Genomic DNA, 72089 nt, shown 5'->3' with positions numbered 1-72089 from the left:
TGTTAGGGGTTATTCACTCAATTCTCTCCTAATCACATTTTCCAAAGTTTGTTCTTCATCTAACAATCAACAATCATCCAATGTATGCATTCATTCATCATGAGGTCTTTCTCGTAGGTTGTAATGGGGTTAGGGTCAAGGTAGGATCATATATGGTCAAGTGGATTAGAGATTTGAATCTTTGATAAACCTAGACTTTCCCACCTAACCTATACAATGACCTATACAAATTCTAATCTATCCTAACCAACCATCCTTCACTCTTTACACATTCATGCATTTCTTTTGATTTTTCTAACACTTATGCATTGATCCTTATTGAGCTTTGCTTTGGGGTATTTTTTCCCTTTTTTATTCCTTTCTTTTTCTTTGTTTCTTTCTTTTCCTATTTATTTTCTTTTCTTTTCTCTTCTTTTTGTTTTTTTTTTTCTATTTTTTCAATGCATAAGGTCTATACATTTAATCAATACATGAGTATGCACCCAATTTCCCAAATACAAATGCAAAACATTCTTTTATCCCAACCAATGTTCCTAATCTCCCCAAACTTGAATATAAGACACTCTCACTAGCCTAAGCCAATCAAAGATCTAAATCAGGGACTTTATTATTTTCCGCTTTAGGCTTGTAATGTGCTAAAATAAGAATAATTGGGTTAAGCGTAGGCTCAAAATTGGTTAACAATGGAGGATAGAAGGTAGGCTATTTTGGGTAAGTGAGCTAATTAAAATAATGGCCTCAATCATATGAATGCATGAATACAAGGAATAAATGGACATATAGAATCAAGCAAACCAAGGATCACAATCAGAGGAAGAGAACAATCACACACAAGAATGGAAAATGGGTGGTTATAAAATGTAACCACATCAATAGGCTCAAATCTCACATGCTTGTGTTCTTGGCTCAATGCATGTTTCACAAAATATGAATTCAAGCAATTGGTTATAAAATATGAATGCAAGTTTCAAGAGTTTTCAATCAATTGGGTTGTGCTCTCTAGATGGATTCCTTGGAAAAATTTCATCATTTTGACTAAGCATTGTTGTGATTGGAAAGGTTCAAAGATTCCTTAGTTTACCCTTTCCTTTTCTAATCAAAACATGTTTACATGCAAAAGGGTTTAACTAGGTCTTAAGAATTCCAAAATAATTTCTAATCACAACCACAAGCTAAAAGATAACTATATAAGAAAAAATCCAACTAAAGTATGAAATCTAGCATCCAAAATACCTAATCATCCAAAATGACAAAGTATGCAACAACTAAGGCAAAAGTATCCAAAGTAATCCAAAACAACCAATATATACAACAGTGTGCGAAATAAGATAACTAGGAGAATATAACTAGGAAATATGCCAAAATGTTCACCGATCCACCAATGGTGCCAATGGCAACTTCCCCACACTTAAGATCAAGCATCGTCCCCGATGCTAATCCTCAGGCTCAGGGAGAGGTATGCCAGTCGACTCTGGCTCTGGCTGTGGCTGGGGCTGTGGCTGAGGTGTCTCCTGAGTGGCCTGGGTCTGTGGTGCAGTCTCCACATGAACCTGCTCCGCCACATAAGTATCCCCATGATGTAAATCCGCATGCTCCTCCTCGTGGGTTTCCTCATCAGAACCAGAGGACTCTGGAAGAGGGACAGCTCAAGGCCCTGGGCCACAAACATCTGGTCAATCCGATCTAGGCGATGCATGATCTGATGGTTGCTGCGCTCCATGAACCGGAAAAGACGCTGAACCAGTAAGTAAGTCGGCTGAGGTGCTGGTGGTGGTAAAGGAAGTGCTGCTGCAGCTGCTGATGTAGAGGGTCTTGCTGGGGCTGATGATGAGGAAGGTCCAGCTCCCTCCTCTGCTGCTCTAGCCCAAGATCGGCGCTTGGAAGGAGGCTTTTCGTTCACCCAGGACCCCCATGGAATGGTCTCCGGCTCCTTCTCAGGGAGCGGTGGGGGCGGTGACACGTCCTCTGGTAGTCACAGGACACTAGCCCGCTGAATCATCTGTGTGACAAGGACGGGGAATTGAAAGATACCTCTGATGTGGGCGAGCCACATGAACCGCCTGATCAGCCGGAGGAAGTAGACCTCTTTCCCCTCTAGCACACAGCTGATCAGGATCAACATAGCCACAGGGATCTCTGAGAAGTGAGTAGTAGGCATGAGGTAGTGGGCAAAAATCTGCTGCCATATTTTGGCCTCCTTGCTCAGATAGATAAAGCGCATCCCCTTAGGTGCTTTATTTTCCGCATCCATGACCCAGGGAGCCTCCGGGGTAGCTACCACTGCCCTCAAGGCATCAAAATTGAAGGTCATGCAGTGGAGCTCTACCTCGGCCTGCTCAAAGGCATCAGTATCACCTGTCTTGGGCCTACAAGTAAGGGCGTCCTCAATAGCCTGCTCCGTGATGGGCACCTAAATACCTCTAACTAGAACCGAGTCAAGGGTGTGACGGAAGAAGTTGTAATAGAATTCCTGCACCCAAGACCAGTTCACCCGGCTGAGCTCTCGATCCACAAAGTCCAAACCCATCCTTTCAATGCGATTATTAATTGTTTGCCTCAAGTCAGATGGAAGGGCCAGCTTCTTTACAATGTTCAAGTTCTTTGAGTTATAACTTGGGAACCGAAGTTCACAGTAGAGATTCGGGAACTTCAGTGAATCCTGGGCAGGCAGTGATTGATTTTCTCGTTCCACCACATCAATAGGAATTTTCGAATAATCCACATAGGGAGAGAAAGTGGAATCTGGGGTCCTTTTCCTCTTTCTGGAGATGGCCTTGCCTTTCCCTTTTGCTGACATCCTAAAAAGTAGAATAGAACAGAGTATAAGCAATTAAACAAGTAGCAAGAAGCAAGGGAAAGCATATTCAGGATGTAAGATGAAAGACAAGTAATCATGATGTGAACCAAAATTGAAAACTTGGAATGTAAGCAGGCACAAAAAACATAGCCATAGACCAAGAATTCAATATTTCATCCAATGTAACATAAAACTCATGCATTAGGGATATTCATCATCACACCTCAAAAGAATAGTTAGAGAGTTAGGTGAACTGAAAAGTGAAGTTAGTAGCTTAGACAAGTTAGTGAGTTAGAAAAAAAATGAAAAATGAAATTGAAAGTTAGTGGTATGATGGAGAATAGCCTAATTAACAGAGAATTGAAGAAATGGTACAACAAGCATGTTCACATACGAGGGAAGTGCAGTCATTGATGATGAAATATGAAATTGCAAGAAAAGCAATTAATTGGAAACAAGTCATCATTTAAATCCATGGCCATAATTGATGCTCAAATTTGAAATGCAGGTTGTGTAACACAAATCAAAATACAAACGAATTTGAGTGAAAGTGAGTTACACAATGGTGATACACCAATTATGTTGAAAGAATGCACATTGGAAAAGGAAATTGCAGACCGTGGTCCAATGAAACATTTAAGTGTTTTCCTGAAGTTCCTTTAGGCATCACTAATAGGGGAACCAAAATGCAAATAGAAAAGCTGACCCAAGTGTCCCGGGGGTTGAACTTGGTGTCGGTTTGGCAAAAATCACTTTGAAAAAGCCAAGTTCAAGCCGAAGTGGGAATGTGAAGTTAAAAATAGTTTTGGGAAAATTGGGCAACATGAGGACATAATATTGGACGTTCCCAGATAGGCAGAAAATAACAGGAAAGTCATATGAATCCACAAGACAATAACCAAGTAATAGTTACACATCCAGGCAGCAGCAACACAATTACATAGTGAGAAATGCAGCAGGCAGCAACAAACAGGGCAGACTATGATCATACCATTTAGCAGTCAATCAACATAAGCTCAGTTAGGTAAACAAATACGACGCAATTATCAGGCCTAGAGTCCTCTAACCACATCCTAGCTACCTAACAGTAGAAATTTCTATCTATCCTAACAATCAAAAGTTAAATTCTAACTAACTAATTACTATGGACTAATAGTAAGGTAAGAAAAGAGAATGAAAGGAAGCAGAGTAGAGCCAGTGAAGAGAAACCTAGAAGCAGAGTGAAATGGAGTTGGGAAGGCAGTAGGGATGAGGCGGGGCAAAAATGCAGTGGCCGCCTCAGATGGTGGCGGCAGTGACCCCACAGCGGCGTAGCAGGCGCCGGCGCAGTGGCGGTTGAGGGAGGACAGAGAGAGTGAGGAAGAGAGAGAGAGAACGAGGGTGAGGGAAGAGAAGGGAGCGGCGACGATGGCAGGCAGCCAGCACGGCGGTTGGAGAGGTGGTTGGGGGAAGGGCGAGGGTCTGGAGAAGAGAAGAGGGTAGGGTTAATGCATCTGCGCGATTATTCGTCGCGCCTTAGGGTTATCCCATTTTTGGAACTGACGCGGGTGCGCACAGTGCGTGTCCACGTGCATTGAAGATTTTTGGGATGGACGCGGGAGCGTCATGTGCGCTCATGCATGACTGGAGGAAGTAGCAAGGACGCGCACGCGTACTATACGCGTGCGCGTGCTATGAGTTGGGCTGAAGGCCTAGTGCTGGCCCAGCACTAGCATAACTCTCTGGAAAAATGTATGGGTTGGTGCCAGCCGCTTAGGGACGCGTATGCGTAGTGCATGCGTCCACATGCATGGCCATCTGGGCTAGTGGCGCGCAAGCGCGATGCGCGTGCTCGTATACTGTGCGCGTCCGCGTGGGTTGAGTTGGGCTAAAAGATCAACGTTCGCACAAGAGAGGCCCAACTCTCTGGAAAATCTATGGGGCTACATCCGCACATGGACGCGTGCGCATACAGCATGCGCGCGCGTCCTCCTCCCCCCTCCCCCTTTTTTTTTTGAGGAATACTACAAACAGCCAAAAATCTTCCTAACACCAACTATAGTTCAAGATCAACTAAGATGCAAATTTAACAAAAATTTCAAGTGCAAACAAACATAACTTGCACTTTAAGCAACTAACAACCAAAATATTAAAATAAAATTGTATGAAGAGGAAAAACTACCTACAATGGCAACTCAAATCTACAAGAGAGTGGAAAGAGTTTACCATGGTGGGGTGTCTCCCACCTAGCACTTTTAGTTTAAGTCCTTAAGTTGGACATTTGGGAAGCTCTTGTCATGGTGGCTTATGCTTGTACTCATCCTTGAATCTCCAAGGATTATTGTTCTTCAAACGGTTGACAGAAATTCCAACCTTCTTCACCAAGGTTGGGTGGAGTTCCACCTACGATATGAGCACCCTTAGTTGGTCTACATGCTTCGATCTGGGATCCCATATCTTATTTTTGCACCCGTCTTCTTGTTGATTGTCATGATTCTTCTCTTCGGGTGGTTGATGTATAGAATTCTCTTTAGCATAGCAAGACTCCTTCCTAGACCAACACAAAGTGGTTTGCTTCCAATCATGGTTCCCACATTTTGAAGCTTTGACCTCAATGAGCTGGATTCCAAACTTCCATCCACTACACAACTCCTTTCTACTCTTAACTCCACAGAGAGCTCTAAGTTGACCATCATTTTCAATCAAACCATATTCAAGTGGGAAAGTAAAGCTTAGGGGTAAGAATTTTACCCACTTGAACGTTGTGGATGGTGACTTGGGGAGGGAGACCTCCCCACACTTAGACAATGCGAGGTCTACTTCTTTAGGCTCTTCCTTGACTATCTCCACCTCTTCGCAAACTTCTTCAATTTCAACCTTTTTCCTTTTATCACTTGGCTTGGTGTTGTCTTCAAGAACTTCGATTTCTTGGCCAATGGAAGGTGATTCAATTTTGGATAGGAATTCATTGATGAATGAATCCGTCTCTTGATCAACCTCTTCATATTCTTCAATCTCGATATACACCAACTCAACTTTGTCCCCTTGGTAGTTTTTTTTCCGATTCGCTCTCTTTCCCATTACTCACCAAGGGTAAGGGAGGTTGTGCACATTCTTCTATAATTTCAACTTCATGTCCAATGGAAGAGGACTCAATGTTTGATAGGAAATCATTGATGATTGAATCTATCTCTTGATCACCCTTTTTATATTCTTCAATCTTGATATGCTCCGAAGGTTTTCAAGTCGTCCATGGTGGTTCCGCATCTCCTAAATCTTCAACCACTTCTCCCCTTTCTTCAATAACCCTAGGCTTCTCTAATTGTTCCAACACAAAATTTCACTCTCCCTTCTTCTACACCGGATTTTCCAATCTCTCTCTCATGCTTTGGTCTTCTTTTGGTTTTCCACATGTGGTCACGAAGACACCTTGAGTATTCAAATATTAGTAGGCTAAAGTGTGCACTACCTTGGTCAAATTGGTCACAAACTCTAGAGTGTTCCTTTGTATGTCTGCATGGCCTTGAAGTAGCAATGTAAGAGAGTCATCTATTGGGGCTTGGGGTGGATAAGAGGGTTCATCATTTTGGAGAGAGGGTTCATAGTAGGAAGGTGGTTCTCCATGGTAAGGGTATGGAGATGGTGTGCATTGAGGTGGTACTTCATAGTAGTCTTGATAGGGTTGTGGTGGTTTTAAAGGTTCTTGCTCATAATAGTCATAAGAATATGGTATGGGTGATTAGTCATACAATGGATGTGGATCATAGGAAGGTGTTTGGTAATGAGAGGCTTGTGAGAATGGTTGAGGTTCATGTTGAGGATAAGAATCATAGGCATATGATGGTGGTAGTTGATTTTCACATAAAGTTTTACCATAGCCATTGAATTGACATGCATTAGGATGGAAATTAAACCTATACGCATCCGGAGGTTGTTGCCAATAGGAGTGATCAATTCCTTGAGACTCCTCCCATCTTTGTTGGTTCCATCCGCAATGAGTGTCATCATTGAAGTTCACATTTCCTATAGCACAATTAGAACCAAACTCATAGCCAAAGTGAGAATTCATAGTGGAAAAACAAAATAAAACTAACAAAAACTAGAAACAAGCAAAATATAAACCTCTTTGCATTATTCACATATATACAATAACCAATAACATAACACCATTGCAATTCCCCGGCAACGGCGCCATTTTGATGAGAAGGCTTTTTGTGTGGTTTAGAATTCACAATTGAAAGATCGTTGTAATATAGTTCCTAAACCAAGCAATAGTCCTTTCATCCAAAAATTTGTTTATCACTAGTGCAAACCCCTAAATTTATAAACCGAAGTATTGAACCTCGGGTCGTTCTCCCTTGGAATCGCAATAAAGTGTCTTGTTATTGGTTATGAGTTATATTTGGTGTTTTTGAGATTTTAGACACGAAGTGTAAATGGAAATGAAAGTAAACTAATAACTAAGAAAGCTCTTGGTAAGGTTATGAGAATTAGAAGTCTTATCCTAGTTATCCTCCTCAATTGTTATCATAAATTGTCCATTACTACCACCTAGTTAACCTCTAATCATGGAGGAAAGTCAAGTGGATGAATCAACTTGATTCCACAAGTCCTAGCCTACTCCCAAGGGAAATACTAGCTTTAGTGGTATCCAAATCAATTAGAAACTTCTAATTATCAATCAACAAAGGAATTAGATAACTCAAGTGATAAGCGGATAATTTATACGCTTTTTGGCATTGTTTTTAAGTAGTTTTCAGCATGTTTTAATTACTTTTTAGTATATTTTTATTAGTTTTTATTCAAAATTCACATTTCTGGACTTTACTATGAGTTTGTGTGTTTTTCTGTGATTTCAGGTATTTTCTGGCTGAAATTGAGGGACCTGAGCAAAAATCTGATTCAGAGGCTGAAAAAGGACTGCAGATGCTGTTGGATTCTGACCTCCCTGCACTCGAAATGGATTTTTTGGAGCTACAGAAGACCAATTAGCGCACTCTTAATTGCGTTGGAAAGTAGGCATCCTGAGCTTTCCAGTAATATATAATAGTTCATACTTTGCCCAAGTTTTGACGACGCAAATTGGCATTTAACGCCAAGTCTTTACCCTATTCTGGCGTTAAACGCCAGAAACAGGTTGCAAATCGGAGTTAAATGCCAGGAATAGGCTACAACCTGGCGTTTAACTCTAAGAGAAGCCTTTATACGTGTAAAGCTCAATGCTCAGCCCAAGCACACACCAAGTGGGCCCCGGAAGTGGATTTCTACACTATCTGCACTTAGTTACTTATTTTCTGTAACCCTAGCTACTAGTTGAGTATAAAAACAACTTTTTTCGAGACTTACTATGTACCTCATGACATTTCACATCTGAATTTTTTATCTTTTACGGCATGAGTCTCTAAACCCCATGGTTGGGGGTGAGGAGCTCTGCTGTGTTTCGATGAATTAATGCAATTACTACTGTTTTTCATTCAATCACGCTTGTTTCTATTCTAAGATATTCATTCGCACTTCACTCTGATGAATGTGATGATCCGTGACACTCATCATCATTCTCACCTATGAACGCGTGCCTGACAACCATCTCCGTTCTATCTGCATTAGCTTGAGTGTGTATCTCTTAGCCTCCTTGTTCACGATCAGAGTCTTCGTGGTATAGACTAGAATTATTGGTGGCCATTCCTGAGATCCGGAAAGTCTAAACCTTGTCTGTGGTATTCCGAGTAGGATCTGGGAAGGGATGACTGTGATGAGCTTCAAACTCACGAGTGTTGGGCGTAGTGACAGACGCAAAAGAATCAATGTATTCTATTCCAACATGAGTGAGAACCCACAGATGGTTAGCCATGCGGTGACAGTGCATTTGGACCATTTTCACTGAGAGGATGGATGGTAGCCATTGACAACGGTGATCCACCAACATACAGCTTGCCATGGAAGGAGCCTTGCGTGCGTGAAGAAGAAGACAGTAGGAAAGCAGAGATTCGGAAGACAGAGCATCTCCAAATCCTCAATCTGTTCTCCATTACTGCATAACAAGTATTATTTAATTTATGCTATTTACTCCTCATAAACCCAATCACTTTTATTACTAATTTCCTGACTAAGAATTACAAAATAACCATAGCTTGCTTCAAGCCAACAATCTCCGTGGGATCGACCCTTACTCACGTAAGGTATTACTTGGACGACCCAGTGCACTTGCTGGTTAGTGGTACGAGTTGTGAAAAGTGTGATTCACAATTCGTGCACCATCAAGCGTCACTAATTACTCTACCAAAGCCAGGAGGTACAAAATCTACCCTAAAGTCCAACCAAGCATTTCATCAAACACTTGGAAGGCATAGAAGGGAAGCAAGGTAAATTGATAACAACAATAAAATCTAACAACTACTTATGGCAAGGAATTAATAACAATAATCAAGAACATAAGATCTACATGAATTACCTCAAATTGCATTAAAAGAAAATAGAATGAACAAGAGTAGATCTACAAACAAAATAGAAGAAAGTAATAACAACAATAGAAAAGTGATGAATGTAACAACATAGAATTGAGAGGTAGAAGAAGAAGAAAGCATGAATTGAAACCTAGATCTAAATTATTGAACTAAACCTAATCCAAATTCCAATCCTAGAGAGAAGTGAGAGCCTCTCTCTCTAAAAACTAAGACTAAAACTAATCCTAATGTGTGTTATGATTCAAGATGATCATCCCCCTTCAATCCTTGGTCCTTTTGAGTTTTTTGGCGCCAAAGTTGACTTGGATTGGGCCCCATAGGCTTTGAGAATTTGCTGGCCACGTTTTCATTAAAAAATCATAAATCAGCACCGAGTTTTTGGCGCCGTTACCGGGGATTGTTCGAGTTTGGACAACTGACGGTTTATTTTGTTGCTTAGATTAGGAATAATTTATTTTTGTTGGTTTAGAGTCACTAGTATTGCATCTGCTATTTTCTTTTCAAAAATACTATTTTTCTTTATTAATTTTTAATTTTTCTTTGAGTCTTCTGTTTGAGTTTAGATTCATATTTTAAGTTTGGTGTCAATTGCATGTTTTTATTTTCCTTTAAATTTTCAAAATTTGTGTTCATTGTTCTTTCTTGATCTTCAAGTTGTTCTTGCTAATTTTTCTTGTTTGATCTTTAGTTTTTCCTGTTCTATGTCTTTTCTTGTTTTTCTTGTGCGTTTTCAAATTATCAGTATTCAAAAAATTTTATATACATTAAATACCTTTTTTTAAAAACACGTTAAATTTATAGCTCAGTTGGCTAGAGCGTTGTGCTTATGTTCTTGGTAATTGGGTATCTTCCTTTTAAAACTTTTTCAAAAATAATTTTTCTTTGATTAAATCTTGTGTCAAACTTTTAAGTTTGGTGTTCTCTTGTTATTTTTCTTTAATTTTCGAAAATTTATTTTTAGTTTTCTAAAAGTTTTAAGTTTGGTGTTCTTTTTATGTTCTTGAGTCTTTGAATTTTATTCTTGTTGTTCTTGTGAGTCTTCAAGGTGTTCTTGAGTCTTCTTTATATTTTGATCTTAAAATTTTTAAGTTTGGGGTTTCTTGGTGTTTTTCCTCCAAAATTTTCGAAAAACAAGGAGCATTAGATCTAAAAATTTTAAGTCTTGTGTCTTTTGTGTGTTCTTCTCTTTCTTCATAAAATTCAAAACAAAATATCCTTTCCTTTAATTGCTCATAATTTTCGAATTCATTAGGTTGATTTGGTCAAAATTTTTTAAATCATAGCTTTTTCAAAATCTTATCTTATCTTTTCCAATCTCGAATTTTAAAATCATACCTTTTTCAAATCCTTTTAATTAATTACTTATTTTAATTTTCAATTTCCTTTTTGTCTATTTTTCTAATTTTCGAAATTATAGTTAATTTTTTTATTTTATTCTATTGCATTTTCCTTTTAATTTTCGGTATTCAAAAAAAATAAAACAATTTTAAAATAAATAAATAAATAAATAAATTTTTTTATTACAATCCACATCATCTCCCTTTCTCCATCGTGGATCTAAGTGGAAATGAACAGTCCAGAAAGACTTTGGGGTCATATGCTAATCCCACTACTGCTGCATATGGGAGTAGTATCTGTATACCTCCCATCAAAGCAGGCAGTTTTGAGCTAAATCCTCAGCTCATTGTCATGGTGCAGCAAAACTGCCAGTATTCCGGTCTTCCACAGGAAGAACCTACTGAGTTTCTAGCACAGTTCTTGCAAATTGCTGACACAGTACGTGACAAGGAGGTAGATCAGGATGTATACAGGCTGTTACTATTTCTGTTTGCTGTAAAAGATCAAGCTAAAAGGTGGTTAAATAACCGACCCACAACAAGCATAAGAACATGGAAACAGTTATCAGACAAATTCCTGAATCAATATTTCCCTCCAAAAAGGATGACATAGCTAAGGCTGGACATCCAAGGCTTTAAACAAGAGGATGATGAATCCCTTTATAATGCCTAGGATAAGTACAGAGGGATGCTAAGGAAATGCCCCTCTGAAATGTTTTCAGAGTGGGTGCAATTAGATATCTTCTACTATGGGCTTACAGAAAGAGCTCAGATATCTCTAGACCACTCATCTGGTGGATCTATACACCTGAAAAAGACTATTGAAGAGGCTCAAGAGCTTATTGATATAGTTGCTAGGAATCAGCATCTGTACATAAGTAATGAGTCCTCCATGAAAGAAGAAGCTAAGGCAGTATCAACTGACTTTAGTCCTCAGAAACAAGTTGCTGAACTCAATCAGCAACTATCTTCTATAACAAGGCAGTTAGCAGAATTTAAGGAGATGCTACAAGAGACCAGAATTGCTAACAAGGATATGAAATCACAATTGAATCAGACTAAACAGCAGTTATCAAAACAGATAACAGAAGAATGCCAAGCAGTTCAATTAAGAAGTGGAAAAATACTAAACACTTCAACTCAAAGCAGCAGAAAGCCAAGAAAAGAACAGCTGACAGAGGAGGAGCAACCTGCTACCCAAAATCCCTCTTAGGACAGTAAGAGCCCAGTGAGGAATATGTCTGGTGATCAAACACCAGAAACAGGTGAAAAACTGGCATTAAACTCCAATTCCACATCCAGTTCTGGCGTCCAAACGCCAGAAAAGGGTAGGAATCTTGCGTTAAACGCCCAATCCATGTCCAGTTCTGGCATCCAGATGCCAGTGAGGGATCAGACACCTACAAGTGCTGATACTAGCTCCCTCAAGAAGGCTTCTCAACCTGCCTCTGTAGGAAATCAACCTGTAGCAACTAAGGTTGAAGAATATAAAGCCAAAATACCTTATCCTCAGAAACTCCGCCAAGCAGAACAGGATAAACAATTTGCTCGCTTTGCAGACTATCTCAGGACTCTTGAAATAAAGATTCCATTTGCAAAGGCACTTGAGCAAATACCCTCTTATGCTAAGTTCATGAAAGAGATCTTAAGTCATAAGAAGGATTGGAGAGAAACAGAAAAAGTTTTTCTCACTGAAGAGTGTAGTGCAGTCATCCTAACAAGCTTACCAGAGAAGCTTAAGGATCCCGGAAGCTTTATGATACCATGCACATTAGAGGGTACTTGTACCAAGACAGCCCTATGCGACCTTGGGGCAAGTATCAATCTAATCCCTGCATCTACTATCAGGAAGCTCGGCTTGGCTGAAGAGGTCAAACCAACCCGAATATGTCTTCAACTTGTTGATAGCACCATTAAATATCCATCAGGCATAATTGAGGACATGATTGTCAAGGTTGGGCCATTTGCCTTTCCCGCTGACTTTGTAGTGCTGGAAATGGAGGAGCACAAAAGTGCAACTCTCATTCTAGGAAGACCCTTCCTAGCAACTGGACGAATCCTCATTGATGTCCAAAAAGGGGAGGTGACCTTAAGAGTCAATGAGGACGAGTTCAAGCTGAATGCTGTTGAGGCAATGAAGCATCCAGACACATCAAAAGATTGCATGCGTGTTGATATTATTGACTCCCTGGTAGAGGAGATCAACATGGCTAAGAGTCTCGAATCAGAGCTAGAAGATATCCTTAAAGATGTCCAGCCTGATCTAGAGGAATCAGAGGAAATAAAAGAGCCTCTGAAGTTTCCTCAGGAAGAGGAGAAACCTCCTAAACCCGAGCTCAAACCACTACCATCATCCCTGAAATACGCATTTCCGGGAGAAGGTGACACTTTTCCGGTGATCATAAGCTCTGCTTTAAATCCACAGAAAGAGAAAGCACTACTTCAAGTGCTAAGGACACACAAGGCAGCCCTTGGGTGGTCCATAAGTGATCTTAAGGGCATCAGCCCAGCAAGATGCATGCACAAAATCCTATTGGAGGACGATGCTAAGCCAGTGGTTCAACCACAGAAGCGACTAAATCCATCTATGAAGGAGGTGGTGTAGAAAGAGGTCACCAAGTTACTGGAGGCTGAGATTATTTATCCCATTTCTGATAGCCCCTGGGTGAGCCCTGTCCAAGTTGTCCCCAAAAAGGGAGGCATGACAGTGGTTCATAATAAAAAAAATAAACTGGTTCCTACAAGAACAGTTACAAGGTGGCGTATGTGTATTGATTACAGAAGGCTCAATACAGCCACCAGGAAGGATCACTTTTCTTTACCATTCATAGACCAAATGCTAGAAAGACTAGCAGGTCATGAATACTACTGCTTTTTGGATGGCTATTCAGGTTATAACCAAATTGCAGTAGATCCTCAAGATAAAACAGCATTTACATGCCCTTTTGGAGTGTTTGCTTACAGAAGGATGCCTTTTGGTCTATGCAATGCACCTACAACCTTTCAGAGGTGCATGCTCTCTATCTTCTCTGATATGGTAGAGAAATTTCTGGAAGTCTTCATGGATGACTTTTCAGTATTTGGAGACTCATTCAACTCCTGCCTTAACCATCTAGCACTTGTTCTGAAAAGATGCCAAGAGACCAACCTAGTTTTAAATTGGAAAAAATGTCACTTTATGGTGACTGAAGGAATTTTCCTTGGACATAAAATTTCAAATAAGGGAATAGAGGTGGATCAAGCTAAAGTGTAACTAATTGAAAAATTACCATCACCTGCCAATGTTAAGGCAATCAAAAGCTTTCTGGGACATGTAGGATTCTATAGGAGGTTTATAAAGGATTTTTCAAAAATTGCAAAACCTCTGAGCAATCTGCTAGCTGCTGACATGCCATTTGTGTTTGACACAGAGTCTCTGCAGGCGTTTGAAACCCTGAAAGCTAAGCTGGTCACAGCACTAGTTATTTCTGCACCAGACTGGACATAACTATTCGAACTAATGTGTGATGCCAGTGACCATGCCATTGGTGCAGTACTGGGACAGAGGCATAACAAGCTTCTGCATGTCATTTATTATGCTAGTCATGTTTTAAATGATGCCCAGAAAAATTACACAACCACAGAAAAAGAATTGCTTGCAGTGGTTTATGCCATTGACAAGTTTAGATCATACTTAGTAGGATCCAAAGTGATTATGTACACTGACCATGCTGCTCTTAAATATCTACTCACAAAGCAGGATTCAAAACCCAGGCTCATAAGATGGGTGTTGCTTCTGCAAGAGTTTGATATAGAAATAAGAGACAGAAAAGGGACAGAGAACCAAGTGGCTGATCATTTGTCCCGGATAGAACCAGTAGAAGGGGCGTCCTTTCCCTCTATTGAGATCTCTGAAACCTTTTCAGATGAGCAATTATTTGCCATTCAGGAAAACTATGGTTTGTAGACATTGCAAACTATAAAGCTGCAAGATTCATACCCAAGTAGTACAGCAGGCAACAAAAGAAAAAATTAATTACTGATGCAAAGTACTACTTGTGGGATGAACCATATCTCTTTAAGAGATGTGCAGACGGAATAATCCGTAGGTTTGTGCCTAGAGAAGAAGCACAGAAGATCCTATGGCATTGTCATGGATCACAATATGGAGGACATTTCGGAGGTGAGCGAACAGCCACAAAAGTCCTCCAATGTGGCTTCTACTGGCCCACTCTCTATAATGACTCCCGAGAGTTTGTGCGTAACTGTGACAGCTGCCAGAGAGCTAGTAATCTGCCTCATAGTTACGCCATGCCTCAGCAAGGGATCTTAGAGATTGAGTTGTTTGACGTATGGGGTATTGACTTCATGGGCCTTTCCCACCATCATACTCAAACACTTATATTCTGGTGGCAGTCGACTATGTATCCAAATGGGTAGAGGCCATTGCAACACCCACCAATGATACTAAGACAGTGCTGAAGTTCCTCCAAAAACATATCTTCAGCAGGTTTGGTGTCCCTAGAGCACTAATCAGTGATGGGGGCACTCACTTCTGCAACAAACAACTTTACTCTGCTATGGTCCGATATGGAATTAGCCACAAGGTGGCAACTCCATATCATCCACAGACAAATGGGCAAGCTGAAGTCTCTAATAGAGAACTAAAAAGAATCCTGGAACAGACTATAAGTACCCGTAGAAAGGATTGGGCAAGAAGCTTGGATGACGCTCTGTGGGCATACAGAATAGCATTTAAGACTCCTATAGGGACCTCTCCATACCAGCTTGTGTATGGTAAGGCCTGTCATCTGCCCACGGAACTGGAGCATAAGGCCTACTGGGCAACCAGGTTCCTAAACTTTGATGCCAAATTAGCTGGAGAAAAAAGATTGCTCCAGCTGAATGAGCTAGAGGAATTCAGACTCACTGCTTTTGAAAATGCCAAGCTTTACAAAGAGAAAGCAAAAAGGTGGCATGACAGAAAGCTGTCATCTAGAGTCTTTGAACCAGGACAGAAGGTTCTGCTCTTTAACTCTAGGCTCAGATTATTTCCCGTGAAACTAAAGTCCCGGTGGAGGGGACCATATGTGATTACAAGTGTGTCACCATATGGCTATGTGGAGCTTCAAGACATTGATTCTAATAAGAAGTTCATTGTTAATGGACAGAGAGTCAAGTATTATCTTGAAGGCAATGTTGAGCAAGAATGCTCAAAGCTGAGACTAGATTAAAAGCTCAGTATGGTCCAGCTAAAGACAATAAAGAAGCGCTTATTGGGAGGCAACCCAATTTTTACTTATCTATGTTAATTTTCTGTTTTCCATTTTTATTTTATGTTTTCTTTAGGAGGATGATCATGTGGACTCACAAAAATCAAACCAAAATAAAAAATAGCTCACCCTAGAGGAAGAGCTTACTGGCGTTTAAACGCCAGTAAGAAGCATCAAACAGGCTTTTAACACCAGAAAGAAGCATCAAGCTGGCATTAAACGCCAGAAACAAGCTACAGTCTGGTGTTTAATGCCAGAAACAAGCACCAACTTGGCATTAAACGCCAATAAAGGGAGAAAAACTGGCGTTTAATGCCAGAAACAAGCAGCAGTCTGGCGTTAAATGCCAGGATTGCACTCTAAGGGCATTTACACGCTTAAATGGAGTAGGGATGCTAAGTCCTTGACCCCTCAGGATCTGTGAACCCCACAGGATCCCCACCTACCCCACCCTCTTTTCCATACTATCTTCACCACACACATCCATCCATCATAAACCTCTCATACACACTATCACCCTCCCTTGGCCGAACCCACCACACATCTCCATCTCATCCTTTCTTTCTTCTTTTGCTCGAGGACGAGCAAACATTTTAAGTTTGGTGTGGAAAAAACCCCGCTTTTTAATTTTCCATAACCATATGGCACCTTCCATGAGATTAGAGAAGATCAAAGAGCTATGAGGGAGGAGCAACAAAGGCAAGGAAGAGACATAGAGGAGCTCAAGAGCACCATTGGTTCTTCAAGAGGAAAAAGATGCCACCCTCACTAAGGTGGACCCATTCCTTAATCTCCTTGTCTATTTATTTTTCTGTTTTTGTTCTCTATGCTTTATGCTTATTTATGTTTGTGTCTTTATTACATGATCATTAGTGTCTAGTGTCTATGCCTTAAAGCTATGAATGTCCTATGAATCTATCACCCTTCTTAAATGAAAAATGTTTTAATCACAAAATAACAAGAAGTACATGATTTCGAATTCATCCTTGAAATTAGTTTAATTATATTGATGTGGTGACAATACTTTTTGTTTTCTGAATGAATGCTTGAACAGTGCATATTTTTTAATTTGTTGTTTATGAATGTTAAATTTGCTGGCTCTTGAAAGAATGATGAAAAAGGAGAAATGTTATCTGATAATCTGAAAAATCATAAAATTGATTCTTGAAGCAAGAAAAAGTAGTGAATAACAAAGCTTGCGAAAAAAAAGGGCGAAAAGAAAAAAAAAAGAAAAAGCAAGCAGAAAAAGCCAATAGCTCTTTAAACCAAAAGGCAAGAGAAAAAAGCCAATAACCCTTTAAACCAAAAGGCAAGGGTAAAAAGGATCCAAGGCTTTGAGCATTAATGGATAGGAGGGCTCGAAGGAATAAAATCCTGGCCTAAGCGGCTAAACCAAGCTGTCCCTAACCATGTGCTTGTGGCGTGAAGGTGTCAAGTGAAAAGCTTGAGACTAAGCGGTTAAAGTTGAGGTCCAAAGCAAAAAGATTGTGCTTAAGAACTCTGGACACCTCTAATTGGGGACTCTAGCAAAGCTGAGTCACAATCTGAAAAGGTTCACCCAGTTATGTGTTTGTGGCATTTATGTATCTGGTGGTAATACTGGAAAACAAAGTGCTTAGGGCCACGGCCAAGACTCATAAAGTATCTGTGTACAAGAATCAACATACTGAACTAGGAGAATCAATAACACTATCTAAATTCTGAGTTCCTATAGATGCCAGTCATTCTGAGTTTCAAAGGATAAAGTGAGATGCCAAAACTGTTCAGAGGCAAAAAGCTACTAGTCCCGCTCATTTAATTGGAACTAAGTTTCATTAATATTTTGGAATTTATAGTATATTCTCTTCTTTTAATTGGGGACAAGCAACAATTTAAGTTTGGTGTTGTGATGAGCGGATAATTTATATGCTTTTTGGCATTATTTTTAAGTAGTTTTCAGCATGTTTTAATTACTTTTTAGTATATTTTTATTAGTTTTTATTCAAAATTCACATTTCTGGACTTTACTATGAGTTTGTGTGTTTTTCTGTGATTTAAGGTATTTTCTGGCTGAAATTGAGGGACCTAAGCAAAAATCTGATTCAGAGGCTGAAAAAGGACTGCAGATGCTGTTGGATTCTGACCTCCTTGCACTCGAAATAGATTTTCTGGAGCTATAGGAGACCAATTGGCGCGATATCAATTGCGTTGGAAAGTAGACATCCAGGGCTTTCCAGAAATATATAATAGTCTATACTTTGCCCAAGTTTTGATGACGCAAATTGGCGTTTAACGCCAAGTCTTTACCCTATTATGGCGTTAAACGCCAGAAACAGGTTGCAAACCAGAGTTAAACGCCAGGAACAGGCTACAACCTAGCGTTTAACTCCAAGAGAAGCCTCTACACATGTAAAGCTCAATGCTCAGCCCAAGCACACACCAAGTGGGCCCTGGAAGTGGATTTCTACACTATCTGCACTTAGTTACTTATTTTCTGTAACCCTAGCTACTAGTTGAGTATAAAAATAACTTTTAGAGACTTACTATGTAACTCATGACATTTCACATCTGAAATTTTGTTTCTTCTACGGCATGAGTCTCTAAACCCCATGGTTGGTGGTGAGGAGCTCTGTTGTGTTTCGATGAATTAATGCAATTACTACTGTTTTTCATTCAATCACGCTTGTTTCTATTCTAAGATATTCACTCGCACTTCACTCTGATGAATGTGATGATCCGTGACACTCATCATCATTCTCACCTATGAACGCGTGCCTGATAACCATCTCCGTTCTATCTGCATTAGCTTGAGTGTGTATCTCTTAGCCTCCTGGTTCACGATCAGAGTCTTCGTGGTATAGGCTAGAATTATTGGCGGCCATTCCTGAGATCCGGAAAGTCTAAACCTTGTCTGTGGTATTCCGAGTAGGATCTAGGAAGGGATGACTGTGACGAGCTTCAAACTAACGAGTGTTAGGTGTAGTGACAGACGCAAAAGAATCAACGGATTCTATTCCAACATGAGTGAGAACCGACAGATGATTAGCCATGCGGTGACAGCGCATTTGGACCATTTTCACTGAGAGGATGGATGATAGCCATTGACAACGGTGATCCACCAATATACAGCTTGCCATGGAAGGAGCCTTGCGTGCGTGAAGAAGAAGACAGTAGGAAAGTAGAGATTCGGAAGACAGAGCATCTCCAAATCCTCAATCTGTTCTCCATTACTGCATAACAAGTATTATTTAATTTATGCTATTTACTCCTCATAAACCCAATCACTTTTATTAATAATTTCTTGACTAAGAATTAAAAAATAACCATAGCTTGCTTCAACCCAACAATCTCCGTGGGATCGACCCTTACTCACGTAAGGTATTACTTGGACGACCCAGTGCACTTGCTGGTTAGTGGTACGAGTTGTGAAAAGTGTGATTCACAATTCGTGCACCATCAAGAGTCACTAATTACTCTACCAAAGCCAAGAGGTACAAAATCTACACTAAAGTCCAACCAAGCATTTCATCAAACACTTGGAAGGCATAGAAGGGAAGCAAGGTAAATTAATAACAACAATAAAATCTAACAACTACTTATGGCAAGGAATTAATAACAACAATCAAGAACATAAGATCTACATGAATTACCTCAAATTTCAGTAAAAGAAAATAGAATGAACAAGAGTAGATCTACAAACAAAATAGAAGAAAGTAATAACAACAATAGAAAAGTGATGAATGAAACAACATAGAATTGAGAGGTAGAAGAAGAAGAAAGCATAAATTGAAACCTAGATCTAAATTATTGAACTAAACCTAATCCTAATTCCAATCCTAGAGAGAAGTGAGAGCTTCTCTCTCTAAAAACTAAGACTAAAACTAATCCTAATGTGTGTTATGATTCAAGATGATCATCCCACTTCAATCCTTGGTCCTTTTCAGTATTTTGGCACCAAAGTTGAGTTGGATTGGGCCCCACAGGCTTTGAGAATTTGCTGGCCACGTTTTCATTAAAAAATCATAAATCAGCACCAACGCGTACGCGCACAGCACGATTACGCATCCATGGGTAAGTTCGCAATGTGCGCGTAAGCTCCTGGTGCGCGCGCGTGCCCATGGCCGAGTTTAACTCTTTGGCTTTTCATGATCTTCTCCACTTGCATGTTTCCTTTCTTGCTACCTTGATTCATTCCTAGCCTTTTTTAACCTAAGATTGCTAACAAACACATCAAGGCATCTTATGGAATCAAGGAGAAGTTAAAGTTATCTAATCAAAGACCAAAAAGCATGCTTTTTACACTTAGGCACAAATAAGAGAGAGATTACACAATCATGCCAAATCATTGGCTAAATGTGAGAAAAGGTTAGCAAAATACTCTAAATCCAACATAAGATAAACCCTGAAAACGGGGTTTATCACGCATCACTCACGCGCACGCGTCACCCTAAATTTTGAATATATGCGTATGAAACAGAGAGTTGTGCGTACGCGAGGTTGCTCTCGCGCCAATGGCACAATTCATTTCAGGCGTACGCGTCACTCACGCGTACGCGTGACTTGAAAATATCACAACCCACGCATACGCGTGCTCCATGCGTCCGCGTCGCCTGCACCGCATAGTTTATCCAGATCAGCGCCAGAATTCCTATCTTTTCTTACCTAATCCTAATTCTTTCTTCGTCCTTCTTAATTCTTTCTTCTCCATTCTTTCTCCTTTATTCTTTCTTACTTTTTCCTCTCTTCTTTCCCTCTTCACCCTCTTCATCAAGGTTCTTTTATTTTCTTCTTCCCCTTTTTACTTTTTCATTATTATTTTTATTTATGTTTTCTTCTTCTTTTTCTTTTTACTTTCATTATCTATGTTTTTTTTCTTTCTTTTTCTTTACATTATTTTAATTGGTGTTAGAAATTTAATTGGGTGATTGTTTTCTTCTATATTTTGCTTGTGGATTATTAAGGAGTTGTTTGACAATTATTAATTATCTTAGGGTTTCTTGCATGTTCAAATTCAATACTTTCAATAACATATTTACCATGCATGCTAAGTGTTTGTGAAAAAGTCCGTATGGCATTGTGCATATTTAAATACTCTATCCTTCCGCTCTAATGCCTGTTTTTTTTTTCACAAAACCCCTTTTAATATTTTATTGATTGAATATAATTGTCAATACAAATAGATTGTTAGTTTGAAACACTTGATAATCGAATTGGGCAATTAATGCTTGATCTATGCTACTCATGCCTTTGCCAGCATGCCAATAAACATCTTGCATCTACTTGCCATAACATGCACTTGTTATATTTCTATTGATGAACTTTTCACATGTAGTCGCGACCATGTATTAACGACATCCTTCTCTACCGTGCATTGATTATCACTTGTACCATCCTCTTCATTGCTCTAACCCTTAGCTTCAAATGTTACTTACTTTTTCCCTTTTCAGGATGGCCACCAAGAAGGATAAAGAGAAAGCTACTCCCAAATCACTAGCAAGAAAAGGAACAAAAAGAGCACTAGCTGCGGAACCTTCTTCAACAGCAGTAAAGCCCTCAACAAAGCGAGTCAAGAGGATCATCAAGGTCGATAAAAAAAAAGCCTTTCCAGCAAAGGACACTGCGCGGTTCACTAACCGCTACTGTAAGCAGATGTTCCCCATCCTAGCTGAGAGGAACTATAATAATGAGTACCTACTCATCCTCCTGAACCACATTGTTGATTTTGTTGAGCCCCAAATCGAACGAAGACAATGGGAATTCTTACGAAGACAGCCACGGCAGGTCAATCTCTCATGGGTAGTCGAATTCTACTCCAATTTTCACATGCCAACCCTGCAATCTATCTATGTTCATCAGAAGCAAGTCCCCATAACTGAAGAGGCCATTCAACAAGCTTTAGATCTTCTGCCTGCTCCAGAAGGATTGGACGCATACCAAAAAGCCTCTTTCAAGCGCCAGACATACCAATTTGACTGGGACGCCATTCTCAGAGTTATAGCACAACCTGGCAGCAGATGGATCTATGGATACCATCGATCCTGACCTAAGGGAATATTGGCTTCAGCACTCACCTTGGAGGCTCAAGTGTGGGCACAGATTATGTCCCACTACGTCTTTCTGAGCACTCGCGAGTCCTTCTTCACTGCAGACATGGCTGTTCTACTCTAGTGTATCCTTACAGACCAGCCTCTCAATTTACCAATACACATTTGGCATGCTATGGGACACGTACAGATTGAGGGCAACCTACTTTTTTCCGCCTTGGTTTCAGATCTAGTCTCAGTAGCCGGAGTTTCCTACAGAGCTGGGGACAACAAGGCCATGATTCCATGGGATGATCAGTACGTCCCTAACGGGAAGTACATCAGACCTCCAGCAGCCACTATCAACCGGAGCACAGAACCAGCGAAAGATATTCCCTTCTCCTTCCACATCACAAGAACCTTCAACAAATCATCTACTCCTACAGATATTTCAGAGGTTAGACCGGCTTGATCGGCAAGAAAAGCGAAGAGAGCACCGTAACAAATGCCGATTTACATACCTTAAGGAGTTGATTGTTGGCAACCACCCACCTGAAGAAGACCCAGATACCCCGGACTCCACTTTATTTACCAGCACAGGGATCCATGACGGTCCCGATTGTGGAGATACTGTTACCAACCCCCCTTTGTTCTTGACTGATGGCACCGAGGACGGTGCCAAGCTTTAAGTGTGGGGAGGTCGGTCAGTACCTGACTTCCGGAGGTAACTGCTCTTTCTTAACACCAATAAATTAGTTATTTTTCTTTTGTTAGGATAATATAGATTGCATAGTAATAGGCATTTGTATGCATGTTCTATTTGGTTGAAAAATAATAAGTTTCTTTTTAAGACCCTATTTTTGAAAAATTTTACTAATTTAAATCAAAACTTTTGTGTTAAAACTTGTTTCAAGATTGTAAATTGGAACATAGTTTAAAGCTAGAACACACAACCTATGAGACTTGAGCTTAATTACATGGTTACATTATTTAACCATAATATTTTATTCTTGTGTGTTTTCTTCTCTGTGATTGTAATCTATATTTTGTTCCAGTTTATATGTCCAATGTTTAATGTGTTATATGCATGCATATGATTGAGGCCATTATTTTATTAGCTCACTTATCCCAAATAGCCTACCCTTTTATGTCACCTTTGTTAGCCACTTTGAGCCTTTTAATCCCATTTGTTCTATATTTTACCACATCCCTAGCCTTAAGCGAAAAAACAAATTAATTAACCCAAATTGAATCTTTGGTTAGCTTAAGATAGAGATTGTGTGTTAATTAAGTATGGAAAAACTGTGGGAACATGGGTTAATAAGGGAATATGTTATGTTTTTACTTTGATAAAATATTGAGAATTTGGGTACCTACTCATGTAAGACCAGAAAAATTAAAAATCCATGTGCATTGATAATGTTATGTTTATTTTTACACTTTCAAAAAAAATTCCAAAAAAATATTCAATGAATAAGTAAATAAATAAGGGGACAAAATTACCCTAGTGCTAAGTTAAGTTAATGAAAAGATCAATGCATATGTGATACAAATTAAAAGAAGGGTTGATGCATGAGTATGTAATGCAACAGTGGGAATTTTGGGTAGCTAGGCATGAATTTAAAAGTATATAGAGTATGTATAGGTGAAAGCTTAGGTTGATCAAGGATTCAATTTATAGCTCACTTAGCCATATATATATACCCTCACCTTTACCTTGGCCCCATTACAACCTTGAAAAGACCTCATGATGTTTGCATTGGTACATTAAATACTAGTTGATTGGTTAGGTGAAGAACAAAGTTTAGAAAGCATGACTAAGGAAGAGTAGAGTGATTACCCTATATACTAGAGTGATTAGAGTGCATATACACCATCAGTGAGGGTTCAATGCTTGATTCTATGCTCTCTGCTTTCATGAGCTGTCTTCTTACAAGTTTACTTGTTTTTACTATATGATTTTAATTAGTGATATTTGATTTATATTTGTCTTGAAGAACTTATTTACTTTTAACCAAGTAGGCAAAATCATTTTAGCATATAGGTGCATTCATAGGTTGCATTGCATTGCATGAGTCTTACATTCCCTTATTTAGTCTTTTAATCTCCTTGAGCTAAGAATGAGGACATGCTAATGTTTAAGTATGGGGAGGTTGATAAACCACTATTTTATGGTTTATCTTGTGTTTAATTAAGTGGTTTCATTAAGTCTTCACCCACTTATTCATATGATTTGCATGATTTTATAATTCCTTCCTAGTGTTATTCTATGGTTGAAAACTTGCTTCTTAGAGATCTTTAATTTGTATATTTTAATTCTCCTTCATACCATTCGATGTCGTGATCCGTGTGTTAAGTGTTTCAGGCTTTATAGGGCAGGAATGGCTTAGAGAATGGAGAAGAAGCTTGCAAAAATGGAAGAAACACAAGAAACCAAGGAGATAACCAGCGAGCACCGACGCGCACGCATGGCTCTCGCGAGCGTGCAGAATGGAGAAATTTGCAGTGATGTGTGCGCGTGCCTGACGCGTACGCGTGACATGCGCGATCTGCAGAAATAACAAAAAATACTGGGGGCGATTTCGGGCCGAGTTTTGACCCAGTTTTTGGCCCAGAAACACAGAATAGAGCCAGGGAACCTGCAGAGACTCAACACATATTCTCATTAGCATAGTTTTAGGTTTTTAGATCTGAATCTAGAGAGAATTCACTCCTCCTCTAGGTTTTCTTTACATTCATAGTTCTATAGTTTTATTGGTTTTGCTTTGGATATTGAAGAGTCATCACCTCCGCTGAAGATACTATTCTAGTTTGTTTCCTTACTCTTTTATTTATTCCATATTCTTAATTCTTATTTAGAGTTACAATTGGATTATTTTCATGGATTGTTAATGCAAAGGATTACTTTTATTTTTAATTAATTTTGAATTCCTATCTTATTTACATTATTATGTCTCTTTTCTATTCCAAACTCCCAATAACGAAGATGGTATCCATGTCAATAGAGTAGATTCCCTACTGGACGTGGGGGCTGATTAAGAGGAGACACTTGAGTTAAAATGCTCAAGTGATTAGTTAATTTGGAAGTTGTTGGCTAATTCTGTATTTACTAACGCTAGACCTTCCCAAGGGAGAGGACTAGGATTTGCGAATAAGAGTTAGCTCAATCACTTGACTTTCCTTTATTTAGTAAGGGTTAACTAAGTGTAAACAACAACCTCTTTATACTACACTTGAGAGAATCCCAACAAGGATAGAACTTCCAATTAATCATTCCCCCAGTCAAGGCTTTTTATTTTGAATAATATAAATTCCTTTTAATTTTCATTGCACTTAATTACGATTGTTTATTTTCTGTTATTCAAACTCAAAACCTCTTGGAAAGCTCCTGATTAATAAATTAGCACCCTTTTTAGCAACTCGTTGGGAGACAACCTGGGACTCATACTCCCAGTATTTTTATTCTAAATTTTTGTGACAACCTTTCTAAATTGATGAGGTGGATTTTTGCTAGTTAAGGGCTATACTTGCAATGTTGTTCTTATATTATAATATCTTAATTGGTCAAACTTACGCCACGCATCAGTGTGTATTAAGGTGGTTCTTGAGAGTAATTGTGTTGGAATGGTGGTGGTTCCATGTATGGTTCATATGACCCATAAGGTGGTTGGTATGGTGGGTAAGCATTAGGGTCACATGGAGGTGGTTGGTGGTAGGGGGCTTGTGAGTATGATGGTTTAAAACTAGGTTGAGGAGGTGGTTCATAGGCATATGGTGGTAGTTGTTGACAACCATAATACCACATCCGTTAGATTGATATGCATTCGGAGTGGAATTATACCTATAAGGCACCGGAGGTTGTTGCCAAGAAGGGTGATCAATTCCTTGAGGCTCCTCCCATCTTTGATTGTTCCATCCTTGATGTATGTTGTCATTGTAGTTTCCATTTCCTACAACATAATTTAAACCAAACTCATAGCCAAAGGGATGAGAATTCATAATAGCAAAAGAGAATAAAAACAAATACTAATAAGAACTAATAAAAACTAACTCCTAAAGCAAGCAAAAACTAACAAAAAAGCATATTAACATATATACAATAGCTAATAACATAACACCATTGCAATTCCCCAGCAACAGTGCCAAAAATTTGATGAAGAATTATTGTCAGTCTAGAATTTCTCTTAATAGAAAAGGAAATTCGTTGTAAGCATAGTTCCAAACCGACTAATAATTCTCAATCAAATTTTAATATATTTTGGTGACACAAGTACAAACCCCAATGAAAATTAATCGAAGTATTTAAACCTCGGGTCGTCTCACAAGAAATTGCAATAAAGTGATCAATTATTAGCTATGAAGGAACAAGGGGGTTTGATTGATAAAATGGGCAAGAAAATAAATGACAAGAAAAGTAAAGAAAACAATTAAAGAAAGCAATTAATAAAGAGAGACATTCATGGCAATGATTGAGAATATAGGCTTTCTATCCTAGTCACTAATCATAACAGTGATTAACAAGAATTTATCTTATTTCGTCATCTCCAATGTTGGAAGAAGGTGTGAAGTTATCTTCCATGAGAGAAAGTCAAATAAGACTAGTTAATCTCAATCCAAAAATCATAATCAACTCACTAATTGAATTAGCAAGAGATTAGAGTCAATAGAAATAATATTAACTAACAACTCTAGATCATCAATCTAAATTGGGTATTAATGACTCAAGATTTCCCAATTTCTCTTTCCAAGCCAAGAATGCTCAAAAAGCTACTCTAACATCCAACCAAGCATTTTGTCAAATAATTGGAAGACATAAAAGGTAAGCATGGCAAATGGCAAGAAATATTAAAATCTACAACTACCCAATACAAGGAATCAACAATAACAACTCAAATTAACAATAAAAGAATATCAAACATCAAATTGCGTTAAAAGAGATCCAAATCCAACAAGAGTTCATCAACATAAAAGAGGCATAAAAGGAAAATTAACAAGAAAACTAAGAAGAACAAATATGTAAGAACAAAAAATTGTAAAGGAAACAAGATGAACACAAGAAATTGAACCTAGATCTAAGATGCAAAATAAACCTAAGAACCCTAATTCTAGAGAGAAGATGGAGCTTTTCTCTCTAGAAAACTAACCTACATGATGCTATCCTACAACTAAGTGCTCCCCCCTTGACCCATCTTGAATTCTGCATGAAATAGTCTCTGAAATAAGTTGGATTTGGGCCTGGGAAGCTCAGAAATCGCCCCTAGCATTTTCACTTTAATGAGGTCACGTGCCTGCTGTGACGCATATGCATAGGCCACGCGTATGCGTCGACTGGCGTTTTGCTTCTCACGCGTACGCGTCATGTCACGCGTACACATCGCCTGGTGACGATGCACCTCTTCACGCGTACGCATCGTTCACGTGTGCGCGTCGATGTATGCACTCCAAATCCTTGTTTTTTCCATGAATTCTCCACTTTGCATGCTTTTTTCTTCACTTCTTCCATCCAATACTTGCCTTATGAACCTGAAATCACTCAACAAATATATCAAGGCATCGAATGGAATTAAAGTGAATTAAATTTAGCTATTTTAAGGCCTAAAAAGCAAGTTTTCACTCTTAAGCACAATTTAGGGAGAATTACAAAATCATGCTATTTCATTGAATAAATATGGAATAAGTTGATAAAATCCCCTAAATTAAGCACAAGATAAACCAAAAAATTGGGGTTTATCAAGCAATTTAGAGCTCTTTGTGGCTTTAAGAGTAAAAGGGAGATGGTTAGTGGTTGGAAACAACATTCAAGGTTCCTTATGGTTGAGAGCTCAAGGTTGAAATGCAAAGGTTAGTGTAGAACAAGATTGCTTGGGTCTAGAAAGTTGTTTAGATGCTTGAGTGAGAATTCAGGTTGCTTGTCACCCAATTGGAATTGTAATGATCAACTTGAAGATGGGTGTAAGAATAAAGTTTGGGATCCCATCATATGTGATGAGGATCAATTTTGGGAGCTCGGAGCTTTTGTGGAACTTCATCAAGACTTGGTGTATTTGGTTGAAAATTCTGGCAACCAATGGAGATCCAAGCATTGGTGGAAGATTCAAGATGAGTTCAAGCATAAGCCGCCATGATAGGGAGCTCACCAAATGTCCAACTTAAGAACTTTAAAATAAAAGTGCTAGGTGGGAGACATCCCACCATGGTAAACTCTTTTCATATTTCTCTTTTGTATATATTGATAAATAAGTTTTATTTCATGTTTAGTTTGGTTGGTTGAGTTTATTTGGAAGTTTAGTTTGTTTAATAAGGTTTAGTGATGAGCGGATAATTTATACGCTTTTTGGCATTGTTTTTAGTATGTTTTTAGTAGAATCTAGTTACTTTTAGGGATGTTTTCATTAGTTTTTATGTTAAATTCACATTTCTGGACTTTACTATGAGTTTGTGTGTTTTTCTATGATTTCAGGTATTTTCTGGCTGAAATTGAGGGACTTGAGCAAAAATCAGATTCAGAGGTAGAAGAAGGACTGCTGATGCTGTTGGATTCTGACCTCCCTGCACTCAAAGTGGATTTTCTGGAGCTACAGAACTCAAAATGGAGCGTTTCCAATTGCGTTGGAAAGTAGACATCCAGGGCTTTTCAGCAATGTATAAGAGTCCATACTTTAGCCGAGTTTAGATGACGTAAAAGGGCGTTGAACGCCAATTCTACGCTGCTGTCTGGAGTTAAACGCCAGAAACAAGTCACAAACCAGAGTTGAACGCCGGAAATACGTTACAACCTGGCGTTCAACTCCAGAAAGAGCCTCTACACGTGTAACATTCAAGCTCAGCCCAAGCACACACCAAGTGGGCCCCGGAAGTGGATTTATGCATCAATTACTTACTTCTGTAAACCCTAGTAACTAGTTTATTATAAATAGGACTTTTTACTATTGTATTAGACATCTTTGGACGCCTAGTTCTTAGATCATGGAGGCTGGCCATTCGGCCATGCCTGGACCTTTCACTTATGTATTTTCAACGGTAGAGTTTCTACACTCCATGGATTAAGGTGTGGAGCTCTGCTGTTCCTCATGAATTAATGCAAAGTACTACTGTTTTCTATTCAATTCAACTTATTCCACTTCTAAGATATTCATTCGCACTTCAACATGAATGTGATGAACGTGACAATCATCATCATTCCCTATGAACGCGTGCCTGATAACCACTTCCGTTCTACCTTAGATTGAATGAGTATCTCTTAGATCTCTTAATCAGAACCTTCGTGGTGTAAGCTAGATTGATGGCGGCATTCATGAGAATCCGAAAAGTCTAAACCTTGTCTGTGGTATTCCGAGTAGGATTCAGGGATTGAATGACTGTGACGAGCTTCAAACTCGCGAGTGCTGGGCGTAGTGACAGACGCAAAAGGAGGGTGAATCCTATTCCAGTATGATCGAGAACCTCAGATGATTAGCCGTGCTGTGACAGAGCATTTGGACCATTTTCACAAGAGGATGGGATGTAGCCATTGACAACGGTGATGCCCTTACTTAAAGCCAGCCATGGAAAGGAGTAAGATTGATTGGATGAAGATAGCAGGAAAGTAGAGGTTTAGAGGAACGAATGCATCTCTATGCGCTTATCTGAAATTCTCACCAATGATTTACATAAGTATTTCTATCCTTATTTTATTATATAATTTCGAAAACTCCATAACTATTTTATATCCGCCTGACTGAGATCTACAAGGTGACCATAGCTTGCTTCATACCAACAATCTCCGTGGGATCGACCCTTACTCACGTAAGGTTTATTACTTGGACGACCCAGTGCACTTGCTGGTTAGTTGTATCGAAGTTGTGAATGAAAAACGATTTATTAAGACGTGCGTACAGAGTTTTTGGCGCCGTTGCCTGAGATCACAATTTCATGCACCAAGTTTTTGGCGCCGTTGCCGGGGATTGTTCAAGTTTGGACAACTGACGGTTCATCTTGTTGCTCAGATTAGGTAATTTTCTTTTTGTTTTATTTTCAAAAATTTTTTAAAAATCTTTCAAAAATTTCTCATTTGTTTTCGAAAAAAGTTTTAAAATAAAAATGTTTTCAAAAATATATTTTTCTTCAGAATTTTTAAGAATGAATTCTAGTGTTTCATGAAGCATGTTGAAGCCTGGCTGGCTATAAAGCCATGTCTAATTCTTCTGGATAGAGAATGTCAGGCGTGTCATGTCTGAGTTACATACTAAAGCTTGGCTGGCTATTAAGCCATGCCTGACCCTTTGATTGGAGCTTTAGACTAAAGAGCATAAGATTCCTGGAATTCATATTAAAAATTTTGGAATCCTTATTTTTCTTTTTCAAAATGATTTTCGAAAAAATTAAAAGAAAATACAAAAAAATCATTAAATCATAAAAATCAAAAAAATATTTTTTATTTCTTGTTTGAGTCTTGAGTCAGATTTAAAGTTTGGTGTCAATTTCATGTTCATCTTGCATTTTTCGAAAAATTCATGCATTCATGGTGTTCTTCATGATCTTCAAGTTGTTCTTGGTAAGTCTTCTTGTTTGATCTTGATGTTTTCTTGTTTTGCATCTTTTCTTGTTTTTCATGTGCATTTTTGCATTCATAGTGTCTAAACATGAAAGATTTCTAAGTTTGGTGTCTTGCATGTTTTCTTTGCATATAAAAATTTTCAAAAAATAATTCTTGATGTTCATCATGACATTCAAAGTGTTCTTGGTGTTCATCTTGACATTCATAGTGTTCTTGCATTCATCACATACTTTGATCCATAACTTTCATGCATTGCATCATTTTTCATGTTTTTCTCTCTCATCATAAAAATTCAAAAATAAAAAAAAATATCTTCTCCTTTTTCTTCTCTTAAAATTTCGAAAATTAGATTTGACTTTTTCAAAAATTTTAAAAATCTAGTTGTTTTCATGAGTCAAATCAAATTTTCAATTTGAAAATCTTATCTTTTTCAAAATCTTTTTCAAAAATTAAATCTTTTTCAATTTTCTTAGTTATTTTCGAAAATTTTAAAAATATTTTTCAAAAATATTTTTCTTATCTTTACCTCCTAAATTTCGAAAATAACATCATCAATTAATGTTTTGATTCAAAAATTTCAAGTTTGTTACTTACTTGTTAAGAAAGATTCAAACTTTAAGTTCTAGAATCATATCTTGTGATTTCTTGTGAATCAAGTCATTAATTGTGATTTTAAAAATCAAATCTTTTTCAAAACTAATTTCAATAATATCTTTTCAAAAATATCTTATTATCTTATCTTTTTCAAAATCATATCTTTTTCAAAAATTTGATTTTTAAAATATCTTATCTAACTTCTTATCTTCTTATCTTTTTAAAAAAATTGATTTTCAAATTTGTTTCAACTAACTAACTAACTTTTTGTTTGTTTCTTATCTTTTTCAAAACTACCTAACTAACTATCTCTCTCTAATTTTCGAAAATATCTCCCTCTTTTTTTTAAAATTTCTTTTTAATTAACTAATTATCTTCATTTTTTATTTTAATTTTCGAAAATTACTAACCTTTTTCAAAAACTATTTTCGAAAATCACTAACTCTTTTTCAAAAATAATTTTCGAAAATTCTCTCCCTCTCTCATCTCCTTCTATTTATTTATTCATCTACTAACACTTCTCTTCATCCCACATCTCTGATCTCCTCACCTTTGTGTTTCTTTCCTTACATTTCATTCTACTCTTCTTCTTTTCTTCTACTCACACAGGGACCTCTATACTGTGGTAAAAAGGATCCCTATTATTATTATTTTTCTGTTTCCTCTTTTTCATATGAGCAGGAGCAAAGACAAGAATATTCTTGTTGAAGCAGATCTAGAACCTGAAAGGACTCTGAAGAGGAAACTAAGAGAAGCTAAATTACAACAATCTAGCAAGCACCTTTCAGAAATTTTCGAACAAGAAGAGGAGATGGCAGCCGAAAATAATAATAATGCAAGGAGGATGCTTGGTGACTTTACTGCACCTAATTCCAATTTACATGGAAGAAGCATCTCCATCCCTACCATTGGAGCAAACAATTTTGAGCTGAAACCTCAATTAGTTTCTCTGATGCAGCAGAACTTCAAGTTTCATGGACTTCCATCTGAAGATCCTTTTCAGTTCTTAACTGAATTCTTGCAGATATGTGATACTGTTAAGACTAATGGAGTAGATCCTGAAGTCTACAGGCTCATGCTTTTCCCTTTTGCTGTAAGAGACAAAGCTAGAGTATGGTTGGACTCTCAACCTAAGGATAGCCTGAACTCTTGGGATAAGCTGGTCAAGGCATTCTTAGCCAAGTTCTTTCCTCCTCAAAAGCTGAGTAAGCTTAGAGTGGATGTTCAAACCTTCAGACAGAAAGAAGGTGAATCCCTCTATGAAGCTTGGGAGAGATACAAAGAACTGACCAAAAAGTGTCCTTCTGACATGCTTTCAGAATGGACCATCCTGGATATATTCTATGATGGTCTATCTGAATTGGCTAAGATGTCATTGGATACTTCTACAGGTGGATCCATTCACCTAAAGAAAACGCCTGCAGAAGCTCAAGAACTCATTGACATGGTTGCTAACAACCAGTTCATGTACACTTCTAAGAGGAATCCTGTGAGTAATGGGATGCCTCAGAAGAAGGGAGTTCTTGAAATTGATACTCTGAATGCCATATTAGCTCAGAATAAAATATTGACTCAGCAAGTCAATATGATTTCTCAGAGTCTGAATGGAATGGAAGCTGCATCCAACAGTACTCAAGAGGCAGCCTCTGAAGAAGAAGTCTATGATCCTGAGAACCCTGGCAGAGGTAAATTACTTAGGTGAACCTTATGGAAACACCTATAACTCATCATGGAGAAATCATCCAAATTTCTCATGGAAGGATCAACAAAAGCCTCAACAAGGCTTTAATAATGGTGGAAGAAATAGGTTTAACAATAGTAAACCTTTTCCATCATCCACTCACCAACAGACAGAGAACTCTGAAAAAAATACCTCTAATTTAGCAAACTTAGTCTCTGATCTATCTAAGGCCACTGTAAGTTTCATGAATGAAACAAGGTCCTCCATTAGAAATTTGGAGGCACAAGTGGGCCAGCTGAGTAAAAGGATCACTGAAATCCCTCCTAGTACTCTCCCAAGTAATACAGAAGAAAATCCAAAAGGAGAGTGCAAGGCAATTGAATTGATCACCATGGCCGAACCTGTAAAGGAAGGAGAGAATGTGAATCCCAAGGAGGAAGACCTCCTGGGACGTCTAGTGATCAATAAGGAGCTTTCCTCTGAGGAACCAACGGAATCTGAGACTCATCTAGAGACCATAGAGATTCCATTGAACTTCCTTATGCCATTCATGAGCTCTGATGAGTATTCATCTTCTGAAGAGAATGAGGATGTTACTGAAGAGCAAGTTACCAAGTACCTTGGTGCAATCATGAAGCTGAATGCCAAATTATTTGGTATTGAGACTTGGGAAGATGAACCTCCCTTGTTCACTAATGAACTGAGTGATCTGGATCAACTGACATTGCCTCAGAAGAAACAGGATCCTGGAAAGTTCATAATACCTTGTACCATAGGCAACATGATCTTCGAAAAGGCTTTGTGTGACCTTGGTTCAGGGATAAACCTCATGCCCCTCTCTGTAATAGAGAAACTGGGAATCTATGGGGTACAAGCTGATAAAATCTCATTAGAGATGGTAGACAATTCAAGAAAACAGGCTTATGGACAAGTAGAGGATGTGTTAGTAAAGGTTGAAGGCCTTTACATCCCTGCTGATTTCATAGTCCTAGATACTGGGAAGGATGAGGATGAATTCATCATCCTTGGAAGACCCTTCCTAGCCACAACAAGAGCTGTAATTGATGTTGACAGAGGTGAACTAGTCCTTCAATTGAATGAGGACTCCCTTGAGTTTAAAACTCAAGGACATCCTTCTGTAAACATGGAAAGGAAGCATGAAAAGCTTCTCTCAAAACAGAGTCAACCAGAGCCCCCACAGTCAAACTCTAAGTTTGGTGTTGGGAGGCCACAACCAAACTCTAAGTTTGGTGTTGAACTTCCATATCCAAACTCTAAGTTTGGTGTTGGGAAGTCTCAACAATGCTCTGAACATCTGTGAGGCTCCATGAGAGCCCACTGTCAAGCTATTGACATTAAAGAAGTGATTGTTGGGAGGCAACCCAATTTTTATTTATCTAATTCTATTTTCTTATTCTTTCATGTTTTATTAGGTTCATGATCATGTGGAGTCACAAAATAAATAAAAGAAATTGAAAACGGAATCAAAAACAGTAGAAGAAAGATCACACCCTGGAGGAAGACCTTACTGGCGTTTAAACGCCAGTAAGAAGCATCTGGCTGGTGTTCAACGCCAGAACAGAGCATGGTTCTGGCGCTGAACGCCCAAAATGGGTAGCATCTGGGCGTTTGAACGCCAGAATCGCACCCTGGAGAAGAGCTGGCGCTGAACGCCCAGAACAAGCATGGTTCTGGCGTTCAACGCCAGAAATGGGCAACAAATGGGCGTTCAACGCCCAGAACAAGCACCAATCTGGCGCTAAACGCCCAGAGTTGTGTGCAAGGGAATTTTGCATGCCTAATTTTGTGCAAGATTGTAAATCCTTGAACACCTCAGGATCTGTGGACCCCACAGGATCACCTCAAGATCTGTGGACCCCACAGGATCCCCACCTACCTCCACTCACTTCTTCTCACCCCTCTTTCACACCATCCCATAAACACTCTTCCGCAAAACTCTTCACCGCTCACATCCATACACCCACCTACCTTTAAAATTCAACATCTCTTTCCCACCCAATCCCACCCATATGACCGAATACACACATCCCTCCATCTCCTCCATATCTTCTTCTTCTTCATCTATTCTTTCTTCTCTTGCTCGAGGGCGAGCAATATTCTAAGTTTGGTGTAGTAAAAGCATAAGCTTTTTATTTTTCCATTACCATTAATGGCACCTAAGGCCAGAGAAACCTCAAGAAGAGGAAAGGGAAGACAATTACTTCCACCTCTGAGCCATGGGAGATGGAAAGATTCATCTCACAAGCCCATCACTAAGAAAAGGATGGAGCAAACAAGAGAGCACATTCATGGATCTCAACAGGCACATGAAGAAGCTCATCATAAAGAAATCCCTGAGATACCTCAAGGGATGCACCTTCCTCCACAGAATTTTTGGGAGCAAATCAACACCTCCCTAGGAGAATTAAGTTCCAACATGGGACAATTAAGGGTGGAACATCAAGAGCACTCCATCATCCTTCATGAAATCAGAGAAGATCAATAAGCAATGAGGGAGGAGCAACAAAGACAAGGAAGAGACATAGAAGAGCTCAAGGACATCATTGGTTCCTCAAGGAGGAAATGCCACCATCACTAAGGTGGACTCATTCCTTGTTCTTACATTCTCTGTTTTTCGTTTTCTATGTTAAGTGCTTATCTAAGTTTGTGTCTTATTACATGATCATTAGTATTTAGTAACTTTGTCTTAAAGTTATGAATGTCCTATGAATCCATCACCTCTCTTAAAGGAAAACTGTTTTAATTCAAAAGAACAAGAAGTACATGAGTTTCGAATTTATCCTTGAACTTAGTTTAATTATATTGATGTGGTGACAATACTTTTTGTTTTCTGAATGAATGCTTGAACAGTGCATATGTCTTTTGAAGTTGTTGTTTAAGAATGTTAAATATGTTGGCTCTTGAAAGAATGATGATAAGGAGACATGTTATTTGATAATCTGAAAAATCATAAAAATGATTCTTGAAGCAAGAAAAAGCAGCAAAGAACAAAGCTTGCAGAAAAAAAAAAGTAGCGAAAAAAAATAGAAAGAAAAAGAAAAAGCAAGCAGAAAAAGCCAAAAGCTCTTAAAACCAAGAGGCAAGAGCAAAAAGCCAGTAACCCTTAAAACCAAAAGGCAAGGGTAATAAAAAGGATCCCAAGGCTTTGAGCATCAGTGGATAGGAGGGCCTAAAGGAATAAAATCTTGGCCTAAGCGGCTGAACCAAGCTGTCCCTAACCATGTGCTTGTGGCGTGAAGGTGTCAAGTGAAAACTTGAGACTGAGCGGTTAAAGTCAAGGTCCAAAGCAAAAACAGAGTGTGCTTAAGAACCCTGGACACCTCTAATTGGGGACTTTATCAAAGCTGAGTCACAATCTGAAAAGGTTCACCCAATTATGTGTCTGTGGCATTTATGTATCTGGTGGTAATATTGGAAAACAAAGTGCTTAGGGCCACGGCCAAGACTCATAAAATAGCTGTGTTCAAGAATCATCATACTGAACTAGGAGAATCAATAACACTATCTGAACTCTGAGTTCCTATAGATGCCAATCATTATGAACTTCAATGGATAAAGTGAGATGCCAAAACTATTCAAGAGGCAAAAAGCTACAAGTCCCGCTCATCTGATTGGAGCTATGTTTCATTGATAGTTTGGAATTTATAGTATATTCTCTTCTTTTTATCCTATTTTATTTTCAGTTGCTTGGGGACAAGCAACAATTTAAGTTTGGTGTTGTGATGAGCGGATAATTTATACGCTTTTTGGCATTATTTTTAGTATGTTTTTAGTAGAATCTAGTTACTTTTAGGGATGTTTTCATTAGTTTTTATGTTAAATTCACATTTCTGGACTTTACTATGAGTTTGTGTGTTTTTCTGTGATTTCAGGTATTTTCTGGCTGAAATTGAGGGACTTGAGCAAAAATCAGATTCAGAGGTAGAAAAAGGACTGCTGATGTTGTTGGATTCTGACCTCCCTGCACTCAAAGTGGATTTTCTGGAGCTACAGAACTCAACATGGCGCGCTTCCAATTGCGTTGGAAGGTAGACATCCAGGGCTTTCTAGCAATGTATAATAGTCTATACTTTGGCCGAGTTTAGACGACGTAAAAGGGCGTTGAACGCCAATTCTATGCTGCTGTCTGGAGTTAAACGCCAGAAACAAGTCACAAACCAGAGTTGAACGCCAGAAATACGTTACAACCTGGCGTTCAACTCCAGAAAGAGCCTCTGCACGTGTAACATTCAAGCTCAGCCCAAGCACACACCAAGCGGGCCCCGGAAGTGGATTTATGCATCAATTACTTACTTCTGTAAACCCTAGTAACTAGTTTATTATAAATAGGACTTTTTACTATTGTATTAGACATCTTTGGACGCCTAGTTCTTAGATCATGGGGGCTGGCCATTCGGCCATGCCTGGACCTTTCACTTATGTATTTTCAACGGTAGAGTTTCTGCACTCCATGGATTAAGGTGTGGAGCTCTGCTGTTCCTCATGAATTAATGCAAAGTACTACTGTTTTCTATTCAATTCAACTTATTCCGCTTCTAAGATATTCATTTGCACTTCAACATGAATGTGATGAACGTGACAATCATCATCATTCCCTATGAACGCGTGCCTGACAACCACTTCCGTTCTACCTTAGATTGAATGAGTATATCTTAGATCTCTTAATCAGAATCTTCGTGGTGTAAGCTAGATTGATGGCGGCATTCATGAGAATCCAGAAAGTCTAAACCTTGTCTGTGGTATTCCGAGTAGGATTCAGGGATTGAATGACTGTGATGAGCTTCAAATTCGCGAGTGCTGGGCGTAGTGATAGACGCAAAAGGAGGGTGAATCCTATTCCAGTATGATCGAGAACCTCAGATGATTAGCCGTGCTGTGACAGAGCATTTGGACCATTTTCACAAGAGGATGGGATGTAGCCATTGACAACGGTGATGCCCTTACATAAAGCCAGCCATGGAAAGGAGTAAGATTGATTGGATGAAGATAGCAGGAAAGTAGAGGTTCAGAGGAACGAATGCATCTCTATGCGCTTATCTGAAATTCTCACCAATGATTTACATAAGTATTTCTATCCTTATTTTATTATATAATTTCGAAAACTCCATAACTATTTTATATCCGCCTGACTGAGATCTACAAGGTGACCATAGCTTGCTTCATACCAACAATCTCCGTGGGATCGACCCTTACTCACGTAAGGTTTATTACTTGGACGACCCAGTGCACTTGCTGGTTAGTTGTATCGAAGTTGTGAATGAAAAACAATTTATTAAGACGTGCGTACAGAGTTTTTGGCGCCATTGCCTGAGATCACAATTTCGTGCACCATTTAGTGATGTTTTGGTAACTGTTTGGATGTTTGGAATGCTTGGTTTGGTGCAAGAAATTAGAAAATTTTGAAAAATAGAGCACCTTGTCACGCGTGCGTGTGCGTGTGACCCACACGTACGCGTGACATCCCTGAATTTGAGCATGCCAAGATCACGCGTGGACTGTGCCGTCACATGGTCTAGATAGAGAGTTGTGCGCATGGTGTGTGGGAACTATGCGTCTAGCACAATCTTTTCTCATGCGTACACGTGACCGATGCGTACACGTGACTTCCTATTTTCCCCTATCACCCGTATGCCTGCCAAACGCATACGCATCGCATTCCATTCTCCCAACCCACGCCTACGTATGACCCATGCCTACACGTGGGCACCCCTGACTCACATACTCTTCTTTTCTTCTCTTCTTTCTATTTCTTTTCTTCTTTTCTCTTCTCTTCTTTTCTTTCCTTCTTTCAACCATTATCCATTACCAACATTTACCATCTACCATCATGTTCTCTAGTTAGTTAGTTAGTTAGTTTAATTTTCTATTTTGGTGGTAAGTGTTGGATTATTAATCTTGTTTGATGTATATTGCTGCTGATTACTAGCATGATGCTATTTTAGTATCATTGTTGTTAATATTCATTGTTGGATTTCTTTATTGAGGTTATAATTTGTTGCTTGGTATTGATTTTTGCGTGTTTATTATCTCAGCATACCAAGTACTTATGACATTGCCTTCAAGGAAGTTTTTGGATTTCTAAATTGCATGTTGTAGCTAGCCACCATGTAATTTAAATTCATTATCTATTATTAGGCAATTGTATGTAGTTGATGCATTTTTTGTTAGGTGATGCTTGTTTATGATTGTCTTTATTTATGTCACCTATTTCATGCATTGAGATTCTGGAATTTTGAAATTGGATCATAAGCTTACCTAGTGACATTTTTTTGAGCTTTTTAAGCTTTGTGGACCATGCTTGCTATATGATGGATTTTAACTTCTATTTCTCTTTTCCAAAGTTGCATAGCAACCATGTGTCCCACTTCATGTCAATTAGGTAATGCAAACAAACTTCAATGTGTGTCATTGTTTGATGTGTGAATTTCATATTTTATTTTGTTCATTAAGTTTCCTTAAACATCAATCTATGCCCATTCCGTATCCGTTTCACAATTGTTTGATTATTGCTTGAATGCTTTTATGCTTCTTTGCTACTTGTTTGTTTATCTCAACCAACAAGTTTCTTTTAAAATATATCAAGCACACTAGAATGAGTAAAGTGCGTACTTATTTTATGTAATTGTGATGTAGCTTTCTATGCTAGTGTGTGTTTTCTAAACCGCATGCAACTTAGAACTCACGCACTATTTTTCCTTAATGTCACAAACTGACAAAGCAAGCATAAACAAGAACAATTACTAAGCTATCACTAGATCAAAAGGCAATTAATATAATTTATAGAAGATAGAAGTAATAAACAATGAGAATGTAATTCAATGCATGAAAGGACCTTGACTTGGAGTTGAGAGTTAAGGAATCCTATCCTTGTCATAACACAACCATGGCAATTACAATGAGTTAATCCCACTTAGTTAACTGGTGCAGAATTTATAACCCACAAACAAACCGACAAGTACACTGGGTCGTACCAAGTAGTACCTCAAGTGAATGAGGGTTGATCCCACGAGGATTGATGGACTAAGCAACAATGATTGAGTGATTTACTTAGTTAAACAAGCAGAAAAGAGTGGTTTGAGAGTTCAATTGCATCAAACAGTAAATTCAGAAAATCAGAAAGCAAGCAGTAAACGGGTTGTGAAATATATATGAGAAAATAGTTAAGGTTTCGGAGATGTTTATCTTCTGGATTTCTATTTCTTACCAACTATTTTAATCATGCAAGATTCAATTCATGGCAAATTGTATGTGACTAAACCCTAATTCCTTAGACCTTTTTAGTCTCCTTTAACCTTCATCAACCGCCAATTCCTTGGACACTTAATTTCGATTAGAGGGTTAAGTTCATATCTAGTTTATATGCCACAGAAATCCTAATTACCCAAATATAAGAGGATTATATGTCACGTATTCCGTTAAGTCCAGATAATTAGAAATTTAGGAAAAATTGTTTTCAAGCTGTTATTCAAGTAAATTGCTTTTCCAAGGTTTACAAGAACTCAATTAGAATAAGGGTCATACTTCCGTTCCATCCAAATTCATAAGATGAAGAACGAAAATAATTTTTGAAATTGAAATCAGTACATAAATTAAAATAGAAAAGTAATAGTATCAATTCATACAATAGACAGAGTTCCTAACCTTAACAGTGGAGGTTTAGTTGCTCATGGTTCAGAGAGAAAACAAGGATTCAGAAAACTGTAAAGTATGGAATGAGGTAGGAGAAAAGAGAAGAGCCCGAAGGGCTGAATCTTTTTCCTTTTATTTTAATCCTAATTAATGTAAAATATATTTTCCAAAACTAAATAATATTTTTTTCTATTTTAAAATAAAATAAAGTTTAATAAAAAATTAATTAAAACACTCGTTGCTTGCTTCAATTGGCGCTGGGACCACTTGGTTTCTTCAAGGCTGGCATGTAACACCTAATTACCCTAAGCCTTACCTCATGCCATAAAGCAAAGATAAATCAAAGGTTATGACAATTCTAAAGCTTGTACATAAATATATATAGAAGAAATAATAATTCTAGAAGCCCGATGAAGAAAATGAGCTCAAATACGGAATTACAAAGCACGAACGTTCACACAAAGCTACAAGCGTAAGAGACAAGATCCACTATGTGAGATAACAAGATATATGTAGCTATATAAGACTATAATAATCATAAGATACTAGCCATAGCCCACGGAGTTTAGGTCGACTAGTTAACTACTGACATACAGAGTTTTGAAAATAAGACAGCTTATCCAGAATATCTCTCATAAAGTAAGTCTCTAAAGCAAAATAAAATACAAAAGTGAGAGTACTAATAAAAATAAATCAAAAGACTCTAAATACATGATAAAGGTCCTCCGCTCTGTCACCAACAAGAAACTCACTGAGGTGGATTGTGACCTGCATCTGAAAAACAGCAACAAAGTATGGAATGGGAACCGGAGGGTCTCAGTATGGTAACAGTGCCCAATAATGTAAGATATAAGACCCCGGGATGCCAGAGGCGATCCTAGAGCTTCATATCCATCATAAGATTCAACTTAAAGCATACTAAAATTAAAATCATAACTTTAAAACCTTTATAAAAAGTGGTAAACTAACTTAAGGGATTTCCAACTATCAGTTCACCGCTGTCCCACAGCCTTCTCCAGCCTAACTGCCATGCGATCACATCGCCACCGCCTTCCAATCCTCCTCAATCCCAGTAGAAAAATATAGTTAATAGCAATGCAAGTAAAGCACAAGTATAAGCATGTATATCAAGTAATTCAAATAGGCAATTAGGCATGTTATACAATTAGGCAAACAATACAAGTTGGCAAAGCAAACAAACAGATAGAAAATGCACATGATGAATGCCTGTCCTATTGGCTGTGATATCACATTGTCAGTTCAACTGCCCACCTGACAAATCTTCATGGAGATGTCGCCCTTCAGAATCACAACGGGAAGCCCCGAGATATGGTGCTCCGAACACCGTCCAGGATTTTGTGCCTGCACACTCTAGTGATCCGAAGGGATGCAAGCGGGATACTATTGTCACGGACTTCACATCTCAACATAAGCAGGACGAACCACCGCCCTTACGCCGTTGCCGATACCTCAACAGGCGAGATACAACCAAACCGTCCCTGCCAGGCGCAGAGCGTCATAACAGTCCTAGTATAAAACAGTAATTCAGCGGTTTTCAGAAATCATTTTTCAATATATCATGGATCCATCATTCCATTCCGAGTCCCAGACTCATCTCAACCACTACCAATTCCTAAATTCCATTCCGAACTCATCAGTTCGTCACTTTCATAATCCCTTATCATTAATCACCAATATACTATTTTTCCTTCTCACTCAACTAAACCCATTCACAGCACACCAGAAACCTAAACCTCCGTTCTCTAACTTTTCAAGGAAATACCAAATAATTCCTCCCAAGACCTTCTCTATGTTTTAATATCCAAAAACAAGCCAAAAAGTCTTAAATAGGTGTCACAGAAGTTTACAAGCTTGTTGGGAAGATGAAACAGTTAAAAACAGGATTTTAGTTGAAAAACAGAGATGTGCGTACGCATAGGGGTGTGCGTGTGGACGCCCAGGAGGATTTTTAAGATGTGTGCATACGCATAGAGGTGTGCGTACGCACAAGAGTAAAATTTTCCAATTCTGTTCGCTCTCACAAGGCGTGCAAATGCCCTCAGCAGAATACACCTTCCAACGTGTGCATACGCACAAGGCTGTGCATGCGCACAGCTTGCAAAGCTTCGTTGGTTGTGTGTGCGCATAGAACGTGCTTGCGCTCCCAGCAGTAACCATATCCCCGTGTGTGCATACGCATAAAGCTGTGCGTGCGCACAGTTTCAAAAATTCACAGGGTGTGCGTTCGCATAAAGCTGTGCGTGCGCACACAAACCAGAAATCACAAATTCTGCAGCATTCATAGAATTCAGATTTCATACACCAACTTTCAATGATCATATCTTTTTCTACAAAATTCGGACTTCCACAAAATTTAAACCATTTTAAAGCTTTTTGAATTAAATTTAATTTGATATAACAATCATTCAATTTCAAAAACCGTAGCTCAAGATATGATCCGTCGACATTAGCCTAAAATCCATTTTTACCAAAAATTTCTAAACCTCAATTTTACCAAACTCTCAATCCAAAATCACTTATTCCATATTCAAAAGAGTTCTAATGTACCTAAACCATATTCATATACTTTAAAATCATTTCACAACCTATCCATATACAATTTCACCAATTCCATCCAAAAGTCCCACTTTCATGCCTCCAATTCTCAATTATTACAACTCAAAGCATCATCTATCAACATCAATACACTTTATAAATCATTATCAACACCCAATTTCATCATTTTTAATCCCACATCATAAATTAACTTCAACATTCGTCAAAATCATACCTTCATCGAAATTATCATATATCAACATTCATTATCAACCAATTCAATCCTATCCTAAGTTCTACTAGCCTAAGTGTCCAGAGATATTACATGTTACATAGAGGAAATCAAAACCATAACTTGGCCGATTTCCAATATCCATAAAACACTAATTTGAGTCCAAGCAAGCTTTCAACCCAAAATCAAGTTACCAACAATTCACGAACTAACTCCAACAAGCATCAACAACCAAATTTTCCAAGCTATACACATTAATTACCACAAATCAATACCTAGGATTTATCAAAATCACAATTTTAAAAGGTAAAGAGTTTCCTTACCTTTTTCGATGGTGTTTGTGGCACAAACCACCAATCGCCCAACCATAAGTACTACCTAAACAATCAAAACACAAAAATTCATTCAAAATTATTACCCACATTTTCGGATTTTTAGGGCCGAGGGAAAGAGATGAAAATTCGAAATCTTACCAACAAATATTAAATAGAACTAACGGGCTCGGCGAGAGCTTCACATAGCCGCTGACGGCACGCGAATTGGAGCACCCTAGCTCGAGTTATGGTCACCGGAAGTTGTATGTGAATAGTAACACTCTCTCTTCTCCTCTCTTCTCTTGCAGCTGCTAGGTTTAGTGTGTGGGTGGGTTATGAGCTGAAATGCCTCATTTTAAGTGTATTTATATGTTGGGTTTGGACCCAACTTTGGCCCGGTCCAACCCGTTAGCGTTTTTAGCCCGTTTGACCCGATTTCGGGCCAAACCTTTAAAATTAGTGCCCGGTTTTCAACTTTAATTATTTTTCTAAGTTTTTCTACTGTTTTTTCTGCTCTTACAGAGTACCGGGCAGACTTAAACCAGTTCGACCGGTTTATCTGCTGGTTCGCAGTCTTACACGGTTTTTTGCAAAAAGTATATTTTCTAACTCAGAAAAATCTACTCAGTCCAAAAATCATAATTAAATTTTCTAATTAATATTCTAAAATTTTAAACCTAATTCGTGCAATTAAATTATTATTATTTAACGTTAATTAATTTGCGGTTCTTACATTTTTCCCACCAAATAAGAAATTTTGCCCTCAAAATTTGGCTTACCCACCATCATCCTTAAACATTCCCTCAACTTAAACCTACCTCTCACCATTCATCGTTTCATTCCTCCACGTTAGCTCAAATTCCTATTTACATCCTTCATTCATATTTATAGTGCCATATTTAACCAAATTCAAGCCTATGCTGTATTCATCCTTTTTACTCTTAGATTCTCTCAACTCAACTTCCATACTACATCGGCCTTTCAACTTAATATGTTCCAAGTCCGCCTCTCGAATAAATCATTTCCCATCTCAATCCTAAACCCAAGGTCACCACGCATCAATTATCACAATCCTTAGCTTCCAAACTTGACAATTATGCTCATCTGCCATCCAAATCCAAATTAGTCACCTACCCTCATGTTCACAACCTATCCCAAGTCATTCTATTTTTACAATCACAATTAAACTTAGTCCTTAGAAACCTTCACTTACATTGATCCACTAAACTCTTCAAGTATTCAAGCCTAAGATATGTCTAGTCACCATCCCATTACCTATATTCACAACTATCATGTGCCATTTCTTTCTGCAAGCTTCTGCTGCGCCACTCTAATTTTTAGTCACTAATTAACTAATTAATCCAAACGTTCAATCAAGTCATACATCATTATCGGATTATAAAACCTAGGCTTAATTCTAAACTCTCTTAACTTAACCCAAATAGTGTTTATGCTCATCCTAAGACTGTCACAATTTAGTGTCTTATAGCATCTCTATGCCTCATTCAAGGTCTTATTAAATCCACAATCTCTATAATTATACTACCCGTTACCTAGAACCTCAACAACAACTAGGGTATCTATTCCGGTTGTTCATCTTTACTTTAACTGAGATGCTACAACTCGACATACTAAACAACCTACGAGTTTTCACTTATCATAACTAAATCAAATATTAAACTCAGCCAAAAATTCAAGCCTAGAATTTATTCTCACTTATCTTTCTCCTTCTCTACTTACCTCTACACTCAATAATTCACCATGTACCAGATGTTACCTTAACCACCCTATAATCTACGCAGAGAAACCAAGTCAAGTGCGAAAATTTTTGGGTGACAACTTATCTCAAGATCGTAATCTTTTAGTAATTACACCCATCTCCATGCGGTAGTTCCTCCTTACTCCACATTTTCAACATGAGCACAAACACAGTAGGATCTAGATCGTGAGTCAGAGAATTTACTTCGTTACGACCTCAATCGTCGTGATGCCTAACCCACTACATCCTAATGTTACATCAGAACGCACCCAAGATTTCCAACGAAGCATCATCATAGATCTTAACTGGTTCATGGGGTTCCGACGACACAAACATTAGCTCTGTGATTCATCTTTCTTTCAAATCTTTAAATAGTTTCTCCACAGTTTGACGTCTGTACCAACGAGGCCTCCTTGTGTGTCAATTTAATTATAGGTAACATCATTTGCAAACATAAAGCTTCACCACTCCTTGCGATGTTGCACTCTCGCAAGTTCTGTCCTTCGGATTTATAATTCGTGTCCTAGGAAACTAATGTATCGATGGTTGCATTTAAAGATTGCATGCGATATGAAAATGAGCTCAAGCTATCCAAAAAAAATATCAAGCTAGAAAGAAAGCAAACAATTTTGAAGGGTATCTGTAAGAAGTTGAAAAGATGCATTGTTTTGGGATCAGATATGGTTGTAGGAATTTAAAAAATGCACTAGAAAGAGAATTAGAGTGCATCTCAAAATGGAATTGCAATTTGAGAATCCTAAGAGGATACAATAAAGTACATTGAATCAAAATACGTTTGTACTGATTTCAAGAGGATATTACAAGCCCTTAAATAAAGGCGGTTTACCTCAACAGTACACGTTCAGGCTCACATCAAGGAATACAAGGTTCGTGCGAGAATATGTGCAAACAAAGAATAGGATTAGGCAAAGTTTAATTTACTCACCAAGAAGGATTTCGAAATAAAGAGCTTTAATGCAATTTACAAGGGAAAAGATAGGTCGGTTCACAAGGATATATTAGTCCTTTCATTCGTATAAAACTTCACACTGTCATTAAGATTACCGTGCTTCCGTGGCGTTACTCTGCCTTTAAGGATTTAATGATTTGCCTACATCAACCAGAAACGTCCCTAAGTTCTGTCGGCTCTAGTGGCAATACTTTATGCGTCACAAGTGAGCTTGGTCCAAAAATTAATACTAAGTTTGACACCTTTACCCTCAAACCTTTCTCTCTGTCACAAGCTATAAGTATGCGGTGTTCCAATATCACACAATGCAGCTAAAATTTTATAACCAGTTATACACCTACCACTTTTCTCAGGCTCCCGCATATGGCGTTCACAGCGAATACATGGCTTTACTGTTGGTTCTGACTTGCATCCTGGTTTTTCCCACGACGGCAATCCCTGGCAATGTGTCCAAACAGTCCATAAGTATAGCATCGACCATTTCCTTTTGCCCGGTGAAACTGGCCATTGTTGTTCCTTCTGAAGTTTTCTTGACCTTGAAGATGCTGAGTGGCATGTCCATCCCTTTTTAAGATCTGGCCTCTTGGTGGAAAGTGCTTTCCACGGCCTCTGCTACTGGTACCCTCGTGAGTATCTCTCGTCAAAGTCATTTTCTCAATGCAATCCTCCATGAATCTTGCTTCATTCACCAATTCCGAGAATCTCTTAATCTCAAATGGAGCCACAGCACGCATGATATCTTCCCTCAGCCCTACTTGGTACTTTTCACACTTCCAATCCTTATAGGACTCAGGGGCTCCTCGACATACCCTTGAAAACCTACAGAGCTCTTGAAACTTACTCGTATACTCGGCCACAGGCATTGAACCTAGCTTCAGCTGTATAAGATCTAACTCTCTGGCCTCCCTCACTAACTCAGGAAAATACTTCTTGTTGAAAACAGTCCGAAATAGCTCCCTTGGAATATCCATATTCTGTAGTTGCAGAAATCGACACTCTCCTTACCACCAATGTTGAACTTCTCCTACGAGTTGATAAGCCGCATATTCCACGAACTGATTATTCGGGACATGTTGAGTCTGTAAGGCACACTCCACAGCTTTGAACCAATTGTCTGCTTCAGTAGGATTTGTCAATCCATTGAAAATCGGCGGGTCAACTTTCAGAAAAGCAGCTAGAGTCCTCGGAACACCACCTAAGCTGTCCTCAGTACCTTCTACATTTTTATTTCCGGCTGATTGCCTTGTTCGCCGCATAGCATTAGTAGTCATCGCAGTGCTCACTTGAATCGTGTTAGCTAGGTTAGTCTTTGCCGCCATGAGTTCAGCGTGATTTTCCATCGACAGGTTACCCTCATAATCTCTCTGTATACGTGACTGACCTTGTCCGCAAGATGCCATTCAGGGTCATGTCCACATCAAACAATTGATATCAAGGTGATCAGTCTCAATATCAAAAGCCTAGTGCTTCAATTATCCCAAAAAGGTACTCATAAATAAGCATGCTATATATATATCAAGCAGATAACCTACATAGCATGAGAGAAAAAGACACAGAGTATGCAATGAAGCACAATCGGTCCATCCCTCAGGCTCACATGGACAAACCACTCTGATACCACTAAATGTAACACCCTAATTACCCTAAGCCTTACCTCATGTCGTAAAGCAAAGGTTAATCAAAGGTTACGACAATTCTAAAGCTTGTACATAAATATATAAAGAAGAAATAATAATTCTAGAAGCCCGATGAAGAAAATGAGCTCAAATACGGAATTACAAAGCACGAACACTCACACGAAGCTACAAGCGTAAGAGACAAGATCCACTATGTGAGATAACAAGATATATGTAGCTATATAAGAGTATAATAATCATAAGATACTAGCCACAGCCCGCGGAGTTTAGGTCAACTAGTTAACTTCTGACATACAGAGTTTTGAAAATAAGACAGCCTATACAGAATATCTCTCATAAAGTAAGCCTCTAAAGTAAAATAAAATACAAAAGTGAGAGTAGTAATAAAAATAAATCAAAAGACTCTAAATACATGATAAAGGTCCTCCGCTCTGTCACCATCAAGCAACTCACCGAGGTGCGTTGCGACCTGCATTTGAAAAATAACAACAAAGTATGGAATGAGAACCGGGGGTTCTCAGTATGGTAACAGTGCCCAGTAATGTAAGATATAAGATCCCGGGATGCTAGAGGCAATCCTAGAGCTTCATATCCATCATAAGATTCAACTTAAAACATATTAAAATTAAAACCATAACTTTAAAACCTTTATAAAAAGGGGTAAACTAACTTAAAGGATTTTTAACTATCAGTTCACCGCTGTCCCACAGCCTTCTCCAGCCTAACCGCCATGCAATCACATCGCCACCACCTTCCAATCCTCCTCAATCCCAGTAGAAAAACACAGGTAATATCAATGCAGGTAAAGCACACGTATAAGCATGTATATCAAGTAATTTAAAAAGGCAATTAGGCACGTTATACAATTAGGAAAACAATACAAGTCGGCAAAGCAAACAAACAAATAGAAGATGCACATGATGAATGCATGCCCTATTGGCTGTGATATCACATTGTCGGTTCAACTGCCAACCCGACACATCTCCATGGAGATGTCGCCCTTCGGAATCATAATGGGAACCCCCGAGATATGGTGCTCCAAATACCGTCCAGGATTTTGTTCCTACACACTCTAGTGATCCGAAGGGATGCGAGCGGGATACTATTGCCACGGACCTCACATCTCAACGTAAGCGGAATGAACCACCGCCCTTACGCCGTCGCCGCTACCTCGACAGGCGGGATCCAACCAAACCGTCCCTGCCAAGCGTATAGCGTCTCAACAGTCCCAGTATAAAACAGTCATTTAGTGGTTTTTAGAAATAATTTTTCAATATATCATGGATCCATCATTCCATTCCGAGTCCCAGACTCATCTCAACCACTACCAATTCCTAAATTCCATTATGAACTCATCAGTTTGCCACTTTCATAATCCCTTATCATTAATCACCAATATACTATTCTTCTCACTCAACCAAACCCATTCACAGCACACTAGAAACCTAAACTTCCGTTCTCTAACTTTTCAAGGAAATACCAAATAATTCCACCCAAGACCTTCTCAATGTTTTAATATCCAAAAACAAGCCAAAAAGTGTTAAATAGGTGTTACAGAAGTTTACAAGCTTATTGGAAAGGTGAAACAGTTAAAAACAATATTTTAGTTGAAAAACAAGGCATGTGTGTACGCACAGGGGTGTGCGCGCGTACGCCCAGGAGGATTTTTAAGATGTGTGCGTACGCATAGAGGTGTCCGTACCTACAAGAGTAAAATTTTCCAATTCTGTTCGCTCACACAAGGTGTGCGAACGCCCTTAGCAGAATACACCTTCCAACATGTTCGTACGCACAAAGCTGTGCATGCACAAAGCTGTGCGTGCACACAGCTTGCAAAGCTTCGTTGGTTGTGTGTGCGCACAGAGCGTGCTAATGCTCCCAGAAGTAGCCATATCCCCGTGTGTGCATATGCACAAGACTGTGCATGCACACAATTTCAAAAATTTACAGGGTGTGCGTGCGCACACAAACCAGAAATCACAAATTCTGCAGCATTCACAGAATTCAGATTCAGACACCAACTTTCAACGATCATATCTTTTTCTATAAAATTCGGATTTCCACAAACTATAAACCATTTTAAAGCTTTTTGAATTAAATTTAATTTGATATAAAAATCATTCAATTTCATAACCGTAACTCAAGATATGATCCGTCGAATTTAGCTTAAAATCCATTTTTACCAAAAATTTCTAAACCTCAATTTTACTAAACTCTTAATCTAAAATCACTTAGTCACCAAAAAAAAAATCTAAAATCACTTATTCCATATTCAAAAGAGTCCTATTGTACCTAAACCATATTCATATACTTTAAAATCATTCCACAACCTATCAATATACAATTTCACCAATTCCATCCAAAAGTCCCACTTTCATGCCTCCAATTCTCAATTATTACAACTCAAAGCATCATCTATCAACATCAATACACTTCATAAATCATTATCAACACTCAATTTCATCATTTTTAATCCCACATCATAAATTAACTTCAACATTCATCAAAATCATACCTTCATCAAAATCATCAAATATTAACATTCATTATCAACCAATTCAATACTATCCTAAGGTCTACTAGCCTAAGTGTCCAGAGATATTACATGTTACATAGAGGAAACTGAAACCATACCTTAGCCGATCCCCAATATACACAAAACACCAATTTGATTCCACGCAAGCTTTCAACCCAAAATCAAGTCACCAACAATTCACCAACTAACTCCAACAGGCATCAATAACCAATTTTTCCAAGCTATACAAATTAATTACCACAAATCAATACCTAGGGTTCATCAAAATCACAATTTCAAAAGGTAAAGAGTTTACCTACCTTTCCCGATGGTGTTTGGGGCACAAACCACCAATAGCCCAACCTTAAGTACTACCTAAACAATCAAAACACAAAAATTCATTCAAAATTATTACCCACATTTTTGGATTTTTAGGGGCAGAAGGAAAGAGATGAAAATTCGAAATCTTACCAACAAATGTTAGATATAACTAAGAGACTCGGTGAGGGCTTTGCGTCGCCGTTAACGGCACGCGAATCGCAGCACCGTAGCTCGAGTTATGGCCTAGGTTTAGTGTGTGGGTGGGTTATGAGCTGAAATGGCTCATTTTAAGTATATTTATATGTTGGGTTCGGGCCTAACTTGGGCCCGGTCCAACCTGTTAGCATTTTTTGCCCGTTTGCCTCAATTTCGGGCCAAACCTTTAAAATTAGTGCCCGGTTTTCAACTTTAACTATTTTTCTAAGTTTTTCTACAATTTTTACTCCTCTTACACAGTACCGGGCAGACTTAAACCGGTTTGACCGGTTTATCTGCCGGTTCGCAATCTTACGCGATTTTTTGCAAAAAGTACATTTTCTAACTCAGAAAAATCTACTGAGTCCAAAAATCATAATTAAATTTTCTAATTAATAGTCTAAAATTTTGAACCTTATTCGGGCAATTAAATTATTATTATTATTTAACGTTAATTAATCAGTAAATTAATTCGCGGTTCTTACATGGCGCCTAACTTGGAAAATCCCAAGTTAGGTAACAGTGACAATGGTATTGTTGAAACTAGCTTGAACATGAATAACGCCCTTTGGTATTTTACGAGCATGTTTACGTGAACCAATACGTCCATTTTTACGCGAACCAATTTTGGGTATAGGTTTTGCCATATCTTATTATCTTTTTATTATTTCATAATTATTATCTCATAACCTAAAAGGAAGTCTGAGATGTATGGATATATTCATTTCATGTCAAAAAAACAGATGTTTTACTATATTTCTTTTTTTTTAATTAGAAACTAGAATTAATATTCTCAAAATTGGCATTCTATTTGTGTTAATATACAACTAACAAAAATCGAATTTCCAATTTTAGATCCCCAAAATCTCTCTATCTAATATCTCTTTTTTATATTGTATTCTATTAGAATAGTTCTAATCTATATATATATAATCATTGATATATATTATGCGTTGATGAGCACTGGTGCCTAACTTCAAAACCCTAAAGTTAGGCACCACCCTGGCAGCCAGCAATTGGAGCTTTGTTCTTTCTCCGGCGCCTAACTTGGGAAAAGCCAAGTTACGCACCAATATGGTCGAATGTGATGAAGAAGAAGTATACACTATTATACATCGTTGGAAAGCTCTGGAAGTTAGATTTCTAATTCCACTAGAATCATGTCAATTGGACCTCTGTAGCTCATGTTATGTTTGTTAGAGTGCAAGGAGGTCATGGTTGACAGCATCATTCACTTTTTGCTCTTTTTCTACAAAACTCCGTCAAATCCATCCGAATGCTACTTGAAATAAGCAGAATTATACACAACTCAAAGTAGCATTGATAGTGGCTAAAATATATTTAAATCTTGATTAAACTTAATGATTCAAATGCAAATTCACTAGGAAAAGATAGAAAAGATGCTCACGCATCATTAACCCCTAAACAATGGGAAAAGTCAGCAGGCATAATTGACCTTAATCCATAAATCCTAGCTAACTTACTAATTGAGCTTATTAAAAAGCTAGCGTTAGTAGAAACAGGAGCAACTAACAATCCCAAATTATCACATAATGTTGGACATTAATGACTCTAGGATCCTAATTACTCAAGCCCCAAGCCAATGAGTGAAAATCTACTCCATATTTAAAATAGAAATTTCATCAAATACTTGGTAGGCACAATAACAAAACATAATAAATGCAAAAAATACTTGAAATTATGAACAATCAATGCAAACAATCAACAATAGCAACTCAATCAAACATACATAAACCTCAAAACATCAAATTCATCAACAAGAACTCAAGAATTCACAAGTAATTAAACTAACAAAGTAACTTCAATTATAATATAAGAAAATATGAGTAAATATAGTGTAATTGAAGAGAAAATTAAAGACAACTTACAATGAAAACAAGCTAGCATCCAAGATTGAAAATGTAAATGGCAATTTTTACTAAAACCGTAATAAAAACACTAATGAGAATTGAGAGTATTTCCTAATAGAAAATAAACTAAAAACCTAACTAAACTTCTAAAAATAATGTATGTATGTGTTGGTATGTTGTCCCCCTTTGATAGAGCTTCAATACTTCATATTTGGGCCAAAGAGGCCCCAAAATCGCGAGGCACGTGACATTTAAATTGAGTCACAGTTCGTACTTGTGCGTACGCACAGGGATGTGTGTGTACGCACACTGGCCAAAACTCCTCTTGTGCATATGAACAAGAAGGTGTACGTACGCACACACCAGTGTGTTCTTCTTCTATGTTTCTTCATGAACTTTTTCACTTTGCATTCTATCCTTCCACTTCTCCAAAGCCATCCTTACCTATTGATCCTGAATTTACTCAACAAAACATATCACAACAACGAATAGAATAAAAGTGGAATTAAATTGACTATTTAGAGCACAAAAATCATGTTTTCAACCATTAGGTATAATTTAGAGAGAATTTACAAAAGCATGCTATTCAAGTGAATAAATGCAGGTTTATGTGATGAACTCCACTCAATTCAAGCCAAAAATTATCATCAAATGTAGATTCATCAATTCTCCCATACTTAAAAAATAGCGTGTCCTCATGCTAATCACAAAGGAAAAGGATCAAAGGAAAACAACTTATTGAATGAAACAACCTACATGCATGCAACTATTCTAATTGATGCTATCTACTTCTATCTACTCTATAGATTTCTATTGACTTGGTCAAAACAAACAAAATAAATTTCCAATCAAGCATATATATAGGGAAAGAGTTCCAAAGATACAGATAATAAGGCTTCTGACCCATCTCGCGAAGTTAAAACCGGCCAGAGCATATACATATCCATAAATACATGAGAATCCCAAAAGAGCCCAAAAGTATAGTTTATAAAACCTGTTTCTCCAAATCAACCTCTAAGAGGGATAAAGCATAATAGACATATATAGTGGAGATATACGGGTATCTATATATACATCAAAACCAAAATAAAGTCTCAAAAGCACAAAAAGTTCTTCGCTTTCAGAAGCTTCCAGTATGCCTCAGCGAGGTGTCTCACGTCCTGCATTTGGAAACCATAAAATATGTATGGGGTGAGAATCAGAGGTTCTCAGCATGGTAACAGTGCCCACATAACTAACATATAAGGTCCCAGGAAAGCCAGAGGCGATCCTAGAACTTCCAACATTTGATTTAATCTTATAAAATACAACTAAACCAAAATAACTTAGGCAACTAACTAAGAATCTTCATTCTAGTCTAACACTTCCCGTTCCAACTCCTCCGAACCTCCAAGATGTCACTGGAAATATTTATTTCAAACACAGATATTACATGCAAAGAAATCACAATTAGAATTCAGATACAGTAGATAAATATGTAGCAAGTAGTTTATGTGATCAGTTAGGCATTCCAAAAAAAGCACGCCAAACAAACACATAGATGCATATGATGCATGCCTGTCCTATGACTGATGAGTCTCATCTGTCGGTTATCAAGCCAACCCGACATGTTCGGCTGCTAAACCCTGGACAGTCCCTCATGCGCACATCCCCAAGAGTCTATGCATAGCTTTTTCTCATTCATAAATAAATTAAGCTCATTGGGGGGAATTTTCGGGGAGTTAAAGTGCTCGGCCACATATTGCGACGTTGGGTCAACAGAGTATCGAGTTTCAACTTGGAGCACGTGGTGGCAAGCCACTGCATCTATCCAGGAAAACTCGTACCTTAGATAAAAAAGTGCATAAACCACATAATAATTCATATTCATTTATAGTCACTCATAATCATTCATAATCATTCAAAATGGCCATATTCATCACCTGTATATCATTCTCTGTACTTCTCATATATAATTCATCACATCTCAACCTTTTTTCATCTCTAAGTTCCCACCCCTTCCTAACTTCTTATCATCACCTAACATACAAATAAGGTTTAGGGGCTAAAAGAGTGAAAATAGAGGTTTATGAGTTCAAAATTATGGTTTAAATCACAACACTCACTTTGTTAGAAACAGGGATTCTGCGTACGTGTGGACGGTTGAAGAATTGAAGATTGATGGTTTAGAGGTTACAGCAAACTCTCGTTGTCAGTATAGTTACTAAACCAAGCAATCAACCTTTCTTACAAACGTTTTTGGTTGTCACAAGTAACAAACCCCTTTTAAATTGATAACCGAGTATTTAAACCTCGGGTCGTCTTCTCAAGGAATTGCAGGGAGGTATGTTCTTATTATTGGTTATGAGTCTTGTAAATTAGGGGTTTTAGAAAGTAAGGAAGCAGTATGTTGCATAAGAAGAATAACATAAATAAATAACTATAAAATAAACTCTTGGCAAAGTATAAGAACTGGAAGTCCTATCCTTATCAATTGTGATGAGATTTGGATTTTAATCCCACTTGGTCAGCCTTTACTAAACAAAGGAAAGTTAAGTGGGCTGATTGGCTTGATTCTCAAGTCCTAGTCAACTCTTGTGGAGAGACAAGCTTTAGAGCAATCCTAGTTCAATCAGAATCTGCCAATTTCAACCACTGTTTTATTTGACAGCTCAAGCGTTACCAATTACCTTAACCAAAGCCAAGAATGTAGAAAGCTAAATTAAAATCATAAATATCTGGAATACCTCAAATAAAATACATTCAAAATAGTAAAATCTAACATGGAAAAGTTCATAAGCCGATTGGAAAAATAAATAAAAATAAAGAACCTGGGATTGAGAGTCACTCCTAAAACTAAGAGAAATCCTAAATCCTAATCCTAAGAGAGAGGAGAGAACCTCTCTCTCTAAAAACAATATCTACTCCTAAAATTGTAAATGTGAAAGCCTCCCCATGAATGGATGCATTCCCCCACTTTATAGCCTCTAATCTGTGTTTTCTGGGCTGCAAACTGGGTCGAAAACAGCCCAGAATTCGCTGGTCTCGAATTCAATCACGCTGGATTTCTGTCACTGCGACGCGGCTGCATGGATCACGCGGTCGCGTCACTTAGCGTCAGGGGAACTATTACATATTATATATCAAATTGAAGCCCCAGACGTTAGCTTTCCAACGCAACTGAAACTGCGTCGTTTGGACCTCTGTAGCTAAAGTTATAGCCGTTTGAGTGCAAAGAGGTCAGGCTGGACAGCTTAGCAACTTCTTCATCTTCTTGTATTCCTTCCACTTTGGCATGCTTCCTTTCCTTCCTCCAAGTCATTCCTACCCTATAATATCTGAAATCACTTAACACACATATCAAGGCATCTAATAATAATAAGAGAGGATTAATAATAAGCAAATATAAGATCAAAGAAGCATGTTTTCAATCATAGCACAAAATCAGGAAGGAAATATAAAACCATGCAAATATTATGAATAAGTGGGTAAAGAGTTGATAAAATCCACTCAATTGAGCACAAGATAAACCATAAAATAGTGGTTTATCAACCTCCCCACACTTAAACACTAGCATGTCCTCATGCTAAGCTCAAGAAAAGCTATAAAGATGAAGAGGAATGGTATGAAATGCAACCTATGAATGCAACTACATGCTAAATGCTTTTACTTACTTGGTTAAGAGTAAATAAGTTCTCCAAGACAAATACAAACCAATTTCCACTAATTCATATCATACAATAAAAAGCAAGTGAACTTGTAAGAAGACAGCTCATGAAAGCAGGGAACAAGGAATTGAGTATCGAACCCTTACTAGTAGTGTATACACTCTAATCACTCAGGTGTTTAAGGTTCGATTCTCTCAATTCTTCTACTAACCTTGCTTTCTAAGGCTTGCTCTTCATCTAACAATCAACATAAATTTAATGTACAGATACACATATCAAGAGGTCTTTTAAGGGTTGTAATGGGGTTAGGGTCAAGGTAGGATTGTATTTGGTCAAGTAGACTAAAATCTGAATCCTTAATTAACTTAAACTTTTCACCTAACTTTAGACAATCCATGTAATCATAATACAAAAGCTAACTGTCTATTAACCATGTTTTCCACATATTCATGCATTCTAATTTCAAGTATAACTCATATGCATTGCTTTCACCACTTACTTTGGGGCATTTTGTCCCCTTTCTCTTATTTGCACTTTTTCTTTTCTTTTTATCTCTTTATATATATATATATATATATATATATATATATATATATATATATATATATATATATATTCTTTTTCTTTTGTTTTTTCAATGCATATGATTAATTTATTGAATGCATGAACATGTCCTAAACATTTCTTTCACATTTTCATAAAGATATATAACACCCAATTCTTAAACCAAATATTTCCAAACCCACTTTTTCCCACACTTAATTCATGAGCACTCTCACTAGTCTAAGCTAACCAAGGATTCAAATTAAGGACAATATTGTTTTTCGCTTAGAGTTAATGATGTGCTAAATAAAAAGAACAAAGGGGTATAATAAGCTCAAAATTGGTTTGCAAGGGATAATGAAAGGTAAGGCCATATGGGTATGTAAACTTAGTGAAACAAAGGCCTCAATCATATAGGTGCATGCATACATCAAACCATGGAAATATAGAATTAAGCAAGACAAAGATCACAATTTTAGAGAGAAAAATACACACTAAAAATAAAATATTGGTTGATAAAATGCAACCAATTCAAATAGGCTCAAAAATCTCACAGGTTTTGTGTGTTCGAGTTCTAAACCATGTTCCAGTATAATATCTCTTCAAACAAGTGTAACATTAAATTTTATTCAAATTAGTGAAATTCTCTAAAAATTTTCTTGAAAAAGAAAATATTACTTCAACCAAGTGGTAAAATATACAAAAAAAAAATCAAATAATCATGCAATCAAACATGCAAATACAACAATTAACAAGGAAAATAAAATATTAGTGTTTGAGAAGAAAATACTAACCCATGGAGATCGGTATCGACCTCCCCACACTTAAACATTGCACCGTCCTCAGTGCATGCTGAGATTTGCAAGTGGACGGGGGTTGTGGTTCCTCAGCTGGGGCTCTTTTTGTTCCTTTCCTTGCCGGTAGTTTGGGGGTAGCTTTCTCTTCACCCTTCTTGGTGGCCATCCTGAAAAGGGAAAAAGAAAGTGACTTTTAAAGCTAAGGGTTAGAGCAAGTAAGAGAGCGGGAAAGGTGGTAATCAATGCACAATAAGATATAACTGACATTAACACATGCTCGCGAGTACATGTGAAAAGCCAACAATGGAAAATAGCTAGTGCATATGATAACAATTGAATGCAAGGTGTTTATTGGCATGTAGGCAAAGGCATGAGTAGCATAGATCAAGCATTCAATGTCCAAGTTAGATTACCAAGTCTTTCAAACTAGCAACATGTTTGTAATGACAATTATATTGAATAAATATGATATGAAAAAGGGTTTTGTGAAAAGCAGGCATTCAGAGTACTAGGATAAAAGATACTGAAAAGCAGTGCACAATGCCATACGGGCGTTTTCACAAACACATAGCATGCATGGTAAATAATCTAATGAAAATAATAAATTGAACATGCAAGCAACCCTTTAAAAATAAAAACATATATAATTGTCAAATAATTCCTCTAATAATCCACATGTAAAATATAGAAATAATGACCCAAAGAAATTTCTAACACCAATGAAAATAATGCAATGAAGGAAAGTATGCAAATAAATTAAAATAAAATAAAAATAAAAATAAGAAGAATGAGAAGGGAAAGAAGATAAGAAAGGAAGAAGAAAGAAATAAGAAAAGATAAGAAAAATAAGAATTAGAGAAGAAAAGATAAGAAAATTGGCTGATCTGGATATTCTGTGCGCCGCTTGTGAAGCGGACGCGTGAGTGACGCGGTCGTGTGGTGCGTGACAAGGTCAGGTGACGCGGACGTGTGGGTCACGCGATCGCGTGACCTGTTTTGTGCGATTGGCGCGAGTGCAGCCTCGCGGTCGCGCAACTCTCTGTTCAAAACTCTTTTGCCAAAAATCTGGGTGACGCGATCGCGTGGGGCATGCGATCGCGTGAATGGCCATCTTTTAAAAAAGACGCGGACGCGTGGGGCACGTGTTCGCGTGGTGAGGCTTGGGCTTCCAGCACGAGTCCAGCCCAACTCCAGCTCAACTTTCGGCCATACACCTTTTTACGTCGAAATCCTGGTCACGCGGCCGCGTGAGGCACGCGGTCGCGTGGGGCACGCGGTCGCGTGGGAGGCCATTATTCCCATATGACGCGGTCGCGTCGGCAATGCGATCGCGTGGGACAGTTTGTGCCATTGGCACGCCTCTAGCCCTGCTCCTGCGTAACTCTCTGTTCATATTCTTTTCTTCCCAACGCACTAGTGACGTGGACGCGTCAGCGACGCTACCGCGTCGCGTGCATTTTTTTTATTCTGAAAAAAATGCAGAATGTAATGTTAATATGAATGTGATGCAAAACTCCAGGTTCAATATAACAAAATAAAATAAAACTCAAAAACAAATAAAACTAAATAAAAATGAAAAAGGAACGATTATACCATGGTGGGTTGTCTCCCACCTAGCACTTTTAGTTAAAGTCCTTAAGTTGGATATTTGGTGAGCTCCTTGTTATGGTGGCTTGTGCTTGAACTCATCCAGGAATCTCCACCAATGTTTGTAATTCCAATGGCCTCCGGGATCCCAAACTAGGCGCAGAAAGACTTCAAGCAAGTTAAAGCATGTGACAAGGCCCCGAGAGTGTTGATTGCCAGAATGAATTCCGGGGTCCCAAATCTTGCTTTTGCACCCGTCTTCTTGTTGATTATCATGATTCCATCCGGGTGGTTCAGCTTTAGAATTCTCACTGAAGCGTCCAAACAACTTCCTAGACCCATTCAATTGAGCTTTACACCAACCTTTGCGTTTAAACTTAAAGCTTCCAGCCATAATGGACCTTGCAGGATAATTATTACCACTGGCCATCTTCCTCTTACTCTTAATGCTACAAAGAGCTCTAAGTTGACCATCCGTCTCCAGTAGCCCATATTCAAGTGGGATTAGAAAGCTAAGGGATATGAATTTTACCCACTTGAATGTTGTGAAGGATGATGGCAACTTAGGGGAGGTATTTTTAATGAAATTGCAAGCTCCACTCCCTTGTGCTCTTCTCTGATAATTACCACCTCTTTGCAAGCTTCTTCAATTTCAACCTCTTCCTCTTGGTAGCTTTCTTCCAATTCAATCTTCTCTTCATTGCTTTCCAAGGGCATGGGAGGTTGTGCTTCTTCTTCTTGAATCTCCATCACTTGATCAACCTCTTCCAAGTCTTCAACTGTGATATGCCTTGGAGGTTGTACACCCTCCTTAGCATCAATTTCAAATGTCTTGGAAGGGGGTTCTATGACTGGACTTTCCCATGGAGGTTCTGCATCTCCTAAGTCTTCAACCAACTCTTCTTCTTGAACGATGACAGCTTCTTCTGCTTGTTCTAGTATGAATTCATGCTCTGTTTTGTCCACTGGAGTCTCTAGTATCTCCTTCATGCTACGCTCTTCATGAAATTGTCCACATGGGGCTGTGGTTGGTCCTTGAATGTTTGAGCGTCTAGAAACCCATTGGATTACTGCTTGCTCCAATTGACGAATGGTTGCTTGAAATTGATCCACTGTTTCCTTGAAACGATCCGTTGTCTCTTGATGCACTCGGCTTTCATAAATAGGATCATAGTGCTCTTGGATTGATGGATATGGAGATGGTGAATATTGAAGTGGTGGTTCTTGTGAGTAATTGGGTTGGAATTGGGGTGGTTCTATATATGGTTCATATGGCTCATAAGGTGGTTGGTATGGTGGTTGAGGGTTAGGGTCATATGGAGGTGAATGGCAAAAAGGGGCTTGTGAGTTTGGTGGTCCAAAGTTATGTTGAGGAGGGGGTTCATAGGCGTATGGTGGTGGTTGTTGATAATCAAAAGAGCGCTCAGCATAGCCATTGCCTCGATATGCATCACGGAATGGTTGTTGATAGTCCATTGGAGGTGGTTGTTGCCATGAGGGTTGATCAAATCCTTGTGGCTCCTCCCATTTTTGATTGTTCCAACCATGGTGCATGTTGTCATTATAATTTCCTGTTCCTGCAACATAATTATAACCAAACTCATAGCCAAAGGGGTGAGAATTCATAGTAGTAGGAGAAAATAAAAATAAAAACTAATAAAAAGAAAATATTTTGAAAAAGATATAATTTTTGAAAGAGGATAAGAAAAGATTTTGAAAAAGATGTGATTTTTAAAAAAATATTTGATTTTTAAAAATAAGAATGATAAGAAAAAAAAATTTTTAATATTTACAATAACCAATAATAAGGCACACGTTTGCAACTCCCCAGCAACGGCGCCATTTTGAAGAACTGAAGATTGATGGTTTAGAGGTTATAGCAAACTCTCGTTGTAAGTATAGTTACTAAACCAAGCAATCAACCTTTCTTACAAACGTTTTTGGTTGTCACAAGTAACAAACCCCTTTTAAATTGATAACCGAGTATTTAAACCTCGGGTCGTCTTCTCAAGGAATTACAGGGAGGTATGTTCTTATTATTGGTTATGAGTCTTGTAAATTAGGGGTTTTAGAAAGTAAGGAAGCAGTATGTTGCATAAGAAGAATAAGATAAATAAATAACTATAAAATAAACTCTTGGCAAAGTATAAGAACTGGAAGTCCTATCCTTATCAATTGTGATGAGAATTGGATTTTAATCCCACTTGGTCAGCCTTTACTAAACAAAGGAAAGTTAAGTGGGCTGATTGGCTTGATTCTCAAGTCCTAGTCAACTCCTGTGGAGAGACTAGCTTTAGAGCAATCCTAGTTCAATCAGAATCTGCCAATTTCAACCACTGTTTTATTTAACAGCTCAAGCGTTACCAATTACCTTAACCAAAGCCAAGAATGTAGAAAGCTAAATTAAAATCATAAATATCTGGAATACCTCAAATAAAATACATTCAAAATAGTAAAATCTAACATGGAAAAGTTCATAAGCCAATTGGAAAAATAAATAAAAATAAAGAACCTGGGATTGAGAGTCACTCCTAAAACTAAGAGAAGTCCTAAATCCTAATCCTAAGAAGAGAGGAGAGAACCTCTCTCTCTAAAAACTACATCTACTCCTAAAATTGTGAATGTGAAAGCCTCTCCATGAATGGATGCATTTCTCCATTTTATAGCCTCTAATCTGTGTTTTCTGGGTCGCAAACTGGGTCGAAAACAGCCCAGAATTCGCTGGTCTCGAATTCAATCACGCTGGATTTCCGTCACTGCGACGTGGCCGCATGGATCACGCGGTCGCGTCACCTAGCGTCAGAGGAACTATAACATATTATATATCAAATCGAAGCCCCAGACGTTAGCTTTCCAACGCAACTAGAACCGCGTCGTTTGGACCTCTGTAGCTAAAGTTATAGCCGTTTAAGTGCGAAGAGGTCAGGCTGGACAGCTTAGCAACTTCTTCATCTTCTTGTATTCCTTCCACTTTTGCATGCTTCCTTTCCATCCTCCAAGTCATTCCTGCCGTATAATATCTGAAATCACTTAACACACATATCAAGGCATCTAATGATAATAAGAGAGGATTAATAATAAGCAAATATAAGATCAAAGAAGCATGTTTTCAATCATAGCACAAAATCAGGAAGGAATTATAAAACCATGCAAATATTATGAATAAGTGGGTAAAGAGTTGATAAAATCCACTCAATTGAGCACAAGATAAACCATAAAATAGTGGTTTATCAACGGTCTCGCTTACGCAGGGGTGCATCTTTTTCCTGCTCGTGTACGGATGCAACCTCTCGCGTACGCAGGACATCCAACCCAAATAAAATACCCACGCCGCGTGTGACGCTTGCGTACGCGAGTTATGCAGAGTGGACAAAAATTTTGTAAGTGTTGCAAAATTTCATCTTTACATACCAAACTTCCAACAGCATAACTTTTTCGTTAGAAATCATTTTTAATCCGTTCTTATAATTAAAACGCCATAAACTTCACGGACCCAATTTTCATATGAAACAAGTTTTGAAAAGTTTAGGGGTCTAGAAGCCAAGTTACGGCTTGCTGAAACTCGGAAAAAAATTAACTTTTTACAAAAATTCACAAGGATTTCTAAACCTCAATTTTCACAACATTTCAATTCCAACACTTTCAAAAACTTACCAAATCTTGCCACAATGGCTCCAAACCAACCTCAATTCTACCACCATACCCATCAACATACCAATTCACCACCTCTATCAAGATTTCATTTTAATTCAATAATTCAACCTCAAAGCAACATTTCAATATACATCATCATCATTTACCAATCTCATTTTCAAGATTAAACACATTATTCATAATAGCATAAATCACAACCTCAAAATCACTAACCAACACACATATTAATCAAACTCAACTATCAATAACATCAACAATTCAATTTTTATCTTACGATCAACTAACCTAAGTTTTCACAACACATTATATTTTTGTTACGAGAAACTAAAATCATACATTGGCCGATTGCTCCTAATGTCCGGAATACCTCACTTATAAACCACGCCCCAAGCTTCAAAATCCTAGCTCCTCACCAAGCAAAATACCGCCTCCAAGGTTAGCCATATAACTTCCAATTTCTCAAATTAACCCCACCCAAAAATCAAGTGAGGTTGAAGGTGCTTACCTGACCCACAGCTCAAGTGAGCTAAACCCGATAATTCCTGCAAGTTAATTCGAATCTAAACACCGAAATCATATAAATTCAACATAATTGCACATTGAATTTTGAAATTTAAGGAGGGCATAATTGAAACTGAAAATTGGATTCCTTACCAAATTAGTTACCATGTTTTGCAGAGCTCGTTGTACTGGTCGTATAGCCGCAAACGGTACGGTGATCGGAGCTCGGAGTAGGAAGTTATGGCAATTTGATTTGAGGACAAGGGTTTGGATTTGATGATCTCCCCACTTTCATGTTTCCCAGCGTGAAAATGATGAATAAAAAGGGAAATGAGCTAAAGCTCATGTGCTTAAGTATATTGGGCTGGGCCTTGGGATCAATACGGGCCCGTTTCGTACCAATGTGTGAGGGTGCTTACCTGACCCACAGCTCAAGCGAGCTAAACCCGACAATTTCTGAAAGCTAATTCGAACCTAAACACCAAAATTATACAAAATTCAACATAATTGCACATTGAATTTAAAATTTTACGGAGGAGAGAATTGAAACTAAAAAGTGTATTCCTTACCAAATTAGTTATTGGGTTTTGTAGAGCTCGTCGCGCTAGTCGCGTGGCTTCAAATAGTGCGGCGATCGGAGCTCGGAGTAGGAAGTTATGGCAATTTGATTTGAGGACAAGGGTTTGGAGTTGATGATCTCCCCCCTTTCATGTTTCCTAGCATGAAAATGATGAAGAAGAAGGGAAATGAGTTGAAGCTCATGTGCTTAATATGTTGGGCTAGGCCTTGGTCCCAATCTTGGGCCAAATTCTTTAAAATTAGTGTCAAAATTCTTATTTTAATTAGCTCTATCTTATTAAACTATAAAATTCATATTTCTAATTTCTTTTATAAAAATTTAATTTATTGATTAATTATTCGTTAATTTTTCGGGGCTTACACTTAATCACACTAAAAAAACGTGCATAAAGCACTAAGAAAATTTTATTCATCAAAATTTGTGTAAATTATCTCACCAAAGGTGTTTAAATAAGCCCCTAACAAACTAATTAAAAGGTAAGATAATATAACTTAATTTAAATCTCCTAAAGATAACATAACTAATTTAAATCAGATTTGATCTTATTGGATTAGATCAGATTTGATTTAAATTTTAAAATTCTAAAGATATGATAACTAATTTAAATCAGATTTGATCTTATTAGATTAGATCAGATTTTATTTAAATTTAAAATTGCTAAAAATACTACTAAGCAAATCAAATCTTTCAACATACTCTAATAGCAAAATAAATTAAAATAAATGCCTAAAAAAATTTAAAAAATTAATAATAAATTACGCCTCCCATTGAATTTAAAAAGAATTATTGGACTTTCTGTTGTCCTGCCTTAGCCCAATGGGCCTTATGAGTTATCACCATTTCAGCACCACTGTTTTTGAGACGGACTCTTGGTCTTCTTGATGTCCAAGACTGGCATGGTATAATTCTTCTAGTATTCAGATCTTTGAACATGACGAGATTACCATTCTAACCCTTACCTCTAAAATGATGAAAATGTCCTCCTGACCATGTATCATCCTCTCCTTCTTCAAAAATATTTGTCCTCGAATCTTGAATGAGAAGCTCTTCTTCCCTCCAAGGAATCCAAACCCAATCTCCGGGTTCAAATACCATGGTTTGATGGCTCTTCTCTACCCACTGAATTGTGGGTATGTCCCTCATGTGTGCAAGTTCAATCTTTCCAACCATACTTTTACCATCTTGTCCAAAGTGTGTAATTTTTCTTTCTTCCTTTTCATCCATATTAATACCTCCATAATTGACCAATGAATCTACAAAGCCTGGAAAAGTTGATTTAAAAATACTAGGAATTTTATGGTTAGATGTATAAGAAATTAAGGACTATGTGGAATTCAATGATACTAATGCAATCTTGTCTAAACTAAAACTTTCTAGATCTCTCTCACAAGTGTGTTTATTGCTCTAAGTTTTTTTTTGCTCATTGACTCCTCTCGCTCGCTATTCTCCTCTTTTCTCTTAAAACTCTCGCTTTCAATCAAACATGGATTCTTTTCACTCAAATACTCACTCTCGTTCTCAGTTTCTTTTCTCTCATATTTTTCAAATTGCTCACATCCCAAGGACCCAGTTGACAAATTCTGCACTTTTGAATCTTTCAAGGATACATCTCTGTCTATAGCATACTTAAAAAATTCTTCCATCTCTGACTTTGAGGAAGATTTAAAGATAGGTGATGAACGTAAATATTTTTATGCCGATTAGAAACTAGTGATAAATCCGATCGTGAGTATAGTTTAACCAACATACGAATACCGCATCAAACAATTCAAAAATCTATGACCGAGAGTATTGATCCCGGGTCGTTCTCCCTAGGAATTGCTTTAGAATGTGCATCCTTGGTTAGGAAAGCTTTTATAGTTTTGAGAGTTGGTGCAAGGATTCAAACTAGCAAAGAAATCAACAATTAATTGAAATAAAAGTCTTGGCCAAGGGTAAGCGTTGGAAGTTCCATCATTATAGTTTCCTTCAATTATGATAAGAGTTGATTATTGCTTCACTTAGTTAACCCCCTAACAATGGAGGAAAGTCAAGTGAGAGTAACTAACTTGAGTCACAAGTCCTAGTCTCACCTTAGGGAAGTCTAGCTTTAGTGCACTCCAAGCCAATTAGCAATTCTCAATTCATAATCTACAATTGATATCCACTATTCAAGTGTTTCCAATAACTCAACCCCTAAGCCAAGTAAGAGAAATCTACTCCATAGCTAAGGTTGTCATTATCACAAATAATTGGTAGGCAATTATAGAAAACATGATGCAATTGAGAGAACAGAATTGAATTAAAGCTATCTATTCTAAACAATCATCAACAATCACACAATTGAATGAAACATCAATTCATTAATCCATATTCAAAGTAACAAAGTGAACCAAATCTAGATCTAAGAAATTGAACCAAAAGAACATCAATTAAGAGTAGAAGAAGAGTAGATCTACATTTGTAGCAAAACAAAAAGTCAATTAGCAATAGATCTCACCAAGAATTCAAAAGAAACTTGCAATGGAGGATGAAAACCTAGAGAGAAGTTGGAGTTTCTCTCTCTAAAAACAAAATGTAACTAACTTCCTAAAAATATCTGGAAGAAAAAATGACTCTCCCTAACACCACTAAGCCTTGGTCTTCTTAAGCTTTTCCCTCCAAAATCTGCTCCAAAACAGGGCCTGGGAACCCTTTGAAATTGCTGGGCACGTGTTTTATTTAAAAAATCATGTGCGGACATCGAAGCGAACGCGCACTGCATGCGTACGCGTCCTTGGGCTCTTTTGCGATCTGCGCACAGGCGTACAGTGCGCGCGAGCATCATAAGGGATATGGCCCAGCCATATAAGCGTGCCGGCTCCTCGCTCGGCTCTACTGCGCTGGCTCTGGATAAGCGCATCCACGCGTGCGCGCATGGTGCGCGTGCGCGCGCATGTCCAAACTTCAATTCCTTGATTTGTTTCATGCTCCTTCCATTCATGCATGCTTCCTCCATTCTCCTTGGCCATTTTTTCGCCCTATAACTTCTGAAATCACTTAATCAAAAGGATCAAGGCATCTAATGGTAATAGAGGAGGATTACAATATCTCAATTTTTGATGCAAAAGAAGCATATTTTCATCAATGAGTTAAAATGGAAAAGAGACACGAAATCATGCAGTTTTATATGAATAAGTGTGGAAGATCATTGATAAAACCCTTAGATTCTATGCATGATAAACCCTAAAAACGGGGTTTATCAACCTCCCCACACTTAGAGTATAGCATGTCCTCATGCTATGGGAAAACAAAAGATCAAAGGATTACAAGGGTGTAGGACTCATGTGATGCGATCTACCTATGTGAATGTAACTAGGGTGCATGCTACTATCTACTTGGCCAAGAGTAATTCAATCTTTCTAGAAGACACATATGTATGTGCACATAGAACAAAATGATGACAATGTATGAACTCTACCAATTCTAGTCGTCAGAATGAAATATGCATAACTTGTATGAAGAACGCTCGCGAGAGCCGGGAACAAGGAATTGAGCTTCGAACCCCTCACCGGAAGTATTTACGCTCTATTCGCTCAGCGTATAGGGTTCATCACTCAATCCTTCCCTACTTCATGCTTTTTCCAAAATTTGTTTTTCTTCTAACAATTAACATATATTCCATGCATGCATGCAACTATCATGGGGTCTTTTCTTTAGGTTGTAATGGGGCTAGGGTCGAGGTAAGGGTGCATATTTGGTCAAGTGAGCTTGAAATTTGAATCTTTGATAAGCTTAAACTTCCCACCTAACCTATGACATCCTATACAATTCAAAAGCTAACCTAACTACCCATTCTTCACTTTTTAACATACTTATGCATTTTCTTTTCATTTCACAACACTTATGCATTGATCCTTATTGAGCTTCATTTGGGGCATTTTATCCCCTTTTTTATTTCTTTCTTCTTTTTTTTTCTTTCTTGCTTTTCTAAAATTTTTTTTTCTTTTTTTATCCATACTATTTTTCTTTTTCTTTTCTTTTTCTTTTGTTTTTCTCATTTTTTTTCTTTCTTTCAAACTATATACAAGAACATCAATGCATAAGGTTTTACATTTGATTAATACATGAGCATATACCCAATTCTCAATAATTACAATAAAAATACAAGGCTACCTTTTTATTCACCCAATGTCCCAAGTTTTCCCACACTTGAATGATACACACACACACACTAGCTTAATCCAATCAAAGATCCAAATAAGGACATTTATTATTTTCCGCTTTAAGGCTTGTAATGTGCAAAATTAAGAACAAGTGGGTTAATCATAGGCTCAAAGTGGCTAACAATGGGAGATAAAAGGTAAGGCTATTTGGGTAAGTGAGCTAATGAAATGATGGCCTCAATCATATACATGCATGAATACAAGGAATAACGGACATATAGAATTAAACAAATCAAAGATCACAATCATAGGAAGAGAAGAATTTCACACAAGAAGGAAAAATAAGTGGTTATAAGATGTAACCACACCATTAGGCTCAAAACTCACTTGCTTGTGGTCTTAGCTCAAATTCCATGTTCCAAAATACATTCTTCAAACAAGTTAAGCATCAAAAGATTTTCAAATTTCAAAATTGGTAGGTTTGCCGTAAAATTCTAGTTTTCTAGAATAGAAGTCATTGCTCTAACCAAGTAGATTTATTAAGAGATACTAATATGCAAAAGATGCCAAAAATGAAAGACCTAGTATGCAATCTACTCTAGTTAAGAAAAGAGGTTCAAGAAATTTATTCGGGTGTTACCTACGGAGATCGGTCGGCCGACCGACCTCCCCACACTTAGAAGTTGGCACGGTCCTCCGTGCCTTGAGTGAGACGGAGTGGTTGATCGGCTTCCGCGTGTCCATCCACTTCTTCATCATTATCGCTTTCATCATTATTGGTACCGGTGGATGTGAAAATTTCCGGTTCTTCCATAGGCGGTGCTAGGCAACTTAGAAGTTTCTTGACAAAAGTGTATCGGCGTTGGTTACGCTGCTCATAACGGTCAAGCTTCTTGTGGAGTTCCTCTATGCGTTGCATGGATGACTTTGGTGGTGCGGATGAGGAAGAGGGAATGCGCATGGGAACGGATAAGTGTGGCTCTTCGGTGTTCGCCGAATGGTAAAGGTACCTCCCGGTTGGAACAACATCTCCGTCCACCGGGATCATGGCCCTTCTATCCTTGGTCTCTCGGGGAACACCGGCTGCGGCGACTAAGTCGGTCACTAGAGCGGGAAAAGGTAGATTCCCCTTAGTGTGAATGCGGCCCATAGATTGGCGGATGAGACGGGGGATATGCACCGGTCTCTCTGTGAGGACACACCAAACCAACAAGGCTAACTCAGAAGTGATAGATGAGCCATGGGTGCTTGGGAGCACGTAGTGGGCTGGAATTTGGGCCCATGCTTGAGCCTCTCTGGTGAGAAAACGTGCGTCAATGCCCTTGGGCCGGGGCCTCATCCTCCCTCGAATCCATAATGATTCGGGTGTGCCAATGACCTTAAGGATAGCATCCCAATCAAACGTCTATTCGCACCGGGCCGACAAAATCTCCTGATAGGCATCAATCCCGTCTGCTAACGGTCCGGTCTTAAGCACATTTTGAATAGCCTCCTCCGTGACGGGAACTTGCCTTCGGCGCACCAATACCGATGTGAGGGAAGGAGAATGGTAATTTGTGTAAAATTCAGACACCCATGACAAGTTTGCCTCCCCTCGCTTCCTCAATAGGAATTCCCATTGCCGTCGTTCGATGCGGGGCAAAATGAGCGGTATGACATGAGCCGGAGGGGCCAGAAGGGGCTCCGCATGATAGTTCCTTGGCTTGATCAAGGGATAGACAAGTTCACAATAGCGGTTGGGGAACTTGTTCGGATCCCTCGCCGGATTATCTTTTTCCAAAACATCAATGTTAGCAATGCTCCTGGGCTTGGTGAGGAGGGCCTTAGCTTGCGGGCCTTGGTGTGCTTTGCCAGTAGACCGTGATGGTGCCTTCTTGGGCGCCTTTCCATTGTCTCTTTTGAACATCATCCTAGAAAAGGAGGAAAGGTGGTGAAATCAAGCTTAAAGAGGCGCCAAGAAAGAATAACCATGCAAGTGATAAAGCACAAAAGAATAAGTGGCTTAGATACATGACAGCTGCAACATGTAACTAAGACAATAATGAAGATCATCGCTAGTCACTAGCATGTGATACATGAGTGGTATAGGCATGCAAACACGAAGAATGAGAAGCGCACACTCATAACAATAACAACAAGAGGTAAGAAAAATATGGGATAAGCGTGTAGAAATCAAGTAAGAAATATAGTAAGCTCAATGTATACAAGAACAAACAAGTGAATGAGAAGGAACACCAAAATAGAGAACACTTAGTCAAAATGATTCCAAGAAGTCGTATGGTTCTTTCATCAAACACTTGGTGTGCATCCCTTTATGACAAAAACTTAGAGAAGAGTGACAATGTAGCACCCCATAAAGCATCATCAATCATCATATCACACCACTAAAAAAAAAAGCAAGTAAATCAAACAAACTCATCAATGCAAGGGCAAGCTCCACTTAGAACACCCATGAGAAAATGAAAGGAAAGAAAGAAATAAAATGCAATAAACAAAGAGAACATGAATGCAACTACTTAAAAAAAATAAGAGCATGTAATTAGGGGGATGGAAAAAAAAAGAGAAAGGGGAACTAAAAACAAAAGATTTAGAAAGGAGGGATACCTTGAAGGGGGAGAAGGAGATAGGGTATGGAGGTGAGAGAAGGGTTAGTGAAGGAGAGGATAGGGAAAAGAGGTGTGGTTCTGCTGGAGGTGGTGGTTGCCGCCGGAGGTGGCGGAGAAGAAGAGGTAGGGATGGTAGAGGAGGGTAGAGGTGAAGAAGAGGGGTGATGGTAAGAAGAAAGAAAGAAAGTGGAGGGAGAAGGGCACACTCTCATTCAATTGGTTCGCGAAACCAACGCGCGCGCGCCATGCATGCGTGCGCGAGCATGGGAAAATCAGTAACGACGCGGACGCGCACGGAGCGTGTGTGCGTGAAGTAGCGGAATGTGAATGTGCGCGCGGGCGCCAGGTGCGCATGCGCATGCATATGTGTTGTGCCCTCAGCACAAGTTGGGCACAACTCTGGCCCAACTCTCGGGAAAAGTGCCTGAAAGTAAAATTTTGTTGAGTGATGCGGGTGCGCACGGTGCGCTGACGCGTCGATAGGCAATATGGTCACGATACGCATGCGCGCCAGGTGCGCCTACGCGTGAGTTCAGTTGGGCCAGTAGCATGAAATTGGCCCAACCAAGGCATAACTCTCTGGTCGATAGCCCAAGATCGCAAAATGCAGTGGTGACGCGTACGTGGCTATTGCGCGAATTACCATGGACGCGTACGCATCTCGTGCGCACACGCGTGATGTTGGTTATGCCCAGGGCTCAAAGCTGGCCCAGAATTTGCACAACTCTCTGGTAAATGGTTCAGAAGTTGCAAAAGCCTAGGGACGCATATGCGCACAGTGCGCGTACGCGTGTCCCTCCCCCCTCCCCTTTTTTTTGAATGGAAAAAAATACCTAACTAGTATGTATTCACTGGCTAAATAAGCCAAAGAAGTCAAAAACACCTAAAATCAACGTAGAATCTAAAGAGAAGTGTGCCTCTACCACATAATCAAGCATTCATGGAAAAATCAATGCAAGTCTTTATGAACAAGTTATCCAAGGTAGGCACAAGCAATGCTAATCAAGCAAAAGTGTAGCTAAACAATTACAAAACAATGAAAAATTCAAAAAAAATGGTACCCAAAGGAGGGAAAGGATAGATCTCACCATGGTGGGGTGTCTCCCACCTAGCACTTTTGTTTAATGTTCTAAAGTTGGACTTTCACTTGTTCATTGCTCTTTGCCAAGAGGTGCGTCTTCCAAAAGGAATACCTCAACCTCTTTATTGCTCTTCATTTGCTCACCATGATACAACTTGAGACGGTGCCCATTGACCTTGAAGATATCCGACCTTGAGGGATGGCACAAATGGTAAACCCCATAGGGTTCCGCCTTCACTACTTGATATGGGCCTTCCCATTTTGACCTTAGTTTACCGGGTAACAATCTCAATCTAGAATTGTAAAG

At 38.4% G+C, this 72089-nt stretch overlaps 1 non-coding gene across 1 annotated transcript; it reads right to left on the bottom strand.

Annotated features, from left to right (window-relative positions):
- Nucleotides 1–32168: 32168 nt before the first annotated feature.
- On the bottom strand, nucleotides 32169–32276 carry LOC148553672 (small nucleolar RNA R71). The gene has a single exon (XR_015892764.1). It is a non-coding gene; the product is annotated as a small nucleolar RNA R71 (small nucleolar RNA).
- Nucleotides 32277–72089: the final 39813 nt, after the last annotated feature.

This window comes from Arachis ipaensis, chromosome B7, assembly GCF_059453495.1.
Source record: "Arachis ipaensis isolate K30076 ecotype BB chromosome B7, ASM5945349v1, whole genome shotgun sequence".
Lineage (NCBI taxonomy): Eukaryota > Viridiplantae > Streptophyta > Magnoliopsida > Fabales > Fabaceae > Arachis > Arachis ipaensis.
The sequence above is the reverse complement of the archived record's forward strand: the minus strand, read 5'-3'. Positions and strand labels throughout refer to the sequence as shown.